At 54.3% G+C, this 68,696-nt stretch overlaps 3 protein-coding genes across 4 annotated transcripts; all 3 read right to left on the reverse strand.

The window, feature by feature from the left end:
• Positions 1-1,197: 1,197 nt before the first annotated feature.
• On the reverse strand, positions 1,198-11,875 carry LOC142823283 (zinc finger protein RFP-like). Of its 2 annotated transcripts, XM_075914141.1 has the most exons (7): positions 11,419-11,875; positions 9,435-9,530; positions 7,712-7,942; positions 7,388-7,410; positions 6,518-6,633; positions 3,375-3,413; positions 1,198-2,365 (listed from the first exon to the last, which is right to left on the reverse strand). In XM_075914141.1, the coding sequence occupies exons 1-7, from the start codon at positions 11,833-11,835 to the stop codon at positions 1,851-1,853; spliced, it is 1,437 nt and encodes a 478-aa protein (XP_075770256.1). In that variant the 5' UTR covers positions 11,836-11,875; the 3' UTR covers positions 1,198-1,850. The 2 variants fall into 2 exon arrangements, with proteins under 2 accessions (XP_075770256.1, XP_075770257.1); XM_075914142.1 differs by lacking the exon at positions 9,435-9,530.
• Positions 11,876-28,267: 16,392 nt separating this feature from the next.
• On the reverse strand, positions 28,268-35,300 carry LOC142823073 (maestro heat-like repeat family member 5). The gene is made up of 9 exons (XM_075913361.1): positions 35,184-35,300; positions 34,510-34,653; positions 33,425-33,601; positions 32,727-33,041; positions 32,380-32,634; positions 31,858-31,960; positions 30,477-30,551; positions 29,709-29,859; positions 28,268-28,789 (listed from the first exon to the last, which is right to left on the reverse strand). The coding sequence occupies exons 1-8, from the start codon at positions 35,298-35,300 to the stop codon at positions 29,753-29,755; spliced, it is 1,293 nt and encodes a 430-aa protein (XP_075769476.1). The 3' UTR covers positions 28,268-28,789; positions 29,709-29,752.
• Positions 35,301-36,281: 981 nt separating this feature from the next.
• LOC142823074 (maestro heat-like repeat family member 5) lies at positions 36,282-54,563 on the reverse strand. Its single transcript, XM_075913362.1, has 4 exons — positions 54,470-54,563; positions 40,957-41,245; positions 40,223-40,349; positions 36,282-36,509 (listed from the first exon to the last, which is right to left on the reverse strand). The coding sequence occupies exons 1-4, from the start codon at positions 54,561-54,563 to the stop codon at positions 36,318-36,320; spliced, it is 702 nt and encodes a 233-aa protein (XP_075769477.1). The 3' UTR covers positions 36,282-36,317.
• Positions 54,564-68,696: the final 14,133 nt, after the last annotated feature.

Here is a 68,696-nt window from a genome sequence, read left to right on the forward strand (position 1 = left end):
TAGCCAGGATGGGTAGGGATGGGTAGGGACTCTGTTTGCCAGGGGTGGGAATGGGCAACAGGGGAGGGATCCTTTAATGATTCCTTGTTCTGTTCACTCCTTCTGGGGCACCTGGCATTGGCCACTGTCAGCAGACAGGACACTGGGCTGCATGGACCTTTGGTCAGACTCTATATGGCCACTCTTATGTTCTTATGTCATTAAAGAGCCCCCACCCTGCAGCACCCCAAGTATGTCTGCATTGACACATACTTAGCAGCTCAGGTGTCCCGGGTACCTGAATCCAGTCATGAGTTCACAGAGAATCTGAGTCCTGCTTTTGTTCAATAGAATAATCTGAAAGGCAAACACCCCTCCCCTACAAAAAAATACCCAACAGAGCCGTGTTTCTTCAACTTTTTAACACTGAGGAACATCAAACTATGTTTTTGGTTTTGAGGAACACTGAGGAACCTTTAAGGGTGGCCATTTTGAATTCTGTTGTTCTCCGTGGCACACCTCCAACTGCCTCGCGGCACCACAGAACACGGTTTAAGAAACACGGCGATAGAGACAACAAAGCCCCACCGCTTTGTGACAACAATCCATTTCACAGACGGGGAGAACACACCAGAGAGCAACCGGACAGGAACAGATGGAAACATTTTATTAAAGCGAATGATTCCCACACAGTTTCCGACACACAAGTTACACAGGGGCTGGGCACGGAGGGGTCCCTGGCCTCTGTTTATCAGAGGCTGGGAATGGGAGACAGGAGAGGGATCACTTTATGATTCCTTCTTCTGTTCACTACCTCTGGGGCACCTGGTATTGGCCACTGCGGGCAGACAGGACACTGGGCAAAATGAGTCTTTGGTCTGTCCCAGACACTCTGATGTTCTTATGTTCTCTTGTGAGCACCTCTCACTAGCTACTCACAGACAGCTCCCTGCCTGGCTTGTCCCATTCCCAGACACTTACATCTCCCCCGTAACTCAGGCTTAGGGGGCTCACAGTGTCATGCCAGGGATTTTCTGAGCAGCTACAATTTCAGCCAGTGATGTTCAGCGTTGCAATACCCCATCCCCAGTCTACAGCATGTTCCTTGTCTCTAGGTCTACAGTGGAGAGGAAAGTTCCCAGCAGGCAGCAGTTTCAGGAGCTGGGGGCCAGCTGTTTTCCTGATCCCAGCTGACCCCCAGAGTCCCCGAGGCAGGTGGGGGTCTAGTGAGAGGCAGAGCTGTCAGACTGGTCATTGATCTGAACTCTCTTGTGCTTTGTCTGGTGAATTCACAGAGCAGTGCGCGGTGGGATTTGTGCAAAGAGAGATCAGCTTGGCGTGGAGCTCTGGGAGACGGGGGGGTCTCAGCACGGGGGACTTTTTTGAAGGGTCAGCTCATGGTACAGGGGGTTTCACAACTCAGGCAGGGCCTAGAGAGCCTCCCCCCAAGAATGTGCCCAGGGACCCCAAGATTGGGGCAGGGGAAGGGCCTCTAATTTGGTCCCATCGTTTGTCCTGATTTTATCCCTTCCTCTCTGGCTGTGCCAATGGACCCAGATCTCTGGAAATCGCCTCCTGCTGCTGCAGAGCCTCCAGCTTCTCCCCAGCCCTGATTGGTTAATTCTGTGTCCTGTCACCCCCACCTCCGCCTGTCCCTAGCCCCGCTGTTAGTTCTGCCCCTGCCCAGCCCCCACCACTACCCTTCAGGATTTGGCTGCTTCCTGTGGGTGCAGAAGGTTCCTTCTACTTCGCTCCTCTGGATCTGCGAGGGAGAAGATTCTGGGGTCAGAGATATGAGGAGCCAGGGGCTGGGTACAGGGGTGTCCTCCAGGGTCACAGAGATTGGGGGGGTGAGGTTAGCGGAGCTGATGTCAGGGAGACAGTCGGAGCTCGGTGTCTGTGTCCCCCACCCAGATCCAGGGTCGGATTCTCTCCCCAGGGAGGGAGCCCGGCGGGAAAGTGAAGATCGGGGCCTCGGTTCCAGCATCGATAAATGTCACCTGGCCCCAGTCACAGTCCAGGCAAACCCGGATTCTGCTGGGGGGGCACAGGTGCAGGGCGGTGTGAGGGTCAGTGAGAGCCTGGAACTGGTCCCCCCACCGCCCCACAGCCCAGATCCCGTCCTTAGGACTCAGGCTGATCCATCCCTTCCTGCTCACTGACTCTCTGGCCACCCCCACAGCCCAGAATGGCCCATTCCCCACCTCCACCTCCCAGTAATGTCTCCCTAAGGTGAAGCTCTCACAGCCCAGCACACAGGGCACAGAGACAAATTTCTCCGGGGTGTCGGGCAGTGGCTGCCAAGTGTGTCCCCATCTCACACGTTTCCCATCCTCCGACAGGACGAGGTTGGGATGCGCCGTGTCTGGATCCAGAGTCACATTGGCTGGGGGGGAGAGAATCAGAGCGTGAGGGGCAGAGCTCGGCCCTGGGGGGGTCGATGGCGTCAGGGACAGAATCTGCCCCAGCTGGGCAGTGACTCAGGGACTCTCCTTCCTCCAGGGGCACCCGGCTCTGAGTGGGGAGCAGCCCTGAGGTCTCAGCTAAGCCCAAGGGGCAGCTCACTCCCCAGGCAGGGAGGGGCCGTGACAGAGTCCACGCACCATGCGCAGGAACAGGGGTGTCTCTGTACCAGTGATGGTTGGCAGGAGGCTGACTCAGGGGTGACAGAAGGAAGAGGGGCCCCAGGGAGCTGAGGGGGTCCCAGCGGGGGCTGGGCGGATGGAGAGAGAAGCTGAGCTCACGCGGGGGGAGAGGAAAAGGGGAACAGGACCAGAGCTCTGCTCTCAGCAGCTCCCCAGCTGCCTGCAAAGGGCCCAGGGCTGCCCCTGTCTGTGCCCCGGGCCCTGGTGCTCTGGGGCCTGATCCATCCCTTCCCCCGGCAGAGCAGGGACCCTCCCATGGACTCCTGGGTCCTCTGCAGGGGGCAGGAGAAAGAGCAACATCCCCGAGTGCCCCAGAGTCCATGCTGGGCACAGCCCGTCAGTCACTGCGGGGGAAGGGAGCAAGGGGAGCCCAAGGCCAAGTGAAATTTCGGGTGTGTGAGGGGCTCCAGGTGGGGAGGGCTGAGGTGAGGGTTTTGGATACCAGAGGGGGTACAAGCTGAGGCAGGGAGTTGGGGTGCAGCAATGGCGAAAGGCTGTGGGTTAGCCTTGGAGATGACAGGCTCTGGGTACGGTGTTGGGCTCTGGGCTGGGGCTGTGGGCTTGGGGGCGGGGGCTCAGGAGGAGGAGTTATGGGGCAGGAGATGGCCCCTGGGCTGGGGGAGGGGCTGTTTGTGAAGTCGTTTCCATGGCTGGCTCCTGGCCCATGGTGCTAAGTGGCCTGCCCAGTGCCTGCCTGTCCCGGGGCACCGCACTGCGCCAGGTCCCACATGAGGTTTTCAGGGCGTTTACCTGGTGTTAGGGGCTCCTCCAGTGCATCCGGCAGAGTGTCTGGGGAGGAGAGAGGGAGATTCAGGTTTGCACGGGGAGCACAGAGCCGGGTTGTCATGTGACAGACACACTCAGGCCTCGTTCACTTCCAGCCTTTTGTTGTTCCCTAGGCCCAGGTCCTGCAGAGAACGCTTGCAGGCATCAAAGCCGCTTCCTGGCTTCAAAGCCGCTTCCTGGCATCAAAGCCGCTTTCGGCCCTTTGGTCCCCTGATGCTTGTGGGAGGTGAGGGGTTGTGTGTGAACTCCTGGCTCTCGCCGGGAGCTGCGGGGCTGTTTGCTCAGCGTCTCCACACAGAGCAGCACGACGGGGCCTCCAGAGGCAACAATCAGAATAAGGAGAAAATCACCTTATCCCAGGGGAAACTGAGGCAGGGGAGGTGGGCTCCATGGGTCACATTCACCCAGTGCCAGCAGAGCAGGGCAGGGAGGCTACTTGTGACCCGGTGATCAGTGGCTTCAACAGCTGGGGCTGGGCTTGGCTCTGGCTCACACGGAGTCTCATCACGGTTACAATGGCCCCGGGTGCCTGGTCCAGGGAGCAGCGAGCCAGAGGCCCAGTGTTACATGGCCCACATCCCTCTGTCCCTCCCCCCGCCTCTTCCGCCCTCCCTCCCATCCCTGCCCCTCCCCAGCCCTCTCAGGGACTTGCCTCTCTCCCTCTCCCCACCTCTTCCCTCTGCCCTCTCCATCCCTACTCCCCCCCAGCCCTCTCAGGGACACTCCTTGGGCCTGCAGCTGCTGGGAGGCACAAGGGGCCCCTGTGCTGGAGGGACCCCTCACCATGGGGGAGGGGCTTTCTCCTTCCCTGCAGCCCCTTGGCCCAGACCGGACCAGAGCTCAGGGAGGGGCTGGACCCGGCTCTACCAAACGGCCATTTATTGAGGGGCCTGCGGCTGGGGGGCTGCACCGCCCTGGGGCACCCGCCCTGCAGCCCTCTGGCTGGGAGAGATGCAGGGGCCCAAGCGAAGGGATTTTGCTGAATGTGGCCTGAAGGTTGTGACCATTCGTGAGTCGGGAGTTGATGGGAGACGCCCTCAGGCCGGGCCCGGCGCCTTCTCCTCTCCCTCGGCTTGGCTAGTGGGAAGTGCTGAGAACTGGGACCAGGGTCGTTGCTCTGTCCATGTTTGGAGACTGAACGTGGGTATTTACACCAGGGCTGGGCAAAATACGGGCCAGTGCCACCAAGCCACGGAATCCAGCCCGTGGACCCCCCTGCTGGGAGCCTCAGGCACACGCAGCTGCCGTGGTTTAAAGCTTGGTTCCTGTGGCTCTGGGCTCTGCAGGGAGGGGGAGGCTTCATGTGATCTTCCCACCCCCAGCCCAATCCTCAGCTCCGATTGGCTGGAAACAACCGGCCAATAGAAACTGAGAGTTTGACCTGGGGATAGGGGCAGCACAAGCCTCTTCCCCCTCCCAGAGCTGAGAGCCACATGGAGGGAGCAGCCTGCAGTTTAATGTGATATGGGGCTGCAGCAGGCAGGGAGCCCAGCCTGCCTTGGGGGATGCTGCAGGGCTGCTGGCTGGGAGCTACTTAGGTAAGTGCCTCCCAGCCAGAGCCTGCCTCTGGCACCCCAACCCCTCCTGCGTCCCAACTCAATTCCCTAGGTCACCCTCCAAGCTCTCTGTACCCCCTTCCCCAGGTGACAGTTCCCTCCCAGACTCTGTACCCCGCTCCGACATCCCTTCCCCAGGCCAGAACATTCTCCTGCACCGACATCCCCTCCCTGATCTTGCACCCCAATCCTCTGACCAAGGTCACCACCCCAAACTCCCTTTCAGACCCCACTCCATCTCCTGCACTACAGTCCCTTACTCTGTGCACCCTTCTGCACGCAGCCTCCACCCTAAATTCTGCACCCCCGCCGCAGCAAAGTGCAGCCTTTGGCCACCTTCCAAAATCTTGGAGTGGCCCCCACCAAAAATTATTGTCCCCCCCCTCCACCACCACCTCTGACTGATGCTGATTGGCTCCGCTTGGGCCTGATGAGCCCTGTGCTTGCTAGGGGAAATGTTTCCCACAATGACCTTCCTCTTAAAGTGCCGCATTCCTGAGTTGTTCTGCAGGACACAGATGTGTTGCCCATGCAAGGGCTGTGTCTAGACTACATGGCTCCATCGATGGAGCCATGTAGATTAGGGTTGTAGGCAAAGGCAAATGAAGCCGTGATTTAAATGATCGCGGCTTCATTTACATTTACATGGCTGCCGCGCTGAGCCGACAAACAGCTGATCAGCTGTTTGTCCGCTCAGCGCTAGTCTGGACGCTCCCCTGCTGACATCAAAGCCCTTTGTCGGCAGCCCCATTATTCCTCGTGGGATGAGGTTTACCGGGGCTGCCAACAAAGAGCTTTGATGTCGGCAGGGGAGCGTCCAGACTAGCGTGCTGAGCCGACAAACAGCTGATCAGCTGTTTGTCAGCTCAGCGCGGCAGCCATGTAAATTTAAAGGAAGCGGTGATCATTTAAATCACAGCTTCATTTGCCTTTGCCAAAAAAACAAATCTACATGGCTCCGTCGACGGAGCCTGTAGTTTAGACGTACCCAAGGTGTTTACAGACAGACACCAAATGTGACCTGCCCAGGCCAGGGAGCGATGTCCAGAACCCCCTGCGGAGAAGTGACCCGTGCACATCAGCCTGTGCTGAGCAGTAATGAATCAGAAAAGAGTAACTCAAACATTGCTTGGACAGCCCAAGCCCTAACCATTAGAAGTTCCTGTGTGTGCAGTGTGTGAATTATACAAGCCCCTGACTGTTCCTAACACAAAAGTGATTGGAACAGGATTAATCCGGGTATAATGTGCCTGTGCGTTACAGGTCAGATACCGTAAGAGATGGTCCTAGCATCACAGGAGACATTATTCATGCCCCTCTATGCCCCAGGAGAAGGGATCTGGGCATGTTTCTTTCTCTCCCTCTTGTTTCCCACTCTCACAGTCATTGTAATAGCAAAGGCTGCTTCTGAACAAATAAGGGTTTGAATTAATCAACCTGAGTGTCTTGGAACCCAAGTCTGTGCCATTCACCCTCCAATTACATAGAAGCATCCTCTAATTATGAACCAACTGACCAGCACCATTCTCCTTCCCTGGTCCCCCAAGGTACCTTTGAACTCTCTCAGACTCTCCGACAGCACAATAACTTTCTGGGAGAAACCACGGACTCGCTTTACCAGTTCAGGGGCCATCTCATCTGGCTCCTGGGCCTGCCCCATCTCACACCTGGAGAGAAACAATGTCCCATGGTGACACTGCCGTGGTTCCCAGCCTTTGGACCCCTTTTCCCCCTATGAAAATTTCACGAACTCCCCTTCCCTGGGGCAGAAAAAAAGAAAAGGAAGAGAAAGCGAAAGAAGTATCAGGCCTAGTCCTTACGTTTAAACTTTCCACAGGCCCCCTGCAGGACCGTCGGGACCACCAGGGGTCTGTGGCCCACAGGTTGGGAACCGCTGTGATCCAGCCGTGAGTGACTCAGTCCTTAAGCTCTGGTTTGGGGGTATTTGAATCTCCGCGGCCAACTCACCCCTGGGCCTCCAGGCGCTGAGGGATTGGAGGTTCCCAGAGGAAGGGCTGGAGGAATTTGCCCACTAGGAGCTAGATTGAGACAGAAGCTCCCCCCTCCCCCACTCATTCCACACAGGTCTCCAAACAGCCCTCGGGCGGGAAAGACCCTGGATCCCTGCTGCCCTGGGCTGAATGGTGCCCAGCGCCCAGCAGGGACAGGCCCACGTCCCACCCCTCAGTCCTTGGACAGCCCGTCCCCAGGGAGGTGACATGGTAGAATATACCACAGGCCATTCTGCGCCTTTCCCTGGGTAACTGCAGAGTCGCCTCTAAAAGGGCGAGGGCCTCAGGGTTAAATGAGTCAGATTTGAATCCCAAATGTGACCTTCCTGCTGTGGAGCCCTGGGGAGAGGCAGCGAAAACTTCACTGCCCAGTGTTTCCCCAGCACTGTGAGGTGTGAGAGCCACTGACCTGCTCAAGGTGCTTCTGACGTCCTGGGGAGAGGGAGAGAGAGAGAGTTTCAGTCCCACCTGACACACACTGTGAATTCCAAGGGAGGGATTTTGTGAGTGAGGGGAAACTAGACTTTTCCTGGCCCCAGGGCCATGGATCCCTGAGTGAATGGGGCTTTGCCATCTCTAGCCTCTCTGTGCCTGTGGGTCTGCACAAAACAACAATTCCCATGCCAGGAGGGTGCACACGGAGCTGCCCTGTGACCTCTGACTCCTGTGCCCACCTGTTAGGGGCTGTCCTGTCTCTGTGGTGGGATCCGGGGAATTTCCCCCTCAGCCTCACCTGCAGGAATTCACTCGCTGGCTTCTGACACTTCCCCTCCAGCTCCCGGATCCGCTCGCTGAGACGGGAAATCTGCTCCGAGAGTTTGGTGACAGTGTCGGTCCCTGCCTTCACGATCATCTCGTGCAGCTTCTCCAGCTGGGCCAGCAGAAGTCGCTCGTGTTCCTGCAGGAACTGCCGCAGGCGCTGAAACTCGGCCACAATCCTCTGCTGCTCGACTCGTGTCCTTTTCTGGAAGAAAAAGAACCAAAGGAAGAACATCAGCACCACTGATACAGGGACATGGATGGAGCCTGGGGCCATTCACAGAGCACTGAGTGTGCAGGGCAGAATCTCTTTGCAAATTCTAAGTCACTGGACAGTGAACAGTCTCCTGTGATTACTAGAGAGAGAATTTTCTCACGTCTTCCTGTTTGGCCCCAGAATCTCATAAAGGACGTTTTTGTGTCCGACGTGCTCTGGATCGTGAGTGGCTCATGGCCTCCATGACACCGAGCCAAAGCAGCAGGGAGCAGGACTCAGCACTAGCCCTTGGTGATATTTTCTGCGTTACATTTTTTTTCCTGGGAAGATGCAGATTTGTCACCAAAGGCACATTTCATGAATTACTGGCGATGTCACCGGTTGTTGTGCTGCAGAAAGAAATACATGGCAAATCCAAATATTGGCTTAATTTTTCTAGATTTGTAAAGTCTGACTTGTTTTTGAAACTATTCTTGTGTTTTATAACAGTATTTTTCAGGAAAGGGTCAAGTTGAAACAAAACATTTTTATTTTTTCCCCCAAAATTTCATTTGACTCAGCAAAAAATCAAATATGTGATTGGCTAATCATTTGTAAAATAATTTTTCGTTCCACCTATTTTTTTAATGTCCTGCCAGTGAAAAAGGTCAGGCGTTCAGTGCTGGCCTTACCATGAGGCAAACTGAGGAGGTCGCCTCAGGTGCCAGACTGTGTGTGTTTGTGGGGGGCACCGCTAGGATCGAGAGTGTAGAAAATTGTGTCTGCTGCTGGTGCATATGTAGACAGGAGAGCAGTCCCATGGGAGGAGTAGAACAGGAAGAAGGCAGAATTGAGAACTTTCAAAGTTTCGGCCCAAGCGAGAGGGCATGGGGGCATGGTTTGAGCTGCCCGCCTCAGGTGCCAAAATGTTGTGGGCCGGCCCTGCAGGCATTTGCTCTGCTCTATTCACAGCCATGTTCACAGAGACAGGTGGGAAGCTCATGATACCACCTACATGCTTTGTTAGCCTATAAAGTGCTACCAGACTACATGTTGTGTTTTAAGTTTACCCTGTTACAGACTAACTTGGCTACCCTGGAAGCTTCTGTTTACAGAGTATGTGGCAGTGGTTTCTACCCTGTGGTTTTTGTGCCCCGGGGGCAATGGACCATCGCAGCAAAAGACTTAGACTGAAAAACAACTGGACAGAGTTCAGCTGTTCACACAGAGTCGATTTTCAAAGGGGTCAAAGAACCTCCCGTTGACATTTCTAAAGGGGTCCACAAATGCACAGAGGGTGGAAGCGGCTGGTTTAGGGCCCAACCCTAAGGAGGGATTCTGCTAAAACAATGAATTGTGATTTCTGGGTGCTCATTCCCTGGCTGATCACGAGAAACCATAATCCAGTCCCTAGATTGTCCTGGCCGCTCCTCAGTGTCTGATTCAGGATTAGCTGCCCCTGGCTCGTTACAATGGCAGGGTAATAACACCGGGCACCTACCAAGTACTCCTGGCTGGTCTCCTCCCTGCTCACTTTCAGTCCCTGCAGCTTTTCTCTCTCGGCTCTCAGAGTCTGCAGATGGGCCTGGAGCCTTTCCTGGAGACGCAGAAACATTTCATGTGACTAAGCAAAACATCAAATGTGAGATTTGCTAATAATTTAAAAAGATAATTTTTGGTGCAACCCATTTCTTTAATGTCCTGCCAGCGAAGATTTTTAGGTTTTTAATTTTGTTTCTGTTGTTGTTAGTTTCAGGATAAGACGGGGGGAGCTGGTCCAGCACAACCACACACTGTACTCACGACTGCAGGGCTCGGCAGGTTTATGGGATCGGAGACACAGAGTCACAGTAACAGACAGTGGGGGCTCGTCTACATTGGCCCCTTTTCCGAAAGGGGCATGTTAATTTCAGAGATCGTAATAGGGAAATCCGCGGGGGAATACTTTGAAGTAGGAATAAGATCCTCCGGAAAAGGGCGCTTTTTCTGGAGGATCGGGGCCAGTGTAGACGTAGCTCTTTTCTGGCTTTTCTAAAAATTATTATTTAATTTAATTAAATTGTTATTTAAATGCCGCGGGGGATATTTAAATATCCCCCGCAGATTTCCCTATTATGATCTCTGAAATTAACATGCCCCTTTTGGAAAAAGGGCCAGTGTAGACGTAGCCTGGGAGTGTTTTCAGAGTGTTTGAAATTGTCGGCCCTTGTTACAGTAGGGAGCTGGGGTCACATACTCAGAGGCTGCATGCGCGGGAGTGGGGGGAGATCGCAGGGGAGGTTGCTGGAGAAGAGGAGGGACACCATGAGCATCAGGGACCTCCAGAAAGACAGGGTTGCATGGGGGGGGGGGTGGAGGAGTAGGGAGGAGGGACACAGCCAGGCAGGTACAGAGTAGAAATCCGGCCTGGCAGCCACTGGTGATGACCTAGCTCTGGCGATTGCAGGTGTTTGCAAACACCCCTCAGTGCCCCTCCTCTGTTCCCACCGCTGGTTCTTTCTTTACCCACCTGCTGCTGGTTGTGTGCATAAGGCTGTGGCTGGGGCTAGGAGCTCTCTCTGGCTGGCTTGTCCAATGGATGCCCAGCCCCACGGGGCCCCAATTGCTCCCTGGGACCCGGGGAGGCCGGTGCTATAGACACCAGTGCATTCTACTCACTACCAGTTATTGCCATTGCCATTAACGTCAGCATGGACACGTGGTGGGCACAAGGTTCCCCCACTGAGTATAGAGAGATAAATCCCAAAGAGAAATCTGCACAACTGGGCTCAGGAGAGGTGCGGGGGGGGGGGGAGGAGGCTGGGCACAGGCTGGCTGGCCCTTTCAAGGAAGGAGCTCTTAGCAGGGTCCCTGTAAGCCGGGCGCTTGGGCAGCCAGCCAGGAGAGATTCCAGTGCTGCCCAGCTGATTAGCAGAGCGCCCAGTCACCCACAGCTGGCAGCAGGTGTTTATGTGGGTGGTGCACAGCCACACATGCCTTGGTGCACACAAAAAAATTTATTCCACACACAGAAATGTACAATTTTAGAAGGAACATTAGTTGTCAGACCTGCTAGTAACATAGTCAGTTCTCCTCCCCAGGAAGGGACAATGAAGGGCAGAGTGAGGGGTTGTGGGATACAACCTGGCCTGGGGTAGGTCAAACAGAAGCCCATGGAAAGCCAGAGAGAGGAGGCCCCTGGAGCAGACAGAGGAGACCCTGGATCTTGTTCAGGATGATAAGAGCAAACTCCAGTCTCAAAGTCCTGAGAGTCCTGGCTGGGAGAGCAGGGCTGTTACTAGCCAACAAAAAAAAAATACCACTGTGGGTCTTTTTTGGGACACTGAGGCAGGGCTACCCCATGCCACAAGGGGCCCTCAGACTGTCCCTGCTTCCTGCAGTCCCACACCCTTGATCCTATCAGCTAGATTCCCAGGGCGGGTGCTGCTCTCCTGTACTCCCCAAAAGTCCCACGAGGGCAGGAATCGCAATTGGCATTTCCCTACCTGGAATTCTTCAGCAGCTTCCTCGGCAGGAATCACGGTGTGATCCTGGTGCCTCTTGGATTTGTCGCACACCACACAGATGGGGATTTCATCCTCTCTGCAGAAGAGTTTGAGAGGCTCCTGGTGTTTCTCACACAGTCTCTCTGGGGCTGGTTCCCTCTCTGCCTGCAACCTGAGTGCTCTGGCTGCCTCCACAATACTCCTCAGCTGCCTGTTCGGCCTGAGGTTCCCCTGGGGAAAGGTCCGTCTGCACTGGGGGCAGGAGACGCCTGCGGTGAGTCCCCCACAGCACTGGGCGATGCAGGCTCGGCAGAAGCTGTGATCACAGTCGAGAGACACTGGATCGTTGAAATAATCCAGGCAAATGGAACAGGTCACTTCATCTTGGAGCATCTTTACTGGATTCACAGCAGCCATGGCTTCTGGTACAGGGGAGACCAGAGAGTTTAGTTTCACTTCCTTCTGCTCAGAAATGGGTGGGTTGAGCTTTCTATCATTAGGTGTTGCCTTCCTGGGTGTGTTCTTATGTTCTTTCTTTTTTCAGATTGTACAGGGTCTTTGAATGAAGCGTGATGAGTCCAGACTGTTCATAACTCCTCCGAAACATCTGCCAGGCCCCAAACTTGGGACTAGGCACTCAGGGTGCGTCTATAGGGCACGCTCATTTTGGAAGAAGCTATTCTGGAAGATATACAGGCAGTCCCCGGGTTACGTACAAGATAGGGGCTGTAGGTTTGTTCTTAAGTTGAATTTGTATGTAAGTCGGAACTGGCTTCCAGATTCAGCCGCTGCTGAAACTGACCAGCGCTGACTACAGGAAGCCCGAGGCAGAGTTGCTCTGCCCTGGGCTGCCTGGAATCAGCCGCTGATCAGTTTCAACAGCAGCTGAATCTGGACGCCTAGGACAGAGCAGCTGGGGCGCTGCCGGGTAGGTCCCCGCAGGAGCGGCGCTGCGGGGACCAACCGGGCAGCACCCCAGCTGCTCTGCCCCAGGTGTCCCCAAGTCAGCCGCTGCTGAAACTGATCAGCAGCTGATTCCAGGAAGCCCGGGGCAGAGCAACTCTGCCTCGGGCTTCCTGTAGTCAGCCGCTGATCAGTTTAAGCAGCGGCTGACTTGGGGACACCTGGGGAAGAGCAGCTGGGGTGCTGCGGGGTTGGTTCAGTAGTGCCGAGGAGCAGCGCTGCAGGACCAACCCAGCAGCCCCAGCTGCTCTACCCCAGGAGAGAAAAGCCTGGTCTGCTGGGGGGCACACTAGCTGTGCCCCCCCAGCAGACCAGGGAAACCTGGACGGCGGGACCGCGGAGATGCGCCGTGGTCCCGCTCGCATCCTCCCCAGCTTTGCTCCGTGTCTCCCTGGTCTGCTGGGGGGGGGGTCTCCAGGAAGACGAGGAGCAAAGCCGCGGAGGGGCTCGGGCAGCCCAGGCGCTTCTGGGCTGTCCCGCTGCCGGCTTCCGCCGAGGCTTTGCAAAGCCGCAGAGGGGCTCGGGCAGCTGGGCAGCCCAGGCGCATTTGGGCTGTCCCGCTGCCGGCTTCCCCCGAGGCTTTGCAAAGCCGCGGAAGGGCTGGGCTGCCCCGCTGCCCCAGCCCTTCCGCGGCTTTGCAAAGCCTCGGGGGAAGCCGGCAGCGGGACAGCCCAGGCGCGCCTGGGCTGCCCCGCTGCCCGAGCCCCTCCGCGGCTTTGCTCCGCGTCTTCCTGGTCTGCAGACCAGGGAGACACGGAGCAGCTTTTCTCGCCCCGGAGTACACGGGGCGAGAAAAGCCCCGTTCATAACTGCATAAGTCGGATCCGCGTAAGTCGGGGTCTGCCTGTATCCCGAAATAAGAGCATCTACACTGTAGTAAGTTGAAGGTCGGCAACATGGAGTCAATAGGCCTGAATAAAGACCTGTAACATGAAATCAGCAACAGACCTGGAATCTAGTGAGCAAGACTGTGGTTCAGTAACGCAGGAGCCAAGAAAGAGGCCTATTGAGAAAAGGAAGTTACCTTGGTATAGGAAGAGGGGAGAGATAGCTCAACAGTTTGAGCATTGGCCTGCTAAACCCCATGTTGTGAGTTCAATGCTTGTGGAGACCACTTAGGATTTTGGGCCTAAAATTTGTTAAGGATGGTGCTTGGTCCTGCTGTGAAGACAGGGGACTGGATTTGAGGTCTGTTCTAGGAGACAGGCAATCACCATTTATTTAACAGTTCTTCAAGATGTGTCTCCATGGATGCTCTACTGTAGGTGTCAGACACCCAAGTGGGTGGCATCCCAGGGGCGGGGCTTCTCATGCCAAAGGGCCCCTGATGGAACCAGGCAGAAAAGTGGTGTCTCCTTTTTGGTGCCTCCTGTTCTGCCCTGGCAGGCGCTGCCCCTTCTCCCGCTGGCCTGTGCCTGGCCTCCCTCCGTCTCCCGACACCACAGAAAGCCCCTTGGCATGAGCCCGTCCCCTCTCACAGGCAGCTGCCTCCGTCTCCTCTGCCCCGGGAGGCCGGCTCCTCCCAAGCACTGCTCGCCAGAGGGGGCAGCAGTGAGCGGGGGAAGGATCAAGTCCCGCTGAGGCTCACAGCTCCGGCTCAAGCCCCAGTGCAAACCCTGCAGCTGGGCCCTGTCGCTCGCCTCCTCCACGCTCAGAGGGGAGTGGAAGCCCTGTTGCCTCAGGCCCAGAGACGAGGCCTCATCTCCCACATCCCTGGGGCAGGATGGGCAGGCTGGGCTCTGGGCCCACGTCCCCCTCAGCCCACAGGGGAAGGGGGAGCTGAGAGAGGGCAGGGAAGCAGGGGGCCAGAGCCCCCTCCCCGCAGGCTGGCCCAGCGCAGTCTCTGCCTGCTGGAGCCTCCTCTCACCAGCTCTGGGGCCTGTTCCCTGCCGGCGGATCAGCCTGTTTCCTTTCCCGGCCGCTCTGCCCAGAATTGCCAGCTAGAGACAGGCCCCCCGCCCAGACTGCCTAGCGGGGGCTTGAACCCCCAACCTGCATCATTAGCACCAGCTCTAGCCAGGCACTGCAGGCAGCCTCACGGGCCTCCCTGTGGGAAAGGAGCTGGGGGCGGCCGCAGGGACGGTGTGTGGGGCCCAGGGATCAAGGAAAGATTTAAAATATCAACTTCCAGAAAGAAAGGCACAGACAGACCCTCCTCTGCCAACCCCTGCCCCACGTCCCTAACTGCCAATCTGAGCCCCACAGACAGACCCTCCTCTGCCAACCCCTGCCCCACGTCCCTAACTGCCAATCTGAGCCCCACAGACAGACCCCCCCTCTGCCAGCCCCTGCCCCACGTCCCTAACTGCCAATCTGAGCCCCACAGACAGAGCCCCCCTCTGCCAGCCCCTCCCCACATCCCTAACTGCCAGTCTGTGCCCCACAGAGCCCCCCTCTGCCAGCCCCTCCCCCCACATCCCTAACTGCCAGTCTGTGCCCCATAGAGCCCCCCTCAGCCAGCCCCTCTCCCATGTCCCTGACTAACTGCCAGTCTGTGCCCCACAGACAGAGCCCCCCTCTGCCAGCCCCACCCCCACATCCCTGACTAACTGCCAGTCTGAGCCCCACAGACAGAGCCCCCGTCATGGCTCCTTCCCCACTCTGGCATGATAAATGCAGAAGTGGGGGCCAGCAAGTGTACCCCAAAGCCTTATCTACCAGGCTTTGGTATAAAACTTCCCCCAAAATCTTCAAAACCTAGATCTTGGGAATAGAACTTCCGCTGCCACCACCCAAATACTGATAAAGAAATCAGGGGACAGATCATTTGGGAAATCTCACCCCTAGAATAAAAATCAGGGCACACAATTAACCACTGCCCGGTTAATAAAAGAAAAGAAAGAACTTTTATTATTACAACAAAATTCCTGTTGCCAGCACAATGACTAGATGGGAAGGTAACAAAATATACACACGGAGAAGCCCCATGGGCCTGGAACTTAGGGTATGTCTGCACTACAAAGTTAATTCGAACTAACAGACGTTAGTTCAAATTAACTTTCATAGGCGCTACACTAGCGCTCCGCTAGTTCGAACTTATTTCTAACTAGCGGAGCGCTTAGTTCGAACTAGGTAAACCTCTTTGCACGAGGACTAAGCCTAGTTCGAACTTAGTAGTTCAAATAAAGGGCTGTGTAGCCCCTTAATTCGAACTAGTGGGAGGCTAGCCCTCCCCAGCTTTCCCTGGTGGCCACTCTGGGCACCACCAGGGAAAATCGTCTGTCCCCCTCCCGGCCCCAGAGCCCTTAAAGGGGCATGGGCTGGCTATGGTGCCCGTGCCAGGTGCAAGCCTGCCAGCACCCAGCCAGCAGACCTTGCACCTGGCACGCCATGAGCCAGCCACCCGATGCCCCCCAGCCCTCTGCCTCTTCCCGGGACCAGGCTGGCGGCTCTTGGGAGCCTGGCCAGGACCGAAAGAGGCGGGCACCCGCCTGGTCTAGTGCAGACATCGTGGACCTCACACACGAACTCCGCACTAGGCACAGGAAAGTGGCCGTCTAGGGCAGGAGAGCTGCCAGCCTGGCCACTCAGGAGTAGGTTTGCATGAAAATCAGGATGGTCCACTGAGACCCCCGACCCTGAGCCCTGAGCTTAGAATGGCCGTACTGGGTCAGACCAAAGGTCCATCTAGTCCAGTAGCCTGTCTGCTGACAGCAGCCAACCCTAGGTAACCTGGAGGGAATGGACCAAAGACAGTGACTAAGCCATTTGCCTCGTGCAATCCATCTCCAGCCTTCCACAAACTTTGGGCAGGGACACCATTTCTACCCCCTGGCTAATACCATTCCATGTACCCAAACTCCATGACTTGATCTCACTCTGTTCTAGTTGTAGCCTTCACAGCCTCCTGCAGCAAGGAGTTCCACAGGTTGACTCTTTGCTTTGTGAAGAACAACTTTCTGTTATTAGTTTGAAGCCTGCTACCCATTCCTTTCCTTTGGTGTCCTCTAGTCCTTCTATTATGGGAACTAATGGAGAACTTTTCTTTATGCACCCTCTCCACACCACTCTTGCTGTTATAGACCTCTATCATATCCCCCCTCCATCTCCACTTCTCTAAGCTGAAAAGTCCCAGTCTGTTTAGCCTCTCTTCGTATGGGACCTGTTCCAAACCCCTGATCATTTTAGTTGCCCTCCCCTCTCCCAGCCTCTCTCGTCACCTCTCCCACCTCTTTTTCCCAGTCTCCCCCAGTTTTGTTCAATAAAGAGAGATTCTATTTTTGAACACGTTTTCTTTATTTTGTACATCAGGAAGGGGGCTAGGGAAGGGTAAGTGGAAGGAGGTGAGGGAGGAATGGGGTATGCACCCCTGATGGGGAGGACTGGGGTGGCTCTGCGGGCTTCTGGGGGTGGAAGCTCTCCTGCAGCCCCCCAATTGCCCCCTCTCCCCAGATGGCAGCCTGCGGCAAGTGCAGCCGGGCTGATGGCCGAGTGCTGTGATGTTCCCAGTGTGGGTACTCCGGGCACTCCAAGCCAGGACTGCTTTGCAAGCGGGGCACCCCTGAGAACTGTCTGTCCGGGGTGGGGGTCGGGACCCTTTAAGCACAGCCCTCGGCTAGCCTGAGACAGCATCTCCACGCTCTAAGTCCTCCTCTGATGCCCTGCCGGCACTTCTTCCGGCCATCCTTAAGTCCGGTTCAGGGTCCACTTAATGTGGACATGCTAGTTCGAATTAGCAAAATGCTAATTCGAACTAGTTTTTTAGTCTGGATCTGTTAGTTCAAATTAGCTTAGTTCGAATTAACTATTTCGAACTAAGTGAGTTCGAATTAACGTTGTAGTGTAGACATACCCTCTGTTCCCCTGTTCTAGAGGTCTTAGCATTGTCATAATGGAGGAAATACAAGAGGCCCCTCTGTGAGCGCAGGGAAGTGTAAAAGTGAGACCAGGGATGCGTGTGGACGAGGTGCTGATGGGTCGATACCCAGGGTACCCTAGGGGGGAGGCGTCTGATCTTTCTGTGTGGAAGGCGACGGCCCCGTTCCTCTGGGCCAGGGTCTGGCACCTGTGACTCACTCGGGTGTTTTATTGACCCCTCCCCACCCTGGCTAAAGAGCAGACGAGATATGAAGGGAACCCAGAGGAAGAGCCTTGGGGAAGGATCCACATCACTCATGCTTTTATAGACCTCTATCATATCCCCCCTCAGTCTCCTCTTTTCTAAGCTGAAAAGTCCCAGTCTCTTTAGCCTCTTTTCATATGGGACCTGTTCCAAACCCCTGATCATTTTAGTTGCCCTTCCCTCTCCCACCCTCTCTCTTCCCCTCTCCCACCTCCTTTTCCCAGTCTCCCCGAGTTTTGTTCAATAAAGAAAGTTTCTATTTTTGAACACACGTGTCGTTTATTTTGTACATCAGGAAGGGGGGCTAGGGAGGGGTAAGTGGAAGGAGGTGAGGGAGGAATGGGGTACGAGCCCCTGATGGGGAGGACTGGGGTGGCTCCGCGGGCTCCTTGGGGTGGATGCTCTCCTGCAGCCCCCCGATTGACACCCCCCCCAGATGGCAGCCTGCGGCAAGTGCAGCCGGGCTGATGGCTGAGTGCTGTGATGAGCCGAGTGTGGGCATTCAGGGCACTCCAAGCCAGGACTGCTTTGCTGTCCCTCATCAAGTTAGACAAGTGAGCGGGGAACCCTGAGAACTTTCTGTCCGGGTTGGGGGTCGGGTCCCTTTAAGCACAGCCCTCAGCTAGCCTGAGACAGCAGCTCCACGCTCTAAGTCCTAAGATGATGCCCTGCCGGCACTGCTTCCAGCCATCCTTAACCTCGGTTCAGGGTCCATTCAATGTGGACATGCTAGTTTAAATTAGCAAAATGCTAATTCGAACTCATTTTTAGGTCTAGATGAACTAGTTTGAATTAGCTTAATTTGAATTAACTAATTCGAATTAAGTTAGTTCCAATTAGTGCTGTAGTGTAGACATACCCGGACTGTCCCCTTCCAGGAACATGGCACTGCCTCCCCCCCACACACACACACACACATGAATACCTTGCTTAGGGGGTTGTCAAGGGTGTCAGCTCCCCTGACTGGGGTTCAAAACCTTGGATCCTTCACAGCCGGATACTTGACTGTATGTTTTCATCACGGGGGGGGGGGGGGGGGACTTTTTTACACTTTGCTCCCAATATCCCATAAGGGCCTGTGTCCTAGTCTCCTGGGAATCAACCCTTGTGTTTTGGGAGAAGTTGTTTATGAACGTCACAGTGAATAGGAGTTCATTCATGCATTAAAATGCAGCTTCCATTTTTTCAAGGGAGAGAATATTTGCGACACGCACACACTATCCCATGAGAATGGAGAAACACACATAAATCCACATTCACCAAGGCCACAGAGAAATCTAACAATAAACAATCCTAAGTCTCAACTACGTCTCCCAGCCGGTGAAAAACAACAGACACCTACCAGATACTGCTGGCTTCTCTGCTCACTGGTCTCCTTTAAGCTCGGCAGCTTTGCTCTCCTTTCCCTGGGTATGTCTACACTACTACCCTAGTTCGAACTAGGGTGGTAATGTAGGCAACCGGAGTTGCAAATGAAGCCAGGGATTTGAATTTCCCGGGCTTCATTTGCATGTTGCCGGGTGCCGCCATTTTTAAATGTCCGCTAGTTCGGAACGAGGAATACAGGTAGTTCGGAATAGGAAGCCTAGTTCGAACTAGGGTGGTAGTGTAGACATACCCTCTCAGAGTTGCCACATGGGCCTGGAGTTTTTTCCTGTACAACAGAAATGGGTTAGTGGGTTTATTTTGGAGCGGTGACTGTGTTTGTAGGGGGCGTTTTCCCACCCAAGCTGCAAGACAATTCTCGGTCTCCCTAGACAGACTCGGTGGGGGAGGCGATATCTTCTGTCGGTGAGAGAGCCGAGCTTTGGGGCTTTCACAGAGCTCAGCTCTGGAGAACAGACTCTTTCCTGCACCTGAACACGTGGTGGCCATGAGACTCCCTGCCCTGTCTCCATGCCACTCTGGGCCCCTTTGCACACATAGGCCCTTGCCTAGCTATGGGAGCTTCAACCACCGTGTTTTCAAAGCAGAGTTAGTAGAGCGAGCCCCAAACTGTTCTCTACCATGCCTACCACCAAATCAAGTCCAGCAGCTCCCTTAAGACCTCTGTGCTGTATCTGCTGCATGGAGCCTGCTTAAAGGATGCCTTTTGCCTTGTAACTAACACACGCCTGTTACGTTGGACAAATGTTCTTTTATGCTCAGAGATTAGCTCCTGCATTCTGCAATGTATCTTCTCTACCGTCTGCCCTTCCCTTGTTTTCTTGGAGAGGATTCAACAGTGAGCTTGAGGCCCACTCTCCTGGCTCATCCAACTGTTCAGCTAGAACAGATCTGAAGGCAAAAACATAACGGAATGACATTCCATGAGCAAATGCAGCCCACCCGCATGGGCAGAGTGCGGTTAAATGGGCAGAGGAGAACGATGCTGCAGAAGATGCGCGGAGCATGAGGAGAGGATAACGTGCATGAAATGTGAAACCAAGACCCAGGAGCAGATCTTGAGGCAGCAAACAGAGCGGCTGACATGCCTGGACAGGCATGGGAGGGGCCGGATTTCTCAGCAACAGTATGGTTATTGCTTGTGGTGCATGGCAGATCGGGGACAGGGCTGTGTAAAATATACAGGTCAGCACATTTAATATGCTCCTACCCTGACATAAAATTTTAGGGAGCTCATGGGAGGCTGCCACAACAATGGGAATGCTGCTTATACTGAGGTCTAACCCAGTCAATAGACGGCAAAACCTTCCCTTTAAACGTCCAAAAGCTCTTTCTACCACCTATAGCTGAGCTGCTTCCTACTGATGTCCAGGCTGTCTGCGTACTGCTTCAGGGGCCACAGCAAGAAGGGGAGGCTGGGCTTCTAAGAATCACAATTGGCATTTCAATGCCTCTGATGCAAGATTTCCAGGTGGGAAGAAAATTCCACCTTGCACTTTTCTGACGAAACCAAAGTTCCTATAGATGCGCATGTCATACTCCTTTCCTGGCCATCCCATATTGATGCCGGTGAAACGGCCTTTGTGATCCACCAAAGCCCATGGCACCAGCAAGAACTACCACTTCCCAGTTATGAGCTCTTTGGGATAGTGGCCAGGAATCAAGATAGGAATGTATGTTTCATCTGCCACTCCACCACCATTAGGGAACTGCATTGCAGCAAAGCCATCCACTATGGCCTGCATGTTTCCCAGAGTCACTGTCCTTCGTTGCTACTTGGATCACTGGCTGCTTGGATCACAGCAGCCTCCCACCATCTTATTCCCCCGCTCTGAATTAATTTCCAGCTGACCGGTAGCTGCCTGGCCTTGCTAACTTCCACATGGCTATTACCACTCGCTTCTCAACTATCAAAGCCAGTCTCATTCTGGCACTGCTGCACCTCAGGGAAGGAAACCTCCATGAAAGTCACCTTATGCATGCACAAGTTTTGCAGCCACTGGTCCTTGTCCCATAGCTGCAGTCCTGCCTGTCTCTGCTTGTCGCCTGGGTCCAGAACTGGCATTTCTCTCTGTCAGAAGAATCGATTGCCGCTAGCATCTCCACTCAGGTGTTTCACTCACCTCTGTGTTCATGGCCTCCGCCCATTCTTCTTGCTCTAGCGGCTCCTGGCTAGGCCCTGGACATGCTGCAGCATAAGTTGTGAAGTGTTTGCAGTGATGACCATCGCTTTTTACTGCTGAACGGGATCCATGTTTGCCTTGCAATAATGTCTACCCAGATAACCCAGGGGGAAAGAGTATGAAAAGGTTGTTTGCCATAACAACATAAGAATGGCTGTACTAGGTCAGACCAAAGGTCCATCTAGCCCAGTAGCCTGTTTGCCGATAGTGACCAGCACCAGGTGCCCCAAAGAGGGTGGACCAAAGACAATGATCAAGCGATTTGTCTCCTGCCATCCCTCTCTAGGGATGGCCGTCGACGGAGGCATGTAGATTAGACAGATTGGCATAGGGAAATGAAGCCGTGATTAAAATAATCGCAGCTTCATTTAAATGTAAATGGCTTCCTCGCTCTGCCGATCAGCTGTTTGTCGGCAGATCGGGGCAGTCTGGACGCATCGTGGTCAACAAGGAAGCCTTTGTCGATTGGTGCAGGTATGCCTCGTGAAACCAGGTTTACCTGCACCGATCAACAAAGGCTTTCTTGTTGACCGCAGTGCGTCCAGACTGCCCCGATCTGCCGACAAACAGCTGATCAGCGCGGTAGCCACTTAAATTTAAATGAAGCCACGATTATTTTAATCGCGACTTCATTTCCCTTTTTTGAATAAACTAATCTACATGCCTCCGTCGACGGAGGCATGTAGTTTAGACGTACCCTAATAGATTAGTAATACATGATTTCCCTTTGCAGAACCCATGTTGACTTTTGTCCAACAAATTATGTTCTTCTACATGCCTCACAAATTTATTCTTTACTATTGTTTCGACTAATTTGCCCAGTACTGAAGTTAGACTTACCGATCTCTTGCTATGTTTTATAATTTGGGGTATACATTTAAGTCCAAGAATTTAACTACTAGAACACATATCAACAGAAGAGCATTACACTGACTACTTCTGTGTTTCGGCTCCCACTCGCCGGCCATGTGTTGATCCCCACATGAAGCCAAACTGCACTGCAGGGCACAAACAAACTGGCCGTGGGCAGCATCCCAAGTTATTAATAAATATTTTATAAACCTTTCCCTTTTCTCTCTGCTGCCATGTCTCCTCTCCTTGCTCCATCAGCTCCCCTGGTGCCTGTTGCCCCCAACTCCTCACCCTCCTCTGCTGTCCTGACTCCTGCCCTTCTCACTGCCCTGAGCCCTCCTGAGACCTGCCCCCCTCCACCAGCCCTTCTCTCCCTCCAGTGCCCACTACTGGGGGCAGGGGGAGCAGCACAGCTCTCCCTGCTGCAACCCCCCGAGAGGAGCTGCCATTGGAGCAGCTTCACCTTCTCTGCTGTGGGCAGCCCCATTAACTCCCTACAACCTCCCAGCTCCCTGCCCTGAGTCCCGCATTTCCTGCTCTGATGGCTGCATCCTTCCCCCCATTGCTTAGACCCAAAGATCTCCCAGAGCTCTTCCTTGAAACCTCCATCCCTCACCCCCTGCCCTGATCTCCCAGCACCTGCCCTGACTCCTCACTCCACTCCCTGCCCTGTATCTCGCACCCCTCCCAACCTGCCCTGAGCTCCGAACACACCCAGCTCTCTGCACTGAGCCCTCCCCCCCACCTCCAACCCCCTGCCTGACTCCTGCGTCCACGTACTAAAAGAATTAAGGACTCTGGGAACTCCGGGTACAGCTGCAGTGTTGCTATAGATGGGGCTGGGCCTACCATGCGGCAACTAAATAAATAATTATATCTGCTTGCAAAGAATTCCTGCTTGTCGGGCTCGTCTTGTTCGGAGTCTCCCCCGTCTGCCGCAAGGGAATGGAGGGTTGGAGTCTGGCGGGAGCTGCACAGCGCCCCACTCACTTTGGTACCGCGTTGCACCTCATGCACGTCTCTAGCAAGTACCAGACCTCCCCCCTCCCCAACGAACTGACAGAGCAGCTGTGTCTTGCTTACTGGAGATTGGCCAGAAAGGGCTCAGGCCCCGCAATGGGATTCACTGCCCATGGGAGCGCCACCTGCTGGTTGCCTCAAGAATTGGGCACCCCCATTCACGGGGAGGGGCAGGTATCTCACAGTATTGCACGACCCAGGACCCCCACCATTCTGTGACCCAACACCATGCTGCCTCTTCCCAACTCCCTCCACCATGATTAAGGGCAAAGCAGCAGACGCCAGACCCACAGCTGCCCTTCGATAGCTCAGCTGGCAGAGCGGAGGGCTGTCGTCGGCCTCACCACGTTATCCTTAGGTGGCTGGCTCAGCGTGAAGGAAAGTGTCTTTTTCCCTCCTCCAGCTGAGGCAGAGCAAGAGAAGAAAGGCAGGGCAAGCCGGGACCTAGGGGAAGGAGCCGGGCAGGCAAGGTGCTTCCAGGGATCAGCTGAAGGAGAGGAAATGTGTGTGCCCCTGGGGAATGCCCTCTAGGAAAAGAGAGTCTGTCTAGATGGCTGGGTGGGAAGGCCTCATTCAAGTCAATGGACTATTAGGAAAAGCCCCTGTCCTGGCTGCTGTGACCAGCTCACCTGGGTCTGGACCCCACCTGGGAATACCAGTGTTTGCCCATTGACAGGCCTGGGAACTAAGATCGGAGACAAAAGTTTCTCACCCTCTGCACAAGCATTTTGAGGCAGGGGTGTGACACCATCATGGCTCCTCATTGACTCCCCACCCAGAAGAGCCTCTTGGAATCAGCTGAGGAACAAGGCCTGGGCTGGGGGAAGAACTGGCACCAGGCTAGACAGGTTTCTAGCGTGTGACAGGAAGACCTGGGGGTTTCCACGCATAGCCTCATTTGCATACTTCTGGCACAACAACCCGCCAGTGTAGACATAGCCTAGGAAGGGGTCTTCTCTAGACGTCTGTGGGGAAAGGGTGGTTCAGCTCTGTCAGTGACCAGCCCCAGGGGCTGGCCGAGAGGGGCTGCAGACATGGCTATGAGGTGCAGAAACGGGACTTGTCTTCCAGCGGCTGTGAGGAACGTGCATTTGGAAGAGGATTTACATTCCATGGGTCACTGGCTCTGCAGTCATGGGGGCCTAGTGAACAAGGTGTTGCCTTCTGGACTCAAAACTTGTGGGTTTAAGTCCAATGTGGGGTGAAAACCTGCTTTTGTTCCCCTGCCTGGTGCACAGTAAGGTGAAGGCTGAAGTGTGGTGGGAGCTGCAAAGTGCTCCAGGGACTTTGTGGTCAGGCTGCCTGCTGTCTCTAGCACCTGCCAGCTCCCCCACTGGGCTGAGAGAGCTGCTGAGCCTTGTTCAGAGGAGGTGGCTAGACAGGGCTCAGGCCCTGCAATGGGGTTCGCTCCCCAGGGCAGCGCCACCTGCAGGTTGCTTCAGGCTTGCTCAGCTGATGCACCCTCTACTGATGGTCCCTAGCCTGTCAGGAGACGGGCCCCAGCCCACCAAATGCAGCAGAGTTTTCTTCATGACTTGGCCGTGCCACAATCTGGGCAGCCCCCTTTCGAGGGGAGGGGCAGGTATCTCTAGCCCCAGAACCCAGCACTCTGTGTCCCAGCACAGGGCTCTCAGGTACTGCTGCCTCTTCCTAACTCCCGCCTCCGTTCTTAAGGGCAAAGCAGCGGAGACAGAGCCAGCACTTGACCTTCGATAGCTCAGCTGGCAGAGTGGAGGACTGTAGCGGGGGCTCAGCAAGTTATCCTTAGGTAGCTGGTTTAATTCCGGCAGGGCAGGGGAAGGCAGGCAGGGCATGCTGGGCCCTAGGGGGAGTAGCAGGGCAGGCAAGGCGCCAAGAACGACCCAGGGACGACAGCAGAGATCGATTTATTGATTTATTTGTACAGGCGAGCAGATGACTCATTTACAGGGACAGTTTTTACATTCAGTCTGAGTATGAAATGGCTTTGATAATGAACACACTCAAGGGAGAAGCTCTGTGAGCCACACGCTGTGTATGCACTAGGGACGGGAACATGCATGTACTTAAGTTACACGGTTACATGCAGGGGGCAGGCAGCTCATGGTTTCCACTCCATGACTGGAGGCAGCAGCGCAGGGTGGGGGGCAGGCAGCTCCACTACAGCTGGTACATGCGGGGCCTTGCTTTAAAAACCAGCACCCCGGGTCTACTAGCTTCTACCTGCCCCCTGCTCTGAGCTGCTGCCTGTGAAAGAGGCACCCTTGCATGGGGGAAAAAGCTCCGGGTATGTCTACACTACCCCGCTAGTTCGAACTAGGGGGGTAATGTATGCATACCGAACTTGCTAACGAAGTCCGAGATTTGAATTTCCCGGGCTTCATTAGCATAAAGCCGGCGCCGCCATTTTTAAAAGCCGGCTAGTGCAAACCCCGTGCCGCGCGGCTACACGCGGCACGGGCTAGATAGTTTGAACTACGTAGCCATTCCGAACTATCTGTACTCCTCGTTCCACGAAGTGTACAGATAGTTCGGAATAACTACGTAGTTCGAACTATCTAGCCCGTGCCGCGCGGCTACACTAGCCGGCTTTTAAAAATGGCGGATCCGGCTTTATGCTAATGAAGCCCGGGAAATTCAAATCCCGGGCTTCATTAGCAAGTTCGGTATGCATACATTACCCCGCTAGTTCAAACTAGGGGGGTAGTGTAGACATACCCTCCGGCAGGAGCTGGTGCGTATGGGGAGTTGGCTTGAAAGCTGGCTCTCTGCACACACCGGCTCCCACCTGCCCCCCATGTGCCTCTAATGCAGAGGCAGTGCTGGGGGAGGCTGCCTGAGACCGTGCACGTTAACCGATGAGCCGAGGCTCAGGAGGTAACCGCCTCTACGTTGGCACTTTCACATCCCTAGTGCACGCACACTCTGCCCATTGTAACAGACTGGACTGGAAACGTCTCCTGTCAAGCCCCATGTGCTGCCTGTGAATCCCCGCGCAGGGCTCAGGGCTGCAGAGCAGAGATTTCCCTTCCCAGCCCCAAGGCTGCCGACATGGGGCAGAGGCTCTCGGGAGGTGAGAAGTGAACCGGGATGTGCGGGGGCTGCTCACTGGTTCTGGGTAACCAGTGGAGCCTGGAGGAGCCCCCCGGCCGCCGTGGGCAGGGGTCTGCTCAGCCCCGCGGGGCCCGACACAGGCAGGTGCTGCTCCGGCGGGGCTGGAGTAACCCTGCCTGTGTGGGAGGGGGAAGATGCTCCAGCCCGGCCTCAGTGGGTGGCGGAGCCGGTCCAGCCCGGCCAGACTGCAGCATCCTCTGGCTGCCCCTTTCATCTGTTAACCCAGCGGTTCTCAAACTTACACAGGGGTTGTGAGCAACTTAGAGGGGGGCTGCGCTATCACAACATCTGAGAACAGCTGGATTAACCCATGAAAGGGGATATTCATCCCTAAAAAGCACCTCTCCCCGGCAGCCCCAAAGTGGAGCTGCCTGGCTGGGGCAATAGCGCCTCTCCCTGCTGCCCCAGTGCAGAGCTGGCACAGCCAGGGAGAGACACCTCTGCTGCCCCCTCCCGCAGCCTAGATCTGCCCCCGCTGGGGGAAATAGGCCCCCACCAGCAACTCTCAGGGCAGGTGCTGCCACCATGGAGAGGTGACTCTCACCTGCCCTGAGCTTCTGCAATGAGCCAGGGCTGGGGGGAATCCTCTCTGCTCGTCAGCCTGCACCCCATACGCTCCATCCCCAGCCGCGCCCCTGAGCCTGCCCCCATCCAGAACATGTACCGCAGCCCACTGCCCATGCCCTATGCCCCCGCCGCACCTGGACGTAACAACTGAGAAGGAACGTGTCCCCGTAGAGCCGCCCCGAGACTGGGTTTCACCAATGGACCGATGGGCCAGCAACATGAACTCACGAGCGTGCCGTGACTGTGGGTCTGTCCCCAGCGACTAGACAAACTCTCAGCTGTTACCCAGTTAGGCTGGCGAGTTGTCAGTCCGATGGGGGGCAGATGTCCCCGGCAGAGTGTCCATCTGGGAATGGGTCATAGGACCTCTCTGAGGACTCCTCTACCTGCCCTCCACCAGTCCTGGTGGCCCCTGCCCTTAGGACCATCGAGGGAGGGGACTGCACCAAATGGGGGAAGTGCCGTGTTGCGGGGTCCAGCCCACAAGAGGGTCCTGTGACCCCTCCCAGGAATCTCCCCACCAGCCCCTCCAAACCAGTGAGGGTCACCCCCCTCAGGCCAGCTCAGAAGGGCAACGTGCACCAGTCAGAGCAGGTGCAGTCCGACGGGCCAGGCGCTGAGTTCTGGGAAAGAGACGGGCTCCTTCCCGCAATGGTGCGCTGGGACGTCCAGGGCGATGGTGCTGGCCGGCCGCTCAGCTCCAGAGATGGGGGCTTCTGGCCTAGGCCTTCGGGCACTAGCTGCTCTGACTGGTGCATGTTTCCCCTCTGAGCTGGCCTTGGCGGGGGGTGACCCTCCCTGGTTGGGAGAGGACGGAGGGGAGACTCCTTGGAGGGGTCCCAGGGCCCTCTTGAGGGAAGATCCTCACGCCACGGCACTTCCCCTATTTGGTGCGGCCCCCCCCCGCCCTCGTTGGTCCTGAGGGCAGGGGCCACCGTGACTGGTGGGGGGCGGGCAGAGGAGTCCTCATAGGGGTCCCGTTACCCAATTCCACATGCGTCCTGGCCTGCAACTGTCTCCAATGGGTGAAATCCATTCCCGAGGCAGATCCATGGGGAGAAAACCCACAAGAGGGTCCCAGGACCCCTCCAAGAAGTCCCCACACGGCCTCTGCCAATTGCCTCGGGTTTCACCCCCTCGCTCATCGCAGAAGGGACTCGGGCACCAATCCTGAAAAACATCTTCTTGGAGTGAGACCACCTCTTCCTCGCTACGTCGCTGTGGGATCGCCGGGACGATGCTGCCGGCCGGCCAGTTGTTCGGCTCCAGAGATCGAGGGCTTCTGGTCTAGGTCTCCGGGCCTGGCCTGCTCTGATTGGTGCCCGTGTCTATTCTGAGATGGCCCGAAGGGGGAGTGAAACCTGCCCCTGTGGGCAGAGGGCTCTGTGGGGGTTTCTTGCAGGGGTCACAGGAGTCAGAGCACCTGACCACAGCACGTCTGGTGCTTGGGCAAGTCCCCTCTCTCCAGGGCCACTACCCCGACTGGTAGAGCAGTGGGAGCCATGGGCAGTGAGCGAACGGCTCACATGGGACAGCAGAGCCCAGCCCCGCCCCTTCTTCCCGAGGCTCCGCCCCCCCATGCCCACCAGGCTGCTGGCCCTGCCCTGCCCTCTCCTCCCCACACTGGTGGCTGCCCAGCCCCAGATTTCTACCCTCCCACCCCAACCCCAGGCTGCCTGGCTCCCTGGCATCCCCACAAGCCCCAGAGCAGCCAGACAGCCTCAGCTCCCCACCCCAGTCCCAGAGCGCTGGACAGCCTCAGCCCCTCCCCCCACCGCGGACCCCACAGTGGACACAACCCTTACCCCTCCCCCCACCGCGGACCCCCACCGCGGACCCCAAAGTTGATGCAACCCTTACCCCTCCCCCCACCGCGGACCCCAGAGCGCGCGCAGTCCCAGTCCCCCCAGGAGCGTGGTCCCACACTGGTGTTTGTGGGAAGGCCGATGGGCGACGAGAAGAACCCACCCAGATGGGCAGAGGCCGGTGGGAAGGGCCCGGAGATGGGTGGGTCTGATGGTGACTTGTGAGCTGTGTCCTGGGGTGACAGGCCAGACAAACGTTGGAGACCAGACCGCAGGGCTGGGGAGGGGTTCGGCTTCCTCTGGCCTGGGGGCGGAACGGCTCCTGGCCCCTGCGCGGCTGGTTCCCCGTCACGTGCAGCTCTGCCTCTTCCGCATCCTCCTGGTGTCCCAGCTGCTTGGTCTTCTAGCCAGGCCGGGCTCGTGGTGGGCTCAGCCGGTGTCTGCCAGAGGAGAAAGGGCAGGAGCACAGATGAGAAGAGCACAATTGTCAAGGGGGAGACTCTGGAGCAGGGCAGGTTCCTCCCCATCCCTTCGCTCCCCTCGTGGCTAATGCTGTGGAGTGCGCTTGGCCCCGTGCAGGGAAGGCCCCAGGCTCTATTAGGGCCTTGTCAAGCCGCCACAGCAGGGCCTGGTTTCCTCAGAGGGGAGGGTGAATCTGTCGCCCGGCTCCGAGGGGCCGACTCCTCCCTGAACTGAAGCCTGAGGAAGCCCCACGCTGGGCTGAGTTGCCCTGAGTCAGGTTCCAGCCAATGCAGGAGGCAGGAGCTGGGCTGGTGAGTCTCAGAAGAGGCATCGGCACCTCCGAGGAGAACCAGCAACTCAGTCTGCTCAGGGTCGCTTCATGGCTTGGCCCTCTCCTCTGCCTGAGAGTGGTGCCAGGCCGCCCAGGCCTCAGCCTGCTCCAGCCCTGCTCCTGCTCCAGCCTCGTCCCTAGTCCTAGCGCAGCCCGGCTCGCAGTCCAGCTAAGCTCCCAGCTCTGCGTCTAGACGGTTCCAGGCCTGCACTTGACTTCTGGCTCTGGCTCCTGCTCTGAGCTCCTTTAGGCTCCACCGCCACCACTCCAACTACTAGGCCCCACTGCCACTGCTCCAACAACTAAGCCTCCCCCCCGCCCACCCCCATCTCAGACAGACAGGAATAATTCACATTTCTGCTTTCCATGTGTCTGACCCTGCGTTGGTCAGCACCGGCTTCCCTCTCCCATTGTGCTGCCCAGGGCCCTGGCTTTGCGAGAGCCTCGGAACGTCTTCCCAGGTGTCTCTGGGCTGGACTCTGCTACGGGAGCTCATGTCCCTTGTGAATACCCAGCCCATGGCCCAGCCCCTGCTCCAAAGAGCTGCTCCCATCTGTTGTACGTACCGTGGCAGGATGAAGAGTCCTTCTGTGTCGGTGCCGCTCCCTAATCAAAACGCACCCCACACGAGGTTTGCCAGCTTCTGCAGCCATTTAAAATGTTCATTCAGGACGATCGCTGTGGTCCTGTCTGATCTTAAAGGCACTTCCTGGAAAGCTGAAAGAAAGAGGAAATGGGTTGGAAACCTCACAGAGCTGCTGTCACAGGTGGCTGGGAAACCTTTGCTTCCCAATGGCCTTTGCCACGGGAACACGACAGCAACCGTAACTGTGGCATTTAGGTGCAGAGCCGCAAAGGGGCTTCAGCTCCTAACTTCTACCGAATCCTTTGTGCATTTGTGCCGCCTTCAGTGCTCCAGAGGTGGCAAGGAAAGGTGTTCCCTGGGGGCCGCATGGGATGGCCTAGGAGCCGAGAACCCAACTTTGGGTGAAAGTCCCTGGCCTACAACCTCTCTAGTGGAGGGGAGCAGGTGGTGGAACTTTTTGTGACAGAGGGTAAGAATCCTTCTCCTCCTGCTAATGACTAGTCATCTTCAGTTCTGGCCGGCCTCCCTTGAGAGCCTTTGTGTTCTTATCCCCATTTTACAGGTGGGGAAAGTGAGGCACAGAGTTGCTCCTGGGGGGTCAAATCTCCTGACTCCCATTCTTACATTGACCAGCAAGACCATTCTTCCCCCTTAAGCACTGTCCTCAGACAGAGACAGACACTGGGACAGCTGTGTTCAGGCCTCATACTGCCCACAGATGCACAAACGCCCAGAGCTGTTTCCTTACCTTCACACAGGCGGTAGATGCCATCTGCACTCACTGTCTCCGCCAACAGGTAGACGAAATGGTGGATGGTCTCTCCTAAACAGACAAGGAATACCCCAGAGCTCAGGACTTTTCAACATCATCCCTGAAAATTGCTAAAGATTCAGCCATTCCCACAAGACAGCCCTTGGGAAATTCAATACCCGGCCCTTCGATGTGGCACGAAGCACATGAGAGAAAGCATCCGGCCCCAGAAGTCACTGAAAGGCCGATTGCAAAGGAGACTGAAATTACATCTTGCTGGTTTCCTGGAGATGTGGCCAAAAAGTTGTGGGCAGGAGAAGTTGGAAGAGACCAAATGGCAAAGTGGCTCCCTCCAGCTTGCAGTAAATGTGAATTCTGGCCCACGCAGATCCCCGCTGTCGGATTCTGGTGCTTGTCAGGCTGGGTGCATTGATTTAAATCAAGTTTCCCACTGGTATTACTTCTCTAATTTCCTCAAACACTACTGCAAATCTCCTCAGTGAAACATAGTAATTTATAGCTGGGAGTAGCATTTTACACCAGCTAAGAGAGCACCTTGTGTGTCATTCTGGTAGATAACCTGACTTCTGTTAATTTAGGAAATAGCACATGATCACCAGTGTTAAGCTGCAGACCTTGAAGCAGCATGTTAGGGATGGGAAGGACTAAATCATACACAAAAACACAATAGGGCTGATATTTTATTCAACTAACTCTTCCATGTTATTTCCATGTTTCACATTTGCAGTTGCAGGAGGCTCCTGAGTTGCTGGCTGATGCTTGTCCTGAAACCCCTTTCGGTTCATGTTCATTTTTTATTAATTCAAACAGACGTGTCCCCAGAACACTAAATGTGTGGTGTCCTTACGACTTCTGCAGGGAGCTCTCCTCTTCCCCCCTCCCACTGGCATTGTGATGCAGCTCTTAAACTAAGTTTCCCAAAAAGCTAAGTTGTGCTTGGGAGACACTTAATTTTGCTGTAAGCCCACTGAAAGACGTAGAGCAGGGGGGACCTTTGGGAAAGCTGAGTTCTGCCTGTCCCAGGCTCACCACCAGACAAGCAGAGAACAAAACATATCAGATCCGGGCTATGTCTGTCTGTGCCCATGTGTCTCAGTGGGATGACAGACATTGAAAGCCCAGAACTGACAAGGAGGGAGAGATGCTAGTTAGGCTGGATAGACTAGACCCATTAAGGCAATTGGATGAGACTGTCGTGATGGGCAGTGCATGTTTGTGATAACATCGTAACCTATTGAACTGATTGTTCCAATGAAACTAGTGAAAATTCCCCCTGGTCCCAGAGAACGGAGTGGGAAGTGGAAAAAGAGCTTTGAAGGAAGCATGGGAAAAGCTCACGTGGGTTTGCTCTGCTTACCGATGAACAGGGCTGCAGAATGTCGGATGGACAGCTGGGAGCTTTCCAGATAGGCTAAGGCCTGGAACAGGAGCCTTGGGACGTTCCTCTCGTTATTCTCCATCTAGGAACAGAGCAGGGAGAAATGCTCAGTGCAGACAACGTGATCTGCCCACAGCGGGCAGGCCAGGGCTGCTGAAGCTCAGAGGGAGAGCAGGGCAAGAGCCAGTAGGAGCCCAGATGATGGAGCTGCCCCTCTCGGAAGGGCCGGATGAAGGCAGTGCCCAGCAGTCCCAGTGTCCTAACCCCACAGGGCCTGCAGGGCAGCAGGGGACTGGAGGGCAGGAGCAGGGTGCACAGCCGCTGTGCCCCCCACAAGCAAAAGGGGCAGGACCTCACGGGAGCCCTTCTAGGAGGGGCTGCCTCTGATGTCCCTGCGTGTCGAGCGGGGTGGAGAACCCCCTGGGTGCTCGGGGTGTGGGGCTAGAAAGGTCTCCCTGAGCTCCCCACTCACTGCTCTGCGGGCCCAAAGAACACACCTACCAGGCACTTCCCGACGCACGGCAAGAGCTGCGAGGAGCCGTCCCAGGCCAGGCTACAGAAGAGACTCTTCCGATTGGCCCAGCCGAGGAACACGGCGCAGCGGAAGAGGGTCACTTTACAGCTCTGCAGCACAAGGGGAGAGCGAGGGACCTCGCTGAGAGAGGGAGCGTCTGGGGCACGTCCCCTCCTCCCTGCTCCTTGGGCTCCTGCTCTCCCTGCCAGGGGAGGTTCCTGCCCCTTGTTCCCAATTGGAGGCTGCTCAAGGGAGGGGCTGAGAACTGGCTGGCGAGAGCCGGACGGGATCTCCACAGCTCAGCCCTTCTGCGCAGAGACGGCAACGGCAGCGCCAGGCTGCTCTGGGATCCCAAAGGGTCTGAGCCCAGGGGCCCTCCCCTGTGGCCCCTGCACGTCCCCAGTGGCCCTGGCTGGGCAGGGGCTCTGGAGACGGGTGGGGCCCAGGGGACTCTGGTGCTTTGCTCTCTGGAAATACCGAGCGCGGCACTTACCAGGATCACGCTCTGCTCCTCGTCTGCCAGGTGGAGCAGCAGCGGGAGCAGGCAGCTTGTGAGTTCCTGCTGCACGGCCGGTTTGTCTGGGTCCTTCACCCCGCTCAGCATGGTGCCCAGCAGGGAAATGGCGGCTGAGCGGACACTGCCCCTCTCCTGGGAAGGACACGCGGGGGCGGGGAAGCCGGTGAGAGCCGGGCCGTGTCCCTGGCCACAGAGACTGCTCTGGGCTCCCCTCCCAGGGCCCTGGGGCCTGGCGCTCACCACTGCCCCCTTGGGGAGCAGCAGCAGGCGGGGGAGGATCTGGGGACAGGAGGTTCGGGGGGGAGGCTGCAGCAGGGCTGGGAGCTCGGTGCTGAGGTTGGCCCAGAAGGGCTCTGCCAGGGAGGAGGCTGCGTCGGAGACTCCCCACCCATGGCAGGGGCCCCCTTGGGTGCTGCGTGGCCGGCCTGAGGGGGGAAGGGGCTGGGCAGGGACATACCAGGGCGGCAGGGAGAGGAGGGAGGGGGAATGTGCTTCTCCGGGGTTCCCAGCCTTACGTGGTCAATGAGCGGGCGCAGGCTGGCTGCCATGTCCTGGGAGATGGAGCCAAGCCCCTCCCCGGCGAGCAGGTAGATGGCGTCTGCTGCCTCCGTCATGGCCTCCAGGACAGTCCTTGCGTCCGTGGCGCAGAACATGGCGATGGTCCCGGGCAGCTGGGCCCGTAACAACTGCCCCTGTGGGAATGCAGAAGGCAGCTCCCCACTGTCCTGGGATGCAGCCTGGGGCAGGGGCTGGACCCTCCCTCCCCATTGGCCAGACCCCAGGGACGGCCCAGCCCCCCAGCAGGGGAGAAAGTCCTTCTCCTGTCGCTCCGCCAGGTGCTTTGCACCCCTGGCCCTTGAGCAAAGCCTGCCCTGTCGCCTGCCGAGAGCCGCTCCAGGCCACGCCCACTGAGCTTTGACCCCGCCCCCCGACTCCTCTGCCGTTGCCAAGTTTGGGCTTTGTTGCCCGACTCCCAACCCCCCACTTCCCTGAGCGACGACCTGAGTCTCCTTCCCCGCCCCACAGCAGCGGATTTAGGGCAGGGCGAGCGGGGCGGCTGTCCCGGGCCCCGCGCTTCCCAAGGCCCCGCAAGTCAAAGGAGGGGCCCCGTGAAATTTCGCTGCCCGGGGCCCCGCAGTGCTGCCCTGGGCCCCGCAGCAGTCTCACCCACCCCTGCCTCCCCACCACCTACACTGACCATGCTCTGCCTGGGAGCAGGGACACCCCCTCGCGCCTGGTTTGCTCAGTATCGCACCCCAGGAACTGGGCACTGGGAGCACCACAGGCCTCCTCGGTCGCCTGGTGTCAGATCGGGGCTCCCCAGGGCACCACTGAGAGGCAAGTCAAAGGCAAACTTCTCAGAGACAGGGCGACTTACAGCCCACGACTGGGGCCCTCCCTCTGAGGCACCAAACCAGCCACACAGAGCACTGCTGTTCCACACACTGGATACCCCAGCAAGCCCTGAGACTCTCCCTCTGAAACTTTGCACCGACATCTTACATGGCCCACTTGCTCCAAGATTTGGTGCAAACATAAACCAGGGCTTGCAACAGTGATGTGTCGGTTATCTCCCAGCCCGGCAAGCCAGGCCCCTCACCTTCCCCGGCCAGAAGAGAACACTGGCCAGGCCTTGCAGACAGAGCCTCCGTATTGCAGGGTTGTTGTCTCGGGTCCATTCCATCAGGTGTTCCTGGAGGTCTGATTTGGTGACAGTGCTGAGGATGGAAGGACTCTGGAGAAACTGGAAAGAGAAAATCAGCGTCAGGCTAAGGAGCAGAAATCTGCCTTTTGTCTGTGCCTGCCCCATCATCTTTGCCAACTGGCCACTTTCTGCAGCACAAAATCCCTGGCATGAAGGAGCCAGTGGCTGGTGTTTGAAATGGTCCATTCCTAGAAGGGCAACTAATCCACAAGCGCCTGATGAACTCCAGGGACAGAAGACTCTCTGGGGACCACTAAGTGTCCTGGGCAGAACGCTGTGTCAGAGGAAAAAGAAACCCCAGGGGAAGGCGAGGAGAGAGGCCCGGGCTTGGGGTGCTGGAGAAACATCTCCTCTTGTCACATGTCCCAGGGAGGTGCATCCAGCCAGGAGCAATCTCACCCTGCCCCCCTCCACTCTGCCCAGTCCCGCTAGTATCTGTGTGGGCAGAGGAGCTGGCTGGCTGTGAGATTGCTGAACCGCTGGCCATGGGCCCCAGCCCCTATTGGCCCAGGAGGGGTCTGAGCTGCTCTGCACAAGCCCACGTGTGCCAGGCCGCTCCGGACTCTCACCTCGGTGCAGAAAGTCAGGGCGATTTCTCTCAGCGCCTCCTCCTCCTCCCGACTCTGCACGATGGCGATGGCCTCTCTGAGAACCACAGGGACCTGTGGGTTCCGGTGCTCGACCATGGTTCTGGAAGAGCAAAGGGAAAGTCCCTGGGATTACCAAAGGGAGAGACAGTCCCTCCCCCATTGCGGGGCTGAGAGGGCCGGCTGGGGTAGAGGAGGATCTCCCGCCCAACTCCCACTGCCCAGACAGGCCGCAGGAAGAGGAAACTTGAGACTCCTACCTTGCGATCAAGCCCACCCCTCGGGAGAAGTGATGGCGGGAGGCGATCATTTCCCAGCCCTGCTGTAACTGGATACTGGCAAATTCCTTCCAGTATCTGGGCATGGAAAAGAGGGTCTTCACGGTCTCCAGGGACGTGCTAAACTCAAAAAAAAAAAAATCCTGGTGTCAGAAATCTACTGCAGCCCAACCCGCTCAAGGCACAAGGCATGGTCAGCAGTAGCCGGTTTCCCCCGGGATGGACCCAGCACCCTGTCGGGGCTCACTGAGGTTTTGGCAGGTGGCGACACTGCAGCTTCTGCAGATGCTCGGTGCCCTCGCTCCCAATGGTCCAACACCTGACTCTTCGCTGGGGCTGGCACCAGGTCACTGGGCACATGGGCCAGATCCTTACTTGGTGCGAGGGAGCAAAACTCTGCCCGTTTGCAGCAGCTGAGGTGCCTTCGGGCTCCCCGGCTCTCCCCAGGGGAGTCCACACGGAATCAGCTTCATGGTCCCTCTTGCTCCTGCCTGCCTGTGACACGGCCCCCCTGCCGGGCCGGGCCCCAGTGCTGCCGGCCTTGCTCTCTCTGCATGTGCTCTGGCGACCCTGTCCTGGGCCGGGGCCTTGTGGGGCCGAGGCCCTAACACTTCGGCAGGTGGCGCATGGGGAGGTACCGACGTGGTCCCTGCCTGTGCTGGGAAGGAGCCGGCCTGTGGGCGTGGTCAGAGGAGCAAGCGTGATTCACAAGCACACGGGTGCCCAGCACCGCTCCCCCCAGACAGACCTGCCCAGAACTGCACCTGGGCTCCGCAGGGGCCGTGTGTGACCTGCGGGTGCAGCAGATCAAATCTGTTCTTCCCCTTCCTTTCTGCCGTTACCTCAAGGGGCTGAGGCGGCTGGATCCCTCAGGGCTGGATTTCTGGCTGGCCGTCCAGGTCCCTGGCAGACGCAGGTCCAGCACGTGCTGCACCTGCCTGACGCAGAGGAGGAGCAAGTGGGGAAACATTTGCAAGATGGCTTCTCGGTATCCCCACAGGAAAAAGATCTCATAGAGCGTGTCCATAGCCTGGAGTCAGAACGAGACAGAAAAGTCACTGAGCTGTCCCCACCTCCCATCCGCTCCCAGGGCATTTTGCTGTCATGCTGGTGCCGTTTCTCACATCCTTGTGGCTTATGAGGAAGGAGGGTTAGTTCCTCAGGGGGGAGGGGAGATCTGATGGCCCCTGACCCGTCTTCCATTGCTAGAATGGGCACAGAAGGGAACCTCTTGGAAAGATCAGAAGAGTCCGGCTGACATTATTCCCCATTATCTCTCTCCATGGCCTAGACCTCGCCCTTCGCCTTCCCAGGCCTGACCGGAGGGGGCGACACCATCATGAGGGGACCCAAACTTCTAGGCGCATGTACAGGGCATCCCACGATCCCTCTGCTGCCTGATTAACTCCAGTGCCACAATCAGCAGGGAGCCGGGGCGATGCCGGGAGGTCGATGCAGTTTCAGTCCAGACCCCACGTTGCTCCCAGCGACTGGCTTTCCAGGAGGTCCCGGTTTGCAGGTCCTCGTTTTCACTCCCCCATCATGCAGGGCTGCTTGTGTGTTCTGGGCCTAAGGTAGCAACTTATCCTTGTGTCGAGGATCATCTTCCATGAACTTCCACGGCAGTTTTGTGTCTCGTTGAATCCCTCTTCTCACCCACCTGTCTGTGGGGGCAGACCGAGGCTCTAGGGGTGTGAATGTTCAAGAAGCAGCATAGCTCTGCCATGAGTTTTCAGGTCACATTAGGCCCTTGGTCCATTAAATGTCTCTCACAGCAGCCCGACCCTCACAAGCACCTTCAGGAGTTCGTTGGCAATAGCAGCTCATGGGGGGACTGTCTGGGGCACTGGGTAGTGTTGTTAGGATTGAGATTTTTTCTTTTTTATTTCTTATTTTAGGTATAGTAACGTAGCAGTAATATAGCAATATAAGGCATATATATATTAATATACATTTAATAGTTTACACATCAAGTCCTTTCAGTTGAAGGTCTATTTTCTTTGTTCTGAAGTAGAAAACCAGTTCTGGGTATTTTGGCTGTGTTAGTAAGATTAGAGGAATTCTGCGAATGTTGAAGGCCAAGCTGTAATTGTTTAATTTACAATGGTTTTGCTTTTCCATGCAGATCTGTAACCCTGGAGACTTGTGCATGTAAGAAGTGTGAATGTGTTGAGATAAGATGCAAAGTTATATGGCTTTAGAACCAGATGGTCAAAGGAGGGGGTTGAGCGAGTGTGAGCGAAGTCCTGAGGATGAGACAACCTGACTGCAGAGGAGTCATCTATAACCACCAATGCGTACCCCTACTCATGAGAAGATGGAATAATTGGCAGATTGATGAGCCTTAGAGCGGAGCAAGCCCCCCGAAAGGACGATTGACAACAGGATGAACCTTCGAGAGATGTTCTGGGAACACTCACATCAAACAGATAACATTCCGGTCACAAGCGGACAGAGCGAGATCCATGGATTTTAACAAGAAGAAGGAATATATAAAGCAGGGTGCTTTGCTATGGAACGTTGCGTTCCTCTGCCACACTATCTGGAGAGGAGTATCGGATCGATCGACCGACAAGGCCCTGCTCCCCCCTGTGCTCAATCTACCTGGCCACTAGATTGACACAGACTCTGGACTGGTAACCATATCATCTGGCAGAACTGTTTATGCTTGATGTTTTGTGTCTGTTTGAAAAGCATATGCAACTGTTGTATTCTCAATCAATGCGGCGTACTGCCTTTCCCCCTATAAAAGATCTCGTTGCTTCGATTAAGCATAACAGCGTAGCCCACTAGCACGGAGGTGGACTAATGGTCCATCCTGCTCTTCTAGAAGGGTTCCACCAGATCTAAGCCAATCTTCTCACAAGGTGTCCCTGCCAGGGATAAAGGCATCAGTGGTCCTGCATTGATCACTATTGGGCTGCTTTTCTGGCACTCAGGGCACGTGCTTCCTCCCCAGCCAGAAAACCTGCCGGGCTACTCTCTGTAGAGTTTTCTCTCTCCTGAAGGGTCTGGCCCAGGGCACTGCAAGTCCCAGGCACGACAACTCCTGGCAGAACCGTCACGGGAGCAGTAGTTGGCAGATGTTGGTCTTGGTCAGTGGGTGCTGGACCCGGCGATTAAGAAGGTCCTTGCTGATCTCAAACCGGGACCCTGGAGCCAGCACTGAGGTTGACCATCTCCCTGGCTTGTGTCTGCCCCTTGCTGCCAGGCCTTGGAGGGTTGGGTCACTCCTTTGCTCTTGGAGAACATCCCCCCAAGATCCCAAACTACTTCACCAGGGTCAATGGGAACTTCTGACGGGTCGGGTTCAAATCCTCCTGCCCCAGTTAGAGGGACCCCGACCGTGCTGCTTCTTTGACTCTCTCAGATGCCCCGGCTTGGGGTCTGGCTTCCCTGGCTCCTCTGAGGCCACGTAGTCCTCAAGCAGGGAGACAGTTTCAGCGAGGGGTGCCGGGTGGTGTCACTGCGCCCATTCCTGCCTGCCCCCGGCAGGATCCGTTTCACGGGCGCGATCACAGAAGACTCCTAGGGGGCGTTTCCCAGAGCGCTGGCAAATCCGCTGACACTCGCTTCTTGGCAATCTAGAGCTTCTCGCTACACTGTCCTGCTGGGCCAGGTCTCCTGGTCTCCCCCAGCCGAGGCACAGAGCAGAGACCCTCCCCCGCCCCCAGAGCTATACAGACATTGAGTCTATTCTGGTCTGAGGTCACAACTGTTTACACAATGCTTGATAGTGAACAAAAGTGATTTTATTAAGCACAAGCTGTGGGATTTATGTGTTTGCAAGTGAGAAAGGGCAGAGCTAAGTGAATTACAAATGTCAAATAAGAAGAAACGCATCCGTAGTTTTAACACACACTCGAGCCTCTTACAAACTCACCCTCCAACTGTTCTTATTAGGTTAAAACTCCCAGCAAGGGCAGGTCTCTGTGTTTAAGGATAAGTCATTTGATTGTGGAAGCTCCCCCCAAAGTTAGTAAATCTGTGACTCTGGGGAGTGTTGTAAGCAGCGACTGCAAAGACCAGGCTTCATTTTTTTAAGTTTTCCTTCAGGTCTCCACGTTCTGTGCTCAGAGTGGAGATCAGCCCTGACACGTGGTGTCCCGACCCTGCACTGGGGCTGCAGAGGTGAAGCCTGGCTGCCTGGCAGAGAAGGTCGCATCCCCACAGACGTGCTGGGCGGGCTCCAGCTGGAGGTAGCTAAAAAGGCCGGTGGAGCAGCTCAGACAGGGCTGAGGCCTACGGGGGCAGAGGTGCCGCTGGGGCTCCCGAGGAGAAGCACATGTGCACCTGGACGCCGTCACCAGCTGGGAACCGCAGCAGAAGCCCCGGTTTGGAGGAAAGAGACGGCGCTCAGGATGGGAGAGAAGCTGGCAGGAAGCAGCCCAGGGCGGGTAGTTGAACCCCGGGTGCTCGGCGTCTTTCGGCTGGATTCCCCACCCAGCTAGTGGTGCCCCACTCCAACGCTGACAGGGTGCACTGGGACCCGGTGGAGAGGGTGGCCTGGGTCCCCCCTCTCCCTCCACACCAATCCCACCAGGAGTTCTAACACACCTCTGGCTGCTAGGCCTGTGTGCAGGGAGCTGCCCTGTTGATTTGGAGCACAGGGAGTTAAGCCCTGTGTGTAGGGAGCTGCAGGGTTGATTTGGAGCATTGGGACGCACACGGGGTTGAGCTCCAAGTGAGGGGCCTCCGTGTTCGGTGGCGAGTTCGCTACGTGACAGCTCCAGTCTCATTTACGGCCAGAGACACGCTGCGGCTCCTCTCCTCCCGGTGGCTCTTCCGGAGCTTGTCCAGCAGCTGGTGCAGCACGTGCCGGGAGAGCTGTGCTTCTTCCCCCAAGGCCTTCCACAGCTCCCTGGCACCTCTGCAAGGTCACAAACCGAAATCATTTTCTGCTTGCCCCCCCTTGTGTCCCCAGGGAGAGGCTGGGAAGGCCAGCGGGAAAGGGGGACCTTAGATGAGACGCCCAGGGGCTGGGAGGCTGAGGCAGGTGAGTCCCTTCCATGAGCTCTTCATTTATTCCCTTCCCCAGAGGCCTCATTGCTCCTGCAGCCTGTGCCGCTGCTTCCAGTAACTGCCCTGGGGCTGCGCACAGCGTGACACCACCCAGCCCAGCCTGCACCAAAGGCTGCTCGGTGACATTTACGCTGGAGTCACGGCCCAGGGATGCTCCCCATAGCCTGGTCCTGCCCCTCTGGTGGAGCTGGCGGGAAGGGGGGTGACCCACAGAAATCAGGAGCCTGCTGGAACTCTCCAGGGACCTGTCACGTCTGCACTCTGGGCAGGGAAGAGGGAGGGGCTGGTTTCCAAGGGGCTGGGCCTGGGCATCTCCTCTCAGGAGGCAGGGACAGCCCCGTGCCCAGCAGGGAGCTGGCTCCATCCCTGTGGCCTGCCAGGCCTTTCCCACGCTCTGCCCTGGAGGAGGAGGGGAGGGGAAATCAGGGGCTGAGGTGATGATAGCCTCTCCCTACCTCTCCCATGGCGGCGCGTGGGCCACACAGGCTGGAACCACGTCCCGGGGGTGGGCGCGAGCCAGCAGGGCGACGGTTCCCAGTGCAGCTCTTCTGGCTCTGGAGTCCTCGACGTCGTCCAGCCAAGTGAAAATCTCTCCCACGACGTCTCCCACCTGGAGGCAGCCAGAAAGCTGAGGGGGGGATTGCTCAAGAGCGGCCTCCTGCCAGGTCACCCCTCCTGGCAGACGGCGCTTGGAGAAGGGCAGGAACGTCACCAAGTCAATGAGCCGCTCTTGGTCCCAGGTCCCTGTGTGTCACGCGGGTAAAATTCCTGCCTCCCCAGAGGGCGATGGAGCTCAATTGATCAGGGCAGTGACTGATGCTCACACCTCCTAGGAAGGGGCTGTAGAAATGGACTCTGGCAGAGCCCTCCCTGCACCAGTCTAATTCCCGGGGGGGGGGGCACCGGAGCCGGTGGGGCTGGGCAGCAGGATCACACGTCACAGGCACCGGGGCAAAGTGCAAAGCCAAATGGTTCCTGCTGCACCGGTGGGTCACACAAGGGCACTGCAAGGCACGTGAGGAAACCCCGTCTGCTCCGGGAGCCCAGCGTGGCGGCCCCTCGGCAGACTCTGTCAGTGCCGCGCTCCAGGGCGGGGCTGTGACCCACCTGCCGTGGGGCTGGGCTGGCCCCAGGGACGTGTCCAAGCTCCAGCGCGCAGAGCTCTGGAAAAACCTGCCCACCCCAGCACCGAATGGAAAGGGGCTGAGCCGACCTGCCAGACCGTGACCCTGTGCCCCAGGGCCGGTTTCCTCAGAGCCAGTTCTCCCAGCCCCTCTCCCCACACGCCCCTGCCCCTCGCCGGGCGTCTCTTACTCGCTCCATGCGGGCGCTGTGCTGGGACACGGTGGCTCTCAGCGCCTCCTCCGCCGCCCGAAAGCTCTCCAGGGCGGGGGCCGTCAGAGCCTTCACGGCTGCCAGCAGCAGGGCTGTGGGCTGGGCTGAGGCAGGGGGCTCCCCGAGGGTCTGCAATGAACAGGGGCAGAGCCTGTAGGGACTGAGCATTTCCACTGGGCAGCTGCCGTGGGACACTCGCTCCCTGGGGGCTGGCAGGGCCTAGTGAGCATGGAGGAGCCTGCTGAGACCTTTGATTGAGCAGCCTCACCCGGTGCCAAGGGTTCCCCCGTCCCCTGGGCACCACAGGTCCCTGTAACTCACGGCCGCTGCACTTAGCGGACCTGCCTTTGGCTGAGAAACCCGCAGAGCCCTGCAGATCCCGTGTGGAGGGCAGCAGAGGGGTGACTGGAGAACATGCCCCATGTTCCATCCTCCATCCTGGGCCTGAGCAGATGGGCCCAGTGGCTCTAGCAGCCCACAGTGTCCGTGTGGAAAGAACTGAGTGCAGGGCCTTCATGGAAACACCCTCTGCCTTCCCCACCCGGCAGCGTGTGGCGCTGCCTCCCAACCGGCAGGAATCACGGGCAGGACAGGAAGTAGCTGAGACTGAGGCTACATCTACAATATAGCCGTCTTGCGGAAAAGCTTATGCAAATGAAGCTTGGCGTGGAATATCGCCACGCCCCATTTGCATAAATAACGAGCAGCCCTTGTTTTGCAAAACCCCCTCTTGTGCAAGAGCCGTTCTTCCTCAAAAAACAGACTTCTTATAACGTGTAAGGAGGGAAAAGTTTAGCTCGTCTCTCAGGATTTATTGTTTTCCTTCTTTAGGGATGTCAAACTAATGTCTGAGCTTAGGGTTTGGGGTGGTTTTTTTCTTCCTTCCTTCCTTCCTTCCTTCCTTCCTTCCTTCCTTCCTTCCTTCCTTTTCCAACTAAGGCTTCAGACCAGGGACTTTGCCTTGGTACCAGTCTCAAAAGGTGGCTCTTTCCATCTATCCAATGTAGAATCATAGAACCATAGATCTGGAAGAGACCTCAGAAGGTCATCAAGTCCAGACCCCTGCTCTAGGCAGGACCAATCCCAACTAAATCAACCCAGCCATGGCTTTGTAAAGCTGAGACTTAAACACCTCTAGGATGGTCTGTCTGTGTGGACCTGTATGCCTCTGACTAAGGGGTCAGCCACCAGAGCCTGTAGCTTGTTTTTCTCTTTTCTTTTTCAAGATCTTTTGGGAAAAAGAGCTTGGGGTACCCCTGGGGCTGGTTTCAAGTGTCCAGCCCTGTTTGTGGGTTCAAAGCATTTGATGGTGGCAGCAGAATCCCCAAAATATGGGTATTAGGATTCGGGGGGGGGGGGAGTTTCGGGACCAGAGCCTGTGCAGACAAGGGTTTGGAGTGTTCTTGCAGACCCCCAACTTCTGCGTTCGTTGTGCCGGAGTGGGGAACAGCCTCGACAGGGCCGCTAGGCAAGTGAATGGCAGCACTTCACTGACCTCGGGGGGTGCCAATCACACATGATGAGACTTGCTGTGAACGTTCAGACCAGCGCAAAAGTGGAGGCTGCTGCCTGAGAAGGACTGAGTCAGGCCTGCGCCAGTGACGTGACAGACTCCATCTTGGGACAGACTTTCACAGGAGAACAACGGGATTCCCGCCCCCTGGGCAAGGGGATAAAGGGGCCCTGAGGATTCCCCCAATTTTGTCGTCACTCCTGTCCTCCCTCCTGATAATCAACTATGAAGGATCTCGGCTATGGACTGAAGCCTGAAGTGGCCCCAGAGCCCTCAGTCTGGGGTTCTCGTCCGCCAGGGAGACTCGCTCCTTCAGTCTCAGCTACTTCCTGTCCTGCCCCGATTCCTGCCTGTTCGGTGGTAGCGCCACATGCTGCCGGGTGGGGAAGGCAGAGGGCGTTTCAGGAATACATCCAGCCTAACAGAGGACGTATTCCTGAAACTTGCTCTAAGACACCCCTTCATCTCATCTGGCACAAGCCGGCACCAAGGACTTTGCAGTTGGTGAATGGAATTTGATTCCTTTAACAATATTAGTCTCAACATTTTGTTCTTTCTTTTATTAATAAACCTTCATATATTAAATACTAAAGGGTTGGCACCTCAGGCTCTTTGGGGTAAGATCTGAGCTTTCAATTGACCTTGCATGTAGAATAGTAATAGCGATGTAGCCGTGTTAGTCTGGTCTTGCTGAAAGAAAACACAGGTCTGGGCCACGAAAGCTCATCACCTAATAAACTGTCTTGCTAGTCTTGAAAGTTCTGCATGGTCCTGTCTAAAATTGACCTGGGCATGTGGCTGGTTTGTTGGGGTGGGAGGAACCTGTTTGGAATTGGTGGGACTGGGTCTCAGAGCCTCTCACCAGTATGAGGGTGGTGCTGGTGGTGGCCCAGAGGACAGGAGTGTCTAAGGGGGTTTCTTGCAGGGCTTCTTACTAGCCAGTGTGGGGAACAGAAGTGCTGTTTGGGACGGGTTCCGATCCTAGCACTGGAGGACCCCCCGTTCTGGGTTCCGAGTAGCCCTGTCTCAAAGCAAGGTGCCCTGCTTCCACCCTCGGCGTGGTGCTCCCAGAAAGCCCCCATATTACAAGGCTTTGCTCCAGGGAGCTGGTCACACGTAGGAGTGTTTCCTTTCGGTCCCTGAGCCGGGGGGGGGGGAGGGGGGGGGCGATCTCCTCTGAGAGACACCGGCTCCGGCACATAGTCACTCGCCCCGCAGGGGATGCTTCCCATTGGCTCAGTCACAAGCCTCATTACCATAGTCATGTGGGCGCTGCTCTGTGCTAATGGGATGGGCCGGCGGTCTGGTTCCTCCTCCTCTTCGCTCCCTTCCGCCCCGTTGGGCGTCTTCTGGGAGAGCTCGTTCTCCACCCCTGGAGCAGAGGAGACGCGCTGGTTTGAATGTGTTACCCCTGGGCGACAGCAGGACACGGGGCCCAGAGCCCTGACGTGACTTGCCCAGGGTCACACAGCAAGGTGCTTGCAGGGCCGAGCAGAGAGCGCCGCTCCCATGACTCTCAGCTGGGGGCTCTCCCCACTGGGCTTCCTCTGCCCTAGGGGCAGAGTCTCTCCCACGGTGCGTTCTCCTCTCCCCGGCCCTCGCCCCCTTCCTGCAGTGATGGGAACAGGCCTCATTTCCCGTGTGACGCCCCAGGAAGTGATGGCCCAGCCCAGCCCAGTTCCCAGTTGAGAGCTGCTGCGACCTTTGGACGGGGTGACCCCTGGTCCCTTTTTAACGGTTCTGTTCCCTCCTCTCCAGCAGCTGCTGCTGGCGCAGGGGGTTGGAGCTGCCCCTCGGCTCCCATCCAAGGTTCCCTGGAAGCTGCGTGTGAATCCCTTTCCTGATTGGCTGGGGAAGGACAATGGGGCACTCGCTCTCTTGTGGTGGAGGAGGGTGTCCTGCCTCCAGCCTCCACCCCGGTCCCCCCACCCCTCCCAGCCCCCTGCAGGGTCTGCACTGGCTGGGGGAGCAAATCAGGGAGCCAGGACGTACTTGGGGGACCATGTGACCCAGACCAGGCTGACGGGGAGGAGGGATCAATTGTGCTGCATTGGCTGCCACCGCCCACAGGGGGAAGCTGGGGAGGATACAGGCGCCTTCAGATCAGGCCAACTTCTCTACTTTGCTCCAAGTCTTCCCTGCCTGGTGAACTGCTAACAGGGCAGCAGCCTCCCTCGCACCCTCCTCCTCCCCTGCCTCCCGCTGGGGAATTGGCCCAGCAGGGATCCTGTTTTCTCCCGTTACACTCCCCTGATAATCATTCAGTTCTGTTTATTCTCTGCCTGCTCCTTTGCCCCTGTTCTCCCCAATTCACACCCAATATATTTTCTTCCACACCCACGGCCTATTGAAAATACATATTTATACCCACGGGTTTGGGTCCACACACCACACACCACCGCGATATTGGTGTTGCACATGAGAAAATTCAGTCGGCCCAAGGTTGGAAAATCTTAGCGGGAACACTGCTCCTACCCCCTTGTCTGACAGCCGGTGAGAGGGGACCTGGCTCCGTGGCCACCAGAGCCCTCAGGGAACAGGGGCTGCAGGGGAGCCCTCCTGGCACAGCACGTAGTTACCCCCTGTTCACACACAGCCCCTCGCTGCTCCTCTTTCTACACCCTGAGCTACCCCCTCCCTGCCCGAGCTCCTGTTTCAAACTTTTGGAGCTGAGCAGCCCCCTCCCTTGCTTGAGTCAAAATTTGTATTGTGGCTCCCCAAGCCATTTCCAGGAGAGGCTGGGTGGCCTGCTGGGGAGATTGAAGGGGGGTGGGGATTTGTTTGAGCCTTCTGGACCCAGCTCCCAAAATAGAGGATCCAGGCAGAGAAAGATGACTGGAGCTATAACACGGGGCTGGGAGATGTATAACCGGTAAGAAAGGAAACATTATTAATCAAAATCAAAATAATTAAGCAAAAGGGCAGGGAGGGGGGGGGGTGTTGGGGTTAGGATTCACCCCTCCGCTGCTCCAGCCCCATTGGGAGCGGAGGGAGACAAGAGAGGACCAGAGTTCAAAGATTCCAATGGGCCAGATTACCTCTTTTTCATACCCGCGATAAGAGATTTGTATGACCTGCCCTAGCTTTTGGGGTGAGGCCAAGATGAGGGGCTTGGTGTGTGGGAGGTGGCTGCCAGGGCATGGGATAAGGATAGTGGTGCAGGAGGGAGTAAGGGTGGAAGTGTGGGTGGGGGGTAGGGTGCTGGAGTGGCCTGGGACTTTGGGTGCTGGAGGCAGTGAGGTCTGAACAGGAGGGAGGTTGCAGGAGCCGGCTGGGGTAGGGTATCTGGAAGGGAGGGAGGTGCTGGACTAGGCTGGGGATGCCAGACCCCCAGAGAGCTGTGCCCTGCCACTGTCTGTTCTTCCCACTTCAGGGAGGGACCTGCCCCCCTGTACCAGAGCGTCTGGCACTCGATGGATTCCAGCCTCTGAGGAGCCCATCGCTGTCCCATGAGATGGCCCTAACGCTCAAGGCTTGTACAGTGACTGGGGTCAGTGTCCCTCACATGCTCCCCTCTCACCGGGTGGGTTGTATCCTCACCTGTGAGATCCAGCTGGTCTTTGTCTGGGCTCTCCGGTGGCTTCTCCTCCTCTGGCTCCTCCTGCTTCTCCGCTGAGTTCTTCTTCCTCTTCTTCAGGGAGAAGCGTGTCCACCGCCTGGGAGAGGAAGCTCTTCTCTCCTCCTCAGCCTCTGCCAGGGAGCTGCCACACTGGCTGCAGGCACAGAGTCTTCTTATGCCTGACAGGATCTTCCAGGAGCCTCTGGTTCTCTTGGGCTCCTCTGGCAAGGCCTGCTCCTGCTGACTGAGGCCGGCGCATGCCTCGGCTGCTGCAGGTTGGACCACCACCCGGAGCACTCGGCTGTGTCTGTGCTCCCTTGAGGTGAGTCTTTCAAAGAAGGAACACAGCCTGGAAGAAAAAGAAGGAGCCGATGGGTTTTTCTGTCCTGGAAAGGCAAGACATTAATCTGCCAGGATTCAGATACAAGAGCGCTCTATTGAAACCATCCGCTTCTCTAAGAGCCAGAACTGGTCCATAGAACCCAGTCAAAGGTGAAGACACATGGGGCTGTGGGTGACAGGAATTCTTGTGGGGAATTTCTAGGGCCTGTGTGGTGCAGGAGCTCAGACTCGGGGAGCAGGGCTGTGCCTTCTGGCCTTACAGCCTGGGACTCTAGGGGCTGATGACCCTCAAGCTATAGAACTGGCTGAAGTTCATCCTCCATTTGCTCTTAACGGGCTTCGGGCCTGCAGTCGCCGTCCTACTGGTGGAAGGGAAGCTGTTGCTAGTGGTGGGTTCAGTGGGGGTAGGAGACTGAGCCTGGCATCTCTCTGCTGTCCCCAGGGCTGGTTGTGGGGCCCGGGTGGCATGGTGGCTTCTGAGCTGCTCCCAGGGAGGGGCCATGTGGGTTAACTAAGTTAACATTACTGCTACTCTAAACTGTACAGGATTTGGATTTGTTATTTTGGGAAGTCGACAAAGAGGCAGAAGAAACTGGCCTATCTAACTGGAATTATTTTGGATTCTAGCTGTGGTTCACTGGGTAGTGCCTTTCTGGGCTTCAGCAGATGAAATCCAGATAGTTACTATCTTTTAGAAGCTACCACAGCAAATAGTAATTGTTCAGTGAAATCAGATGTATTATAGATTGTTCTTAAGCAGTTCTGAATCTCACTGGGCCTCAGAAACTGATCCCTTTGGAGTCAGCTTTGCTTTGTACAGACTTGCAACATGCTTTTGTGAAACAGCAGAGAGAAAGGAGGGACAAGGCAGAAGTGAGGGGGGCAAAATCCAGTCGGTATCTTAGATGCCGGTGTACAAAGACAAGAAGGACGGGGAATAGGCAGGAAGAACTTGAAGTGCTAATAAAGAAACACAAGGATGACACAGTTGGTATCACAGAGACTTGGTGGGATAATACACACAATTGGAATATTGATACCGAAGGGTACAGCTTGCCGAGGACTGACAGGCAGGGATAAAAGGGAGGAGGTGTGGCCTTATCCATTACGAATATACACTGGGCTGAGGTGGAGATAGGCGTAGAAGACAGACTTGTTAAGAGTGTCTGGGTTAGGTTAAAAGAGGTAAAAAGAGGGGTGATGTCATGCTAGGGGTCCACTCCAGGCCACCAACCCAGGCAGAAGAGGGGACTGGACTTCAGAAAAGCAGACTTGGCTCCCTCAGGGAAGCGATGGGCAGGATTCCCTGAGGTGCTAACATGAAGCAGAAAGGAGTCCAGGAGAGCTGGCAGGATTTTAAAGAAGCCTTATTGAAGGCACAAGACCAAAGCATCCCGATGCACAGTAAGAAAAGCAAATATGGTGGACAACCAGATGGGTTTAGCAGGGAAATCCTTCGTGATCTTAAACACAAACAGGAAGTTTATAAGAAGTGGAAACTTGGAGAGATGACTTGGGAGGAGTCTAAATATACTTGAGAATGCAAGGGAGTCGTCCTGAAGGAAAAAGCACAATTGGATTTGCAGCTAGCAAGGGATGTGACGGGTAACAAGAAAGGTTTCTACAGGCATGTGTCACGTTCCTGGATTTTGAGGGGAGCAGCCAGATCACTGCTGCACCCATGGGGGTGTGTTTGCCCCAAAAGTGGTATAAAGGGGGCCATGTGAGGTGTTGAATAGAAGTTTACTGTCTGCTAATCCTATGTACGCTATTCATGTGATTGTACAATGTCTGTGTGTGAAATTATAAGCATGTACAGTAAACTTCTGATAATCTGGTACCTTTAGGACCCAGGGGGTGCCGGATTATCAGATATGCCAGACTATTGGAAGGGGGGGCTATGAGGGGTCTGAGTTGGGATGGGGGGAGATGCCACTCCAGACCCGTCTTAGCCCCCCCTTCCAATGATCCGGCTCTGCTCCAGGCGTCCCCAATTCAGCCGCTGCTGGTCAGTTTCAGCAGCAGCTGAATTGGGACGCCTGCAGCAGAGCAGCCGGGGTGCAGCCAGTTGGTCCCGCAGCCCCAAGGGGCAGCGCTATGGGACCTACCGGAAAGCACTCCAACTGCACTGCCCCCAGCTTCTCCGATTCAGCCGCTGGTCAGTTTCAGCAGCGTCTGAATCAGGAAGCCGGGGGCAGACCAGTTCCAATGGTCCGGCTGCCCGGAGCACTTCCGGTTTCCTGATGGTGCCGGACCATCAGGAGTGCTGGACCATCAGATGCCAGAAAAATGGAGTTTTACTGTACTTTGTATGGATACTGAATATTTCTCTGAATGTGCTTGAGCATTGGGCAGAGCCTGGCTTCCTAATCCGAACTAGCTGTACACCTGTCACGCACACACAGTGATCACATACACACATACACATTGCAGGCCACCATGATATCTCTCTCTCTCTCACGCACGGGTGGTCCGTGCCTATAGGCATACTAGGCAGCTGCCTAGGGAGCCCAGTTGCATGGGGCGCCACATTCTAAACTCTGCCCCTTCCATTTCACATTCCCTTTGCTGTGCCTTACCTGGAGCATGGCTGCCCTGCGGCCAGGAGGGGGAAAGTCCTGGGAGTGGCAGCGCACGGGTGGGGTGGGGGTGTTTCCCCTGTGCTGCTGGGGGGAGGGGACGGTGAGATCCGGAGGAGGAGGAACGCGTGTGGGGGGGGTTCCCCTGTGCCGCAGGAAGGGTCGTCCCCAGGGGAGGAGGAACATGGGGGGTTTCTCTCTGGAGAAGTGGGATCTTGGGAGGAGGCGGGTGCAGGGGACTCTGTCCCCCTGGCTGGCACACTCTCCCCGGCTCCCGAACTCCATCCCCCGGCCTGCAGCCACCAGCCCCAGCCCCCTGATCCAAAGCCCCCAACCCCCTGGCCCCAAGCCAGAGAACTCCATCCCCAGACCCCAGACCTCCAACTCCATCCCCAAACCCCCAACCCCTAACCTCCTGACCCCCAGCCACAGAACTCCATCCCCAGCCCCCCTCTCCCCAGCACAGAACCAAAACCCTCAGTCAATATCTGCCTTTGGGGTGGGGGGGCGCCTACTGCATTGATCTCCTAGGGCGCCAGTTGGTTGCAGTTAGTCTAGGGCAGCCCCCCCCCACACACACACACACTCTGCAGGCCACAGTGGTATCACTTGATCACGGTGATATCGATCTCTCACACTCACACTCACACTCACACTCACGGGCTGTAGTTTGCTGTGGGACGTGCACATGATGCTCCTCATCAGGAGAGCCAGGGGGCAGAGCACACGTGCACATGCCTGCAGGAGCTGCTGCAGGAGCTGGTGGGGGTGGTCAGCACGTGCTCAGAAGGGTCCAATTGAAAATCACGTGACAGACAGACAAGAACTGTGATTAGTGCTCTTCTACATACAGCAAATAAATGAAGTGATTTTTTGTGTTAAAACCAAATGATTTAGTTTTTGTTTCACAAGTCACAACAACAGAGACTCTCTAACACTTTTGCCTGTAGAAAGTTTTTTTCATGTGCATCAAGCCAAGAGATGTAATCTTTAATTTCAAGCATAAACTGCAACAATTTTTTTATTTAATATGTCAATATGAATAACAGATTTTGTTTGCTATGCCAAGAAATAGCAGTTTTGTGTTATGCCTCAAAGGAACAGGACACTTGTAAGATACCAAATGGCTACTGAAAACAATGTATTTGATTTCATAGTAAACAAACATTTAAAGTCAGGCACCTTGCCAACGATCCCTTGTTGTAGTATTCTTTCTTCCATAACATTTTAAATATATCTAAGGTATTTGTTAGTAACTGCAGGTGCCTTAGTGGCACAAATCCCAACAAGCGCACACGACCTCATTATTGGTGCACAAGACAAAACTTGTGGCTGGAGAATCTTAGAGGGATCACTGGTCCCATCTATTTTCTATGATTCTCAGCTGGGCCTTCTCTCAAACCTCACAGCTTTGTGCTCAGAATGTTGGGACTCTGGCTACAGATAGGGCCAAGCTGAAAATGAGGAACCCTCTGTTCCCATCAAACCCAGTAAAAGGAATAAAAGATTGTTAAGTAGCGGGGTTGAAGCACTGCAAGGACAGAGTATCAGCTGCAAATGTGTTTAATTCCTGTCAAGTATTTCAAAATCTGGATTTTGTTAGCAGGGGGAAAAGAACCAGTGAGCATTCAATGAAGAGTTTTACACACTATTTAGAACATCGATTCAGAACTGAGGTCACCAAAAAATTACAAAGAAAACACACGGAGACTCATGACAAAATGAGGTAGCAGTTTATTTCACCCCGTTACCTGGAATGGAATGTCAGAGGGAATTTACACAGATATTTTATAGGGTGGAGGGGGTACAGGAGAATTCCTATGGGGTTTTGAGTTTCTGAGAGAACTACCCACATGAGAGCTTGGGACTGGCTATGGAGCTGTACCACTTTCAATGTAATTCAAATAGCACTTTGTTATTCTAATTCTGTACATTCTGAGCTGGATGCTGTCTGAACACATCGATATTGGACAATCATTACTTGACACCAAACATTTCTCTACCCACCCTGAAGGCAGGGGATGCCTTAGGGGCACCTCCAAGAGGAATAAGCTCCATGGTGACATAAATCCAAATTCTACTCAAGTTTTGCTACGTTCCCTTTAAGTAAGAAACATGGAAATTCACCCCCACTAGTCGGCAGGGAGGGAAAATCATCCCCATCTGCCTCTGGAGCACGGGAAAGGCTGAAGCAGAAGGAGAAGGGAAGATGCCCCGAGTCAAATCAAAACGGAGTGTTGGGAACTGACTGTTGCAGCCCCTGTCCCCACCCGTCCTAGGCCGAGGAGGCTCCAATCTCCAAGGTGGGCTCTCGGGGGCAGGGAAAGACTCCGGGAATTACCTTCTGTACAGACTCATCCTCTCTCACGCCCGCGGGGACAGCGGCTTCCTGAGGTTCTTGACAGAGGCTCAGTTCTTGTCTCTCAGATCCTTGGGCACCAGCCGTTGCCAACCAGTAGGACTGGAGGCAGGATAAGAATGCTGCAGCCACATTCTTTGTTGTTGTCACACATGACATCACAATACACTCAGGCCTCCGTACAGAGACCTAGACACCCGCCCCCAGGTAACTCTTATCCCATCGCAGGGCCAGGCAGGGGGCAGTGCTAACACCCACAGCTGGTTTATACTGGAAAGCTACTGGGAAGGAAGGCAGGAGGCAGAACCTTCCCTTGACCTAGCTCTGTCCTTCTATTCCTTCTAAAATCAGGAATAAGGGACCTTTCGGAAAAGGCTTTATTTTCCGAAAGATCCCCGTCTAGACTGGCGCTTTTTTCCGGCAAAGCCCCGAGCCGGAAAAAAGCGGCAGCCATGTTCATGCAAATGGAGCGGGGAAAATTTAAATCCCTGCTGCATTTGCATTTCCGACTTGTCTCATCTGTATCCCTTTTCCGGAAAAGGGACCCAGTGTAGACACAGCCCCTCTGTTTATAACACATCTTCTGTTGCTGCTTCTTTTGCTGCTACTTTTCTTCTTCTGTTGCAGCTTTTTCTTCCGGTGATTCTTCTGCTGCTGCTGCTGCTGCTGCTGCTACTTCCTGTTTCTTCTGCTGCTGGGGCTCATTATTCTTATTATTCTTCTGCTGCTGCTTCTGCAGTGCTGCTCTTTCTGCTGCTGCTTCATCTGCCTCTGTGGCTCCTCCCTCTCCTGTCCCTACTTATTTTCATTCTTCTTCTTCTTCTGCAGCCACTGTTCCTGATGACTCCTTTTTTTCTGCTGCTGTTACTTCTCTAGCTTAAATCTGCTGCTGCTCCTGATGCTCCTTCTGTTGCTGTTCCTTCTGCTGCTGCTACTGCCGCTCATTCTCCTGCTCCTATTTATTTTTCTGCCTCTCCTTTGTCTGCTGCTTTTTCATCTGCTACTGTTGCTGCTCCTTCTGTTGCCCATACTTGTTGTTATGCTTCTTCTTCCACTCCTTCTTTGGCTACTTTCCTTCTGCTGATGCTTCTTCAGATGCTGTTTTTTCTTCTGCTACTTCTGCTTTTGCTGCTGCTATTTTATTTTCTTCACCTTCTGCTGCTGCTGCTTCATCTGCTTCTCTTGCAGCTGCTTCTACTCTCCGTACTTATTTTTCCGTTTCTAATTTTTAGTGTGTGCTGCTGTTTCTACTTTTGCTGCTTTCTGCTGTTTCAGCTTCTTCTCCTGTTGCTCCTCCTTTTATTCTGCTACAGCGGCTTCTGCTGCAGGTTCGTCTCCTCCTGCTGCTGTTTCTTCTCCTGTTGCTACTACTTGCTTTTTCTTCTTTGCTTTCTTCTTCTGTTGATGGCTTCTGCTGCTGTTGATTTCTCTTTTCATCTGCTGCTGCTACTCCATCTGCTTCTAATGCTACTTCTTCTTCCGCCGCACCTGCTGTATCTGCTTCTTCTGCTACTGCTGCTCCTTCTCCTGCTTCTACTTGTTTTTCTGTTTCTCCTTAGTCTTTTTTTCCTGCTGTTAAAGTTTGTTGCTCCCCCTTTTATTTCTGTTTCTCCTTAGTCTGTTATTTCTGCTGCTAAAGTCTGCTGCTCCTTCTGCTACTGCCACTTCTTCTGCTGCTTCTTTTTCTGCTGCTGCTACTTCCTGTTTCTTCTGCTCTTCTCTGCTGTGGCTTATTATTGTTATACTGATGCTGCTTCTTTGGTTTCCGCTGCTTCTCCTCCTAGAATCATAGAGTCATAGAGCCATAGAACTGGAAGAGACCTCAGAAGGTCATCAAGTCCAGCCCCCTGCTCTAGGCAGGACCAATTCCAACTACATCAACCCGGCCAGGGCTTTGTCAAGCTGAGACTTAAAACACCTCTAGGGATGGAGACTCCACTAGTTCCCTAGGTAACCCATTCCCTAGGTAACCCATTCCAGTGCTTCACCACCCTCCTAGTGAAATAGTGTTTCCTAATATCCAACCTGGACCTCTGCTGTTTCTTCTACTGCTGTTCCTGTCTCTTTGATTCTGCTTCTTCTTCTGATGTTTCTTCTGTTGTTGCTTGTTCTTGTGATCTGATGCTGTGGCTTCTTCTGCGTCTGCTGCTTCTGCTTCAGCTGAGGTTTCTTCTAGTTCTTCTGCTCCTGCCTCTTTTCTTCCACTTCTTCTTCTCCTCTGCTGTTTCTGCTGCTCTTGATACTTCCTTTCTTCTTCTGTTGCTTCTTCCTTTGCGATTACAGTTTTCTGCTGATGCTTCTACTTCTTCTGTGTTTTCCTTCTTGGTTTCTTCTTTTGATGATGCTTCTTCTGGTGCTACCACTGCTCTTTTCATCTGCTGCTGCTACTTCTTCTCCTGCTTCTTCTGATTCTCATTCTTATGCTTGTTCTTCTCCTGTTTCTTTTCTTCTGTTGCTGCTCCTTCTCCTCCGCCTGCTTGTTTTTCTGCTTCTTCTGCAGCTTCAATCTGCTGCTACTACTGCTGTTTCTTCTGTTCTTTCTTCTGCTGCTGCTTTTGCTCCTGCTTCTTTTACTGCTACTTATTCTGCTCCGACTTTTCTTCTGCTGCTGCTCCTGGTTATGCTGGTGTTTCTTCTTCTTCTTCTTCTTCTGCTGCTGCTGCTATGGCCTCTTTCTTCAATTCTTCTCAATCTGCAGAGTTTCACTTCCTATTTTTATTCGGCTGCTTCTTCAGCTGCAGCATCTATGGCTGCTGCTGCTTCTGTAGCTGCTACTTCTTCTGCATCTGCTTCTTGTGAGGTTGCTGCTACTCCTTCTTTTTCTGCTCTTGCTCCTTATATTCTGCTGCTGCTACTTCTTTTTCTGGTTCTTCTGCTGCTGCTCTTCTTCTGATGCTCATGCTACTTTAGCTGCTGCTTCATCTGCTTCTGTTGCAGCTGCTTCATCTGCTCCTACTTGTTTTCTGCTTTTTCTTCTTTTCTTTGTGCTGCTGCTGCTTCCTCTGCTGCTTTTTCTACTGCTGATACTGTTCCTTTTTCTGCTGCTGCTACTTCTCTATTTCTGCCACTGCTTCTTCTGCTGGTTCTTCTGGTTCTGCTTTTTCTGTGGCCGCTGCTTTTTCTTCGTTTGTGCTACTGCTGCTGCTTTCGCTGTTTCTTCTGTTGTTTCTTTTGCTGATTCTTCTACTGCTGCTTTTGCTCCTGCTTTCTCTGTTGATCCTACTTACTCGGCTGTTGCTTCTACTTCTGCTGCTGTTTTTTCTGCTGCTGCTGCTTTTCTTCTTCTTCTTTTGCTCCTGCTACCACTGTTGGGGCTACTTATTCTGCTGCTGCCTCTTCCGCTGCTGCTTCGCCCGTGTCTTCTTCTGATGCTTCAATCTGCTTCATCTGCTTCTGTGGCTGCTTCTTCTTCTGTCCCTTTCTTTTCATGCTTCTTCTTCCTCTTTTGTTTCTGCCACTGCTCCTTCTTCTCCTGTTGCTTCCTCTGTGGCTGTGGTTGTTCCTTCTTTTTCCGTTGATGCTTCTTTAGCTGCTGCTCTTTCTTCTTTTGCAGCTACTTCTTCTGCTCCTTGAGGGCTATGTCTCGACTGCATTGCTGTATCGGGGTCCTGGAAGGATCCCGAAATAGCAATGCCACATCCAAGGAACGCATCTGCTATTTCAGAAAAAGTTTGAAAATAGCGGACGCGCTCTTTCACCAGCCCTGTAAACCTCGTTGTACGAGGAATAAGGGACGGCTCGAAAGAGCACGTTATTACAAAATTTGGCGCTGTGCAGATGCACCAAATTTCAAAATAGCCTCTTTCGAAAGTAAAATATGAAGTGCTGTTTAATGCAGGGCAGTGCTGTCCCTGCTTCTGCTGCTATTTCTTCTTCTCTTCCTGCCTTTTAGCTTCTGCTCCTTCTCCCAGTAGTTCTGGCTGCTGTTTCGCCAGCTTCTGTTGCTGCACCTTTCCCTGCCCATACTTGTTTTCGGGCTTCTTCTTCTGTTTGTGCTGCTGTTTCTTCTTCCTCTGCTAGTTCTCCTGCTGCTGCTCTTTCTTCTGCTGTTGCTACTACTTGCTTTTTCTTCTTTGCTTTCTTCTTCTGTTGATGGCTTCTGCTGCTGTTGATTTCTCTTTTCATCTGCTGATGCTGCTACTTCATCTGCTTCTGATGCTACTTCTTCTGCCGCTGCTGCTATTTCTGCTTCTCCTGCTACTGCTGCTCCTTCTCCTGCTTCTACTTGTTTTTCTGTTTCTCCTTCTTCTGTTCTTTCTGCTGCTTAAGTCTAGACTGGCACTTTTCTTCAGCAAAACCCCGAGCCGGAAAAAAGCGGCAGCCATGTTCATGCAAATGCCCCGGGGGATATTTAAATCCCCCGTGTCATTTGCAATTCCGACTTGTCTCATTAGCATCCCTTTTCCGGAAAAGGATGCCAATGTAGACACAGCCCTGCTGTTTCTTTTGTTGATTCTTCTGCTGCTACTTTTGCGCCTGCTTCCTTTGTTGGTCCTACTTATTCTGTTGCTAGTTTTCTTCTTCTGCCACAGCTGCTTCTGCTGAGTTTCTTCTACTGCCGTAGCTGCTACCACCTCTTTCTTCTGCTCTTCTCCTGTGCTTCTGTTTCTGCTTCTGCTGCTATTTTTTCTTCTCCTCCTGCCTCTTTTCTTCTGCTACTTCTCCTACTGTTTCTGCTGCTGCTGCTGCTGCTTCATCAGCTTCTGTACCTGCAACTTTCCCTGCCCCACTTCTTTTCAGGCTGCTTCTTCTGTTTGTTCTGTTGTTTCTTCTTCCGCTGCATCTACTACTGCTGTTGCTTTTCTGCTGCTGCTACTTTTCTATTTCTGCCACTTCTTCTTCTGATATTTCTCCTGCTGCTTCATCTGCTTCTGCTCCTCCATCCTTTTCTGTTGCTTCTTCTACTATTGCTGCTGCTGCTGCCACTTCTGCTTCAATCTGCTGCTGTCTCTTCTTCTGCTGCTGCTGATTCTGTGGCTGTTTCTTTCCTGTTTCTGCTTCCTTTTAATCTGCTACTGATTCTTCTGCTACTGATGCTTGTTCTGTTCCTCCTTCTTCTGCTTTTTCTCCTGCTGCTGCTACTTTTCTTCTTGTGCCACTGCTGCTTCTTTTAATTTTTCTTCTTCTTCTGCTACTACGTCCTGTTTCTTCTGCTATTCTTTTTCTACTACTTCTTCTGCCCCTACTTTTTTCATGCTTCTTCTTCTTTTGTTTGTGCTACTGCAGCTTCTTTTTCTGTTGTTCCTCTTTCTGCTGTATCTTCTGTTGCTGTTACTTCTTCTGCTTCTTCCTCTTTTGATTCTTCTGCTGCTGCTTCTGTTCTTCTTCTGCTGCTGCTTTTACTTCTTTCGGGCTTCTCTACACTGAGAGGTTTTTGCAGCAGAGAGTATGCTAATGAGGGACTGATGTTTTTTGCGCAAGGGGGTTTTTGCACAAAAAGAAGCAGTGTAGTTGTTTCTGTTTTGCTCAAAACCTCCTTTTTGCACAAGATCTTTATGCCTCTCCGGATCTTGTGCAAAACAGCTTTTTGGCAAAAAACAGAAGTGGCGACGCTGTTCTTTTTTGCACAAAAACCCCTTATGCAAAAAGCATCAGTACAAAATATGCTAATGACATCACAAAGCATACTCTCTGCTGCAAAAACTTGCAGCCTAGACACAGCCTCACTCTCACTCGATAAGGAGCAGCTAGAGTTCATGACTCAGAGATGCTCCCCATTGCCTGGTCCTACCCCTGTAGTGCAGCTGGCAGGAAGGGAGGGGGGTGACTCAAAGAAATCAGGAGCCTGCTGGAAGTCTCCAGAGAACTGTCATGTCTGCACCTGTGCAGAGAAGTGGGAGGGGCTGGGCCCTTGCCACGCTCTGCCCTGGCAGGAGGAGGGGAGGGGCAATCAGAGGCTGAGGTTATAAGAGAGCATCTCCCTCCCTCCCATTTAGCACATCATTGACAGCAACAGCAGACTGAGAAGAGCTTCCAAAGGATGTCACAGAACTAGTTTCAGAGGGGCAGCCTTGTTAGTCAGTAACTTTGTCCCGCAGCACCTTAGGGAGTATTTACACAGCTCCCTGCACACAAAATAAGTGATGTTCCAAAGATACAAAGATGCTAATTCCCTTGTCCATTTCAATGATAGCTTCCCCACTTATCACCCCGATTAGCCATTCATTAACTCATAAACAGCTATTCCCTTCCTACCTCTCCCTCACCCCACCTTCTGTACTTAATCTGATTTGTCAGGATAATAATGTCAGCCTCAGTTTGCCCCCAATGGTTCTTATTCTGGTTTTCACGGCAAGTGCAGCTGGGCTGATGGCCGAGTGCTGTGATGTGTCGAGTGTGGGCATTCAGGGCACTCCAAGCCAGGACTGCTTTGCTGTCCCTCATCGAGTTAGGCAAGCGAGCAGGGAACCCCTGAGAACTGTCTGTCCGGGGTGGGGGTCAGGTCCCTTTAAGCACAGCCCTTGGCTAGCCTGAGACAGCAGCTCCACGCTCTAACTCCTAATCTGATGCCCTGCCGGCACTGCTTCCGGCCAGCCTTAACTTCGGTTCAGGGTCCACTCAATGTGGACATGCTAGTTCGAATTAGCAAAATGTTAATTCGAACTAGTTTTTAGGTCTAGATGCACTAGTTTGAATTAGCTTAGTTCGAATTAACTAATTCAAATTAAGTTAGTTCGAATTAGTGCTGTAGTGTAGACATACCCAGAAGGATCAATCAGGTGAGTTAATTTAGCTTTACAATGACTGCTTTTGTCCCCTCACATATGCTGCGTGTTGCTTCACCAGATTTCTACTAACCAAAGGTTAAATAATCTCCTGAGACTTGTTTTACACTTTTTGTGACCCCTACACTATGGGTACACTGAAAATAGTTTATACAGCGGTATGGTTCCTAGCCATTTAAATTGAGAGCTGGGCCTCAGGTGGAATTAGTTGTTAGTTCCCTTGTGGCTTTCATGAGCACTGGATTACAAAGGCAAGGGGAGGCATTGCCTTCCCAAAACGACCAGGGTGGAGGACTGCATTGCTGCCTGGCTACTCCAACGGAGCCATACTGGGGCAACAGGGTGGCCCAGCTGCTCCTGGGGCTGCTGCTGAGAGGATTATGGGTGGACTGGGGTTGCTTGGTGCTCTAGGTATGTGTGTTGGGGGGGGGAGATGTAGCTGCACATCTGCCCAGTACTGAGGTGAGGGTGGGGGGCTTGCTGCTAGACTTGAACAGGGGCCAGCAGCCATAATGGGAGGTGCAGGGTTGGAGCCAGTGGCCAGGTGGCGTGGAAAAGGCAGGTCCTTGGGTAGAAGGTGCTTGCCTTCTCAAGCCAGACATTGATTTGCCCTCCATCCATTGCGGCTGTGTTTTATTCAAGACCACTGGGCCTGATCCTGTTCTCAGTCATGTCTGAGGGAAACTTGTCACAAAATCTCTCTCTATAAATAATTTTTTTCCTGAGTTCTGACAAAGTGAAGTCAACACTTCACTCTGCGTCCCACCATCCCTCCCCCTCAACCACTCATCCTCCCTCCTTCCCTCTCCCCAGTGCTGCAGGGTAACAACCCAGGTAGTTGGTGGCAGAGAAAGAGCTGTGCAATCACCTCAGTCTCCCCAGTCCTCTGCAGAGGGTGGGGTGGGCAGGCAGAGCAGGAGCCACACAACCTCCCTAGTGCTCTGAGGCAGCCTTCCCCTTCCCTGTGCTCTGCGGAGGTGGGAGAGGGGTTGGTGAGCGTACAGAGCAGGGGGCAGAGCCCCCTAGTAACTTCCTCTATTGAGAATACTGGCACAGGCATATGGTGCCACACTCAGTTGTGGTTAGTCTGTCTTTCTGACTGTTCACTTCACAGTCCTTTGTTTCTGATACTTTAAAGGGGAAAAAAGAAACAATTATGTCCACAATTGGTCCAAACAGAAAATTGCCTGTTCCCCTTCTGACATAAGAGAAGCTGAGCAGGTGCCTAAGGAGATCTCAGTTCAGTTGTACTGTTGGATACATGGAATTTTAAAAGAGGCATTTTATACCCTGATCAACAGATATCCCCTACTGTGTGAACAGACATTGGAGGGGAAATGCCCTGAGGAAATCTGTAGGGTTGAAGCTAGTGAACAAATGGAATTCATGCTGTAAAATAAAACTGTAAATTGTGTGTTTTTTGTTTGAAATATTTTATAGACTTTTCTATTTTAATCAAATATTGTGGTAATACAGTAGAGTCCCAATTATCCAACCTTTGCTTATCCGACCTTCTGCTTTATCCGACATAGCCATACCACTGCTGCTTTGTCTGTCAATGCGTCCTGGTCCCAGCCCACTGTGGCCAGGCCACTCCATTGCCTGTCATTGTGATGAGTGCTGGGGAGAGTTGGGGGCCTTCTTCTTGACACGAGGCCTCTTGGGGGCGGCAGTTGTGGGAAGGGGTGTAACGAGGGCGACACAGGGGAAGCCACATAGGCTGCTCCATGCTCAGCCTGAGCCGCTCTCCAGGGGCTCCTGCAGCCAGGCCACGCCCGCCCCAGCCGCGCTAGTGACACTTGCTTGGGGATGACACACGCAGCCCTGGCCCTGCCCGCGGATTGGCGTAGCCTTGTTCCTGGGCCGCCCGGCCACTGCTTCCTGCTCCTGCTTCTCCCTTTGCATGGCGGGGACTAAACTGGGCAGCAGTGGCTCTTTCAAACCCACTGGGGGGGACCAGTGCATGAGATCCAGCCGCGGGGTGGGTGCGGGGCCGAGGGGCACAGGCTGGTGCTGCCACCGGGAGGCAGAGAAGGGACTGAGCCACGGCCGTTGTTGGCTGCTTTGTCTCCGAGCTGTTCAGGGTGTAGCGCTCTGACAGCCCGCAGCAGGGTAAGAGCCCCCTGGGCTGCTCGCAGGGCACAGCTGGTGTGGGGGGTGATTAAGGGGAGGGCTGGCTAAAGCGGTCTGGACCCACCTCACTATACAGCGAAGAATTTGTTCACATCCCAGGCTGTTTCTGTATTATCTGACATTTACGTTAATCCGACCGCCTGTCGGTCCCGTTTAGGTCGGATAATCGGGACTCTACTGTAAATCTATAATCTATTTATTTCCATTTTCAATTTTTTTCTTCTAGCAAGAATAAGGAAGGGGTTCAATAAAATATTTTCAGTTTCTTTGGCTAGAATTCCCATTTTGAATCAGTTTGAAATCTCTCTTTTCTTAAATGATTCTCAAGAAAAAACAAAAACATTCAGCTCATAAGAAAATGAATGGCAATGCTTTTTTAAAACTCATTTTTATTGAAAAATCATTGTAACACGTTTTTAACCAGTGACTGTGTGATCAGATCAGAACTTCCAGTCCCCGGACATCTGCTAGTCCTCTCTGGGAAACTACATTTTACTCTCCTTTGAGAAGTTTTTCACTGTTCAAGTAAGCCTTCTTGGCATTTATATTGGGCAGCACACAGCCCCCTCTGGGGTCTTTTACCCTTGTTTCCATGAGGAAATTGGCAATACAGAGCAGATGGATTGCTGGTGTCAATGTCTTTATTTACAGAACAGATATGCCAGGTATGCCACATCAGTCCTGATGCTGGAGTCCACACAGCCACTTCATCTCTGTTATTCAGGGTTTTTTCAGTGACTTACTGTTTTTCTTTTTGTCTGGGAGAATAGCCATTCAGGATGTTCACATGTTAACCCCCACAAGGATGATGAGAAGGTGAGGTGGGTTCGTGGCCCGGTGGAAGGGGTGTGTGGAAGGCATCAGCTGGTGCTTTATCTATAGACAGTTGCAGACTGGATCAAAATGGATGGCTCAGTTCACCAATCCCCAGGTGCCTGTATCTGTCTGGTTTTCTGGGTTCTCCTAAAATGAAAGGGATTCTGCCCCCCTGGTGTGAAGAGTATTCCATGAAATGCTGGAGTTGATTGGAGACATCATTCAAAGTGACTGTGTCACGCAGAAGCAGAGAAATACACCTAAGTTGCATGTCAGGCCTCCTTCTACTTGGCCTGGAATGTATCCTGGTCACAACTGTCTGTGTTCTCCATGCCCAGGTTGTCTGAAATCACTGTGACTGTTACATTCAATAAATTGTTTTTTGTTGTTGTTTTCTCTCTCTTTTCCCATCCTCTGGATCATTTCAGAATAGTGATAGAAATGTAGCCGTGTTAGTCTGGGGTAGTTGAAGCAAAATGCAGGACAATGTAGCACTTTAAAGACTAACAAGATGGTTTATTCGATGATGAGCTTTCGTGGGCCAGACCCACTTCCTCAGATCAAATAGTGGAAGAAAGTAGTCACAACCATATATACCAAAGGATACAATTAAAAAAAATGAACAAAATGACCACCTGCATTCTGCTACAAAGACCTTTTACATCTGCACTTGAAAGGGAATCCTCTGAACTGTCATTCATGTTAAAATTCGACACTTGCCAACAAGGACTTAACAAACATTTGAACTATCTCACCCATTACCAAGACAGTTTCCCCAATTATCACCTCTAATACCATTAACTCACAAACATCCCACTCTCCCTACCTCTAATATCATCAATTCACAGACACTTACCTTCCTTCCTTCCCCACCCCCCACCCCCGCATCCCTCCTCTTCTGCAATGTGATTTGTCCTTTTCATATTTGTTCATTTTTTTAATTGTATCCTTTGGTATATATGGTTGTGACTACTTTCTTCCACTATTTGATCTGAGGAAGTGGGTCTGGCCCACGAAAGCTCATCATTGAATAAACCATCTTGTTAGTCTTTAAAGTGCTACATTGTCTTGCATTTTGGATCATTTCAGGGTGAGATGAAAATTCTCTCCATCTGCCACAGCTCCAGAGCAAGACCCTGTCTACCTTACTTCATCATTTTCTTCCTCACATGTTATGTGCACAAGTTGGAATCAGGTAGGAATGTCCATGGCTGTTTCTGTGTCTTACAGGATTGATTTATGTATTTGCTTTGATCTATTCAATGTCTCTGAATCACTAGTTTATACAAACTTGTACAAAGATAGCACCAACTGCTTAGTGTATCAACTCCAGTCCAAACAAATAATCACTGTTATGAGTGCGGTGAAACTTTGATAGGGGTTGAATTTCAAATTTCAGTCACACTGCCCTGGGAATGCCGGCTTTCCCTTAGCACAGCTGTAAGTGTTACCCTTCTGCCAGGGAGTGCCAGCAGCAGCCAGGTCCGGGTTCAATATCTAGGGACTCTTCCCCATCCATCCAACACAGAATCGGCTCCAGCCTCACCCCATAGCCTGGGAAATTCATGTAAAAATCCCGGGTGCCTCTGGGAGCAATGCTTCCCCACTCGTACGCACTGAGTCTGAGTGTGGAAAAGACACTTTCCATAAAAGGGCGGGGAGTGACCTGGTGTTAGTTTGGGAGAACACCACAGACAAGTTCTTAAATACAAACCATGAGTGACTGTCCCTCCCCAAGCAGGCCGGGTCATGCACCTTCCCCTCAGGGTCTTAAGTCCAGCAACACAAACGTCCCTTTCACACGCCTACCCTGAGGTCTGCCTACTCCTCCCCATGCTGCTCCTACAGTGTGTGTGTGTGGAGGGGGGGGGGCGGAGAGGGAAGGTTGGCTCCCATTGGGGCCATGGGAGAGGCAGGTCCTCCCTCCCTAGGTTCCCCACCGTCCACGTCTGCTTCCCGTTGACAGTAACAGCACTTGGCCAGAGCAGCCCCAGAATTCAGAGGGGCAGCTGCAAAGTTCACCTCCTGCCTCCGAGAGGGGGCAGTAAAGAGGCAGGTTACTTGTGCTATGGCCACTCATCACCTTTCTGCTGCCTGCTCATGGCGCTTCCCTATGTCCCCTCTGGTTGTACTTGACAGTAGGGCCGGGCCTCTGTGGCAGCACAATGGGATGTGCCTGGAATGGGACAGAGTCTCACAGAGCCACACAAGGGAGAGACGGAATCACCAGGCAGGTTGAAGGGGCTGGTTGAGGGTGCCCCCCATCTGCAACGGTCCCAGCCCTGAGCCTCACACCCTACTGGTGCCCTAAAGGAAGAGAAGAGGGGAATGAATATCCCCCCCTTCAGATTTGTACAGGTACTTTTGTGACGTAGTGGGGGTACCTGGCTGGTTTCTATGCTGCTGGCTCTGGGGTGGCCCCACTGGCTGCCGTGGGTACCAGGACCCAGCCAAACAGGATGAGTCACTATGCAAACCAGTGGCCAGACACCCCCCATGGAGAGGAACAAAGGAAGGTGGAATGCGGCCCTGGCTGGGGGGCAGGGCTGGAAGTTAGTGAGTTAGTTACTGTGGGAGAGCATGGAGGAGACAGCCTAGGAGAAGGGGCTGGAGTTTAGGGGCCCAGTCTCCCCCATCTCAAGGGGGCCTGAGGCATCCTAGCCCAGCTCTGGGACCAGACTACATCTGTGCTGTGCTGTATCCTGGAGAGGCAATAAACTTCCTCTATTCCACCGGCTGGTGAAGTCTGTTTGTGCCCTTTCGGGGTGCAGGAGACGGGGAACCCCCAACGCGCCGTCACAACTTTGTTGACTGTTCCCCTTTGTCAGGGAATGAAGGGAAAGTGCCCAGTTTGCTGCATCCCTCACTCTGGCTGGGGAGTGCAGGGGGAAGATGAGCTGTGCACTTTGGTTTCACTCCCTGGTAGAGACAGGAGGGGGAGGGGCAAGCAGCCCTGGTACAAATCTCTGGAGAAGGGGGTTCAGCCCTTTGCCCTCCCTGTCCCCCCCACAGAGTCCCCTGGCCGGAGCTCCTCCTCACCTCCCCCACTCTGACTCCTGCACTCCCCACACATTTCCACAGTTTTCTTTTCTCATTTTCTAGTCAATTATTCATGTTTTATGCTCTGTTTGTTTGTTTGTTTGTTTGTTTGTTTGTTTGTTTGTTTTTTTGCAGGCCCTAGGCACTGGGCCTATTGTACTGAATGGATAATCTGGCTCTGCCCTGTGCTATGCTCTCTCTCTGGCCCAATGACTATTTGCATATTCATAAACAATAGAACAGTCCTTTGGCCAGAGAGAAAGAGAGGCAAGAATTTTCTGGGTCATCACCCTTCACTTTATATGGTCACACTAAGATATTTCCAGTTACTCAGTTCATGTTGCAGGCCCGTATGCAGAAATTTCGGGGGGGGGGGGGCTGGTTCTCCCCCTGGTTCTCCAGTTCTCCCCTGGCCTCGCTCCTGGGTTCCTGGTAATGAAGAGGGGCTGGCTGGCTGCAGCATATGGGAGGGAGGCTGGGGCAACGTGCCTCCCTGCTTTCCCCTAGCCATCTGGGACATGGGGGAGGGAGATTGGGGCCATTTGCTGCCCCTGCATTCCCTAGGTCAGCCAGAATCAGCCCCCTGATAAACCATGAAGGACCATGGTGGGGTGGGGGGATGGTTCACACTCTTCACATCCCCCTGTGTGTGGGCCTGTGTTGTTGGGTTGAGATGCACTTAGTGAGCAATTGGGTCTAACGAATCTTAAGGCAAAATGCTCAGCAAGTAGTGATCAAATACTCACAAGCAGGAAGAACATTGGGTGATCTCATCATCGTCATCTTTAACAATAGACAGCACAGCTTCAGCCTCCCTTTCTTACACAAACTGGTTTATACCATTTTGTTATTTATACGTGGCTGTGTCTACACTGGGCCACTTATTCCGGAAAATCAGCCGCTTTTCCGGAATAAGCTGCGAGCTGTCTACACTGGCCCTTGAATTTCCGGAAAAGCAACGACTCTCTACTGTACAAAATCAGCCGCTATTCCGGAAAAACTATTCTGCTCCCGCTCAGGCATAAGTCCTTATTCTGGAACACTGTTCCGGAAAAGGGCCAGTGTAGACAGCCCAGTAGTCTTTTCCGGAAAAAAAGCCCCGATCACGAAAATGGCGATCGGGGCTCTTTTCTGGAAAAGCGCGTCTACATTGGCCACAGACACTTTTCCGGGAAAAGGGCTTTTCCGGAAAAGCAACCTGCCAATGTAGACGCTCCTTTTCCGGAAAAACTGAAAACAGAATAGTATTCCGTTTTAAACATTTCTGGAAATTCATGCCAGTGTAGACACAGCCCGTATGTTTTAGCCTTCCCTGTCCATGTCAGCTCCCCTCCCCTGTCAGCACAGAGCCAGTGTTACTTCAAACAGGCCTTTTCTTGCTTTTTTGTTACTTTATCTTTTATTTTTCATAAATGGGATCCTTCTGCAACTGCTCACACCTATGCACTAGTGTATTTGCTATAAAACATTATCAGAACACACTCTGAAAATCCACAATAGGCTTCTTCCAGGTCTAAGGATGATTTTGTTCCCAGCACCAATCACTTCAGTGTAGGTATCAGTGGATCCCCCATTGGTCTGGGCTGAGACAGGAGTGAAGAGGGAATATTTCCTCAGCTCAAGTTCATTTAAAGCAGCCAAAACACTTAAGCTGAGTCTAGACTGGCATGATTTTGTGGAAATACTTTTAATGGAAAAGTTTTCCATTAAAAGTATTTCCGCAAAAGAGCGTCTAGATTGGCACAGATGCTTTTGCGCAAAAAGTGCTTTTGCACAAAAGCATCTGTGCCAAGTATAGACACGCTTTTGTGCAAGAAAGCTCCAATGGCCATTTTAGCCATCGGGCTTTCTTGTGCAAAAAATTAAGGTGCCGTTCTACACTGGCCATCTTGCTCAAGTATTCTTGCACAAGAGGGCTTATCCCTGAGCAGGAGCATCAAAGTATTTGCACAAGAAGCACTGAATTCTTACATTAGAACATCTGTGCTCTTGTGCAAATTCTCGCGGCCAGTGTAGACAGGCAGCAAGTTTTTGCACAAAAGCAGTCGCTTTTGTGCAAAATCTTGCCAGTCTAGATGCACCCTTAGTGTAGTGCAGCATTTCTCAGATGTGTCCACCAAGGGCTTTTCATACGGCCACAACCTCTGGGCTGTGACAATATCATTAAGTCACGTTTCCTCTTTCCATGAACATCAGCAGTGAAGTTCATTCAATTATTTTATTAGAAATGTGAACTTTTGTACACTCAGCTGTAGGCTCATTTCATTTAACACTGATTCATTCCAGCTTTAGGCTCCGCACCTCACATCTCTGTTGAGGGTCACCAGGACGGAGGGATCCGAGTGGTGTGTCAGTCAGCTGGATGGTACCCACAGCCCCAGGTGCTGTGCAGAGGTCTCAAAGGGCAACCTTTATCTCCATCCACTGAAACCAAGTCCGAAGAGGAAGGTGGTTTCTTTAAAATAAAGCATTCTATCATTATAATGGAAAATTCACACAAGAATTTGTTCTGTTCTATGCGGAACACGCACCTGGATGAAGAAAGGAAATCAGTAACTTTTTATGTATCAGGTCAGTTACTACCAAAAGCCGACCCTGTCATACCGGCAAAAAGAAAAAAATCAGGTTGCTAAATCGTACAAAAGTCCTAGTGTGAATATCCCCTCACAACAAGTATATTAAGATTCAGTGAAGATGGGGGGCACAATGTTGGATAATATGTACTCCTGGGATTTTGAACTTATACAAGAAACAAGCATCTTGAACCTAGACAATTCAGTGTTACCATTACATTTACAGGAAATCCAAATATTTCCAAATATTTGTTGGGGGCAGGTGAGCAAAGCCCACAGGTAAGTGCTGCATGTGCAGGACTGGGAGATGGGTTGGAAATGGGGGGGACTACGGCCTATAATGGCAAGGAGAAAGGAGGGTCAGGGCACAACAGGGAGGCAAGATCAAATCAGTATCTTAGATGCTGTGGCGGGGTAGCCCCGCCCCTCCCGGGAGGCGCCGGCACGCCGCAGAGAGGGGGGGAGGACTCAACCCCCGGGACGGCACAGCCCGCCGCCTGCGGCTTCAGCGCAGGGAAGCCGGCGCCCCGGCCGGGGAACGAGCCGGGGCGGGCGGGGGCGAGGGAAGCCGCCGCGGCACAGGCGGCCGCGCACGGGGCAGGAGCGGGGGAACCGGCACCCCGGCCGGGTGACGAGCCGGGGCCGGCAGTTAGCGCCGGAGGGGGACGAGGGCGGGGTGACGTCAGGGGGACGTCACCTGACGCTCTACCCTGGGAGGGGCCGCAGGCAGACGAAGGCGCTGACGTCATCTGCCTGCGACCGGCGGCCCATTCAAAAGCGGCCGGGCGGCAGGCAAAAGGGGGAGACGCCGAGGAGACGTTTCCCCCGCAAAGACCAGCGAGCGTAAGCTGGTGTTGGAGGCCCTGGGTGGGGGCCGAGGGAACACCCAGGTGAACCGCTGGTTCCGAGGGGGAAGAAGTGGCCCAGGGCAGGGATGTGGACCCTGAGAGCAGGGGAGTTTAGGGGTCTCGACCCCCCCTGTTAGGTGGGGAGTTTTTCCCTCACCTTAGGGCCCTGGGCTGGGGTCCGGAGCGAGGGCGGGCCCGGACCCCCTTCCCCCAACTGCCGCGGGGCGCACACCGAGTAAGTTGCGTGCAGCGGCAAACAACGCTTTGGTGACTGAGGGGGCGGACATAAGCCCCCCCGGGGGTCAATCGCCTACACGTGGTGGAGAATGTGGGCACAGTAGGCCCCGGAACGGGGGCCTGGACGGGGTAAGCGA

Source organism: Pelodiscus sinensis, chromosome 32, assembly GCF_049634645.1.
Source record: "Pelodiscus sinensis isolate JC-2024 chromosome 32, ASM4963464v1, whole genome shotgun sequence".
NCBI classification, from domain to species: domain Eukaryota; kingdom Metazoa; phylum Chordata; order Testudines; family Trionychidae; genus Pelodiscus; species Pelodiscus sinensis.

Bases quoted from the DNA above. Each gene is read 5' to 3' on its own strand.
- LOC142823074 (XM_075913362.1), bottom strand. From the start codon at position 54,563: ATGAAAAGAGCAGTGGTAGCACCAGAAGAAGCATCATCAAAAGAAGAA. The intron at 41,246-54,469 runs GTAATCGCAAAG...CGTGACACACAG, and splicing joins AGAAGCATCAGCAGAAAACT to GGACCTGGGACCAAGAGCGG. The intron at 40,350-40,956 runs GTAGGGAGAGGC...GTGACCTTGCAG, and splicing joins CACGCGCCGCCATGGGAGAG to AGGTGCCAGGGAGCTGTGGA.
- LOC142823073 (XM_075913361.1), bottom strand. From the start codon at position 35,300: ATGGTCGAGCACCGGAACCCACAGGTCCCTGTGGTTCTCAGAGAGGCC. The intron at 34,654-35,183 runs GTGAGAGTCCGG...TTCTCTTTCCAG, and splicing joins CCCTGACTTTCTGCACCGAG to TTTCTCCAGAGTCCTTCCAT. The intron at 33,042-33,424 runs GTAAGGCTGGGA...TGTCCTTCCCAG, and splicing joins TGCGCCCGCTCATTGACCAC to GAGAGGGGCAGTGTCCGCTC.
- LOC142823283 (XM_075914141.1), bottom strand. From the start codon at position 11,835: ATGGCTGCTGTGAATCCAGTAAAGATGCTCCAAGATGAAGTGACCTGT. The intron at 9,531-11,418 runs GTAGGGAAATGC...CTGCGTCTCCAG, and splicing joins AAGCTGCTGAAGAATTCCAG to GAAAGGCTCCAGGCCCATCT. The intron at 6,634-7,387 runs GTCAGTGGCTCT...GTTTCTCTCCAG, and splicing joins GTCAGAAGCACCTTGAGCAG to GTGTGAGATGGGGCAGGCCC.